The 72,089-nt window shown below is 35.8% G+C and overlaps 1 non-coding gene across 1 annotated transcript; it reads left to right on the plus strand.

Annotated features, from left to right (window-relative positions):
• Positions 1-6,444: 6,444 nt before the first annotated feature.
• On the plus strand, positions 6,445-6,549 carry LOC112406101 (U6 spliceosomal RNA). The gene has a single exon (XR_003004489.1). It is a non-coding gene; the product is annotated as a U6 spliceosomal RNA (small nuclear RNA).
• Positions 6,550-72,089: the final 65,540 nt, after the last annotated feature.

Consider the following 72,089-nt stretch of genomic DNA (forward strand, 5'->3'; position numbering starts at 1 on the left):
AATTCAAGAAGTGTCATGTATCACAGTGTTCATTGTAGCTCTATTTACAATAGCCAGGACATGGAAGCAACTTGCCTAAGTGTCCACTGACAGAAGAATGGATAATGAAGATGTGGAACATATATACAATGGAGTATTACTCAGCCATTAAAAAAAAATGAAATTGAGTTATTTGTAGTGAGGTGGATGGACCTAGAGTCTGTCATACAGAGTGAAGTAATTCATCATGAGAAAAACAAATACAGTATGCTAACACATATATATGGAATCTAAAAAAAAAAAAAAAAAATGGTTCTGAAAAACCTAGGGGCAGGACAGGAAAAAGACACAGACATAGAGAATGGACTTGAGGACATGTGTACGGGAAGGGTAAGCTGGGATGAAGTGAGAGAGTGGCAGGGACATATATACACTACCAAATGTAAAACAGATAGCTAGTAGGAAGCAGCCACATAGCACAGGGAGATTAGCTCAGTGCTTTGTGACCACGTAGAGGGGTGGGATAGGGAGGGTGTGAGGGAGACGCAAGAGGCAGGAAATATGGGGATATATGTATATGTATAGCTGATTCACTTTGTTATAAAGGTGAAACTAACACACCATTGTATAGCAATTATACTCCAATAAAGATGTAAAAAAAAAAAAGATACTCAAATATGCACAACAGGTTTTCCAGCACAGGTAGTGTAGTGTTTAAAACTCGAAAATAGCCAGAGTGGATAGTTAGTGCTAAACACATGAGATAAAACACAAAAATCAGTTTTTGTGTTTACATTCATTGATTGCTCACTCTGTACCAAGCACTTCACTATTATAATCTCATTTAATATTCAAAGTAACTTCCATTAGTCCCATTAAACAGATGAGAAAACTGAAGCTTAAAATTAATTAGATAACTTGCTAAAAATCACAGCTAACATGTAGTAGAGACAATTGAAAACATAGTTCTAACCATTGTACTACTACTTATTAGATCTTCAGGCTTCCTATTTCTTCATCCAGGGAGAATGTCGAGATGGAATTGAGTGGAACACCCCTTTAGAAAAACTATGGTGCCTCAACAACTCCAATTTGGAGACAGAAGCTATGTGATGGCCTCAAGCCTTCCTCCACCATTCTCATGGGTGGCAGTGGTAATCAGAATGAGGAAGAGAGAAAGGAACATCACAGATAATCAGTGGGGTGAAAAGCCTCAATAACAGGTCTGCAATCACAGCACAGGTTGATGTCTGAGAGAAAGGATGCAGCGGAAAGTGCTAGAAGACAGCCACTGGGAATCAGGTAGCTGTGAATGAGATGAGGTTCCTGGAGACAATATATGCAAATTCCTAAAAACAGATGACAGTATCTTGTTACTGTGAGATCTTTCCCAACCCTATGACCATTAATTGCACCTGACAAGACATTCTTTTTATCCAAAAGAAAGAGTCAGAAAACTGGCAGTCTCCTAAATTTTCATGCCTATAACAACTTGCAGAAAATTTTCATGCCTATAACAACTTGCACAAAAATGAGGCCAAGTTTTTTTATATGAAATTTTATTATTTACACTTAGAAGCACAAAGAAAAAGAAGATACACACTATATAAAGTCTTTAGGATTTTCTATATAAAGACTTTAGGATTTTCTATATAATACCAAAACAATTATAAATATATAGTAATATCATTTAACATTTTCTTCAAAGACTTTTTTGGTATTTCTATGCTTACAGAGAATTGAATACCCAGCTTCTGTTGATGGCTTATTAATTGCTCTCTGTTATATTTTTGAGAAATTTATAAAATGAGCAGAATACAACTGGAAGTATAAAATAATTTTAAACAAAACATTTTAGGCATTGACAAAAATAAATAGGTTGTTACATATGTAAGCAAAGAACGGAGGTGAGTTTAAGGCTATGCAAAATCAGTTCTATGTATAGTTTTTTTTTTTTAAAGTAGCGTTTATTTACAATATGGTATTAGTTTTTGGCATACAGCATAGTGATTCAGTATTTTTACAGATTATACTCCATTAAAAGTTTTTATAAGGTAATGGCTATATTCCCTGTGCTATACAACATATCCTGTTGCTTCTGTATTTTATACATACTAGTTTTATCTCTTAATCCCATACCCATATATTGCCCCCTCCTCCTTTCCCTCTCCCCACTGGTAACCACTAGTTTGTTTTCAAATTCTGTGAGTATATTTCTGTTTTGCTATATACTTTTGGTTCTTATACTTTTTTAGATTCCACATGTAAGTGATATCATATAGTATTCATCTGTATCTGACATTTCACTACGCATAATAGGTCCATCCATACTGCTGCAAATGGCAATGTTCCATTCTTTTTCATGGCTGAGTAGTAACCCATTGCATATATAAATACCAATTCTTTATTGATTCATCTGTTGATGGATACTTGGGTTGCTTTCATATCTTGGCTATTGTAAATAATGCTGCTATGAATATTGGAGTGCATGAATCTTTTCAAATTAGTGTTTTCAATTTTTTTCGGATATATACTCAGGAGTGGAAATGCTGGATCATATGGTAGTTCTATTTTTAGTACTTTGAAGAACCTCCATACTCTTTCTCATAGTGGCTCCACCAATATACATTCCCACCAAGAGTATACAAGGATTTCCTTTTCTCCACATCCTCACCACAATATATTTGTAGACTTTTCAATGACAAACTTTCTGAGAGGTGTGAGGTGATATCTCATTGTTGTTTTGATTTGCATTTCTCTAATAATTAGGGATGTTGAGCATCTTTTCATGTACCTGTTAGACAGCTGTATGTCTTATTTAGAAAAATGTCTACTCAGATCTCCTGCCCATTTATTGATTGGTTTGTTTGGTCTGCCCCTAGGTTCTTCATAACCATTTTTTTTTTAATTTTTTAATTTTTTGCGTTACACGGGCCTCTCACTGTTGTGGCCTCTCCTGTTGCAGAGCACAGGCTCCGGACGCACAGGCTCAGCGGCCATAGATCACGGGCCTAGCCGCTCTGAGGCACGTGGGATCTTCCCGGACCAGGGCACGAACCCGTGTCCCCTGCATCAGCAGGCGGACTCTCAACCACTGCGCCACCAGGGAAGCCCCTTTTTTTTTTTTAGACTCCATATATACGTGTTAGCATACGGTATTTGTTCTTCTCTTTCTGACTTACTTCACTCTGTATGACAGATTGTAGGTCCATCCACCTCACTACAAATAACTCCATTTCATTTCTTTTTATGGTTGAGTAATATTCCACTGTATAAGTAATTACTGATAGCCATGTACTTACTGCCATTTTCTTACTTGTTTTCTGACTGCTTATGTAGTTCTGTAGTTCTTCTGTTCATTTCTCCTTCCTTTTGTTTCTTCCCCTGTGGTTTGATTTGTTTTTCTTCAGTAGTATGCTTGTACTCCTTTCTTTTCTTTGTTTTTAATGTATGTATTATAGATTTCTGTGGTGACCATGGGATTAATGTATGTTGATCTATATCTATATCTACTTGTTTTAAACTGGTATTCATTTCAGTTCAAACACATTCTAAAATATCTACTTATTTTACTCCCCTCCCTCATATTTTGTGTTTTTGATGTTATATTTTACATATTCATGTTCAACAATTAACTGTTTAGTGTACCTATAGTTGCTTTTACAATTTTTTGTTATTAATCTTCATAGTGGCTTAAATGGTTGATCCTTAGTCCTTACTATATATTTGCCTTTTCTAATGGGATTTTCCTGTTTCTATAGATTTTTACTTCTTTTCCACTTAGCAAAGACCCTTCAACATTCCTTTGAGGGTGGGTTTAGTATTGATGAACTCTTTTAGTTTTTGCTTATCTGAGAAGTTCTTTACCTCTCCTTCTATTCCAAATGATAATCTTTCTGGGTAGAGTATCCTAGGTTGCAGGTTTTTTCCTTTTAGCACTTTAAATATATCATGCCACTCCCTTCTGGCCTGCAGTGTTTCTATAGAAAACTCAGCTGATAGCCTTATGGGAGTTCCCTTGTAACTGACTGTTTTTCTCTTGCTGTCTTTAGAATCCTGGCTTTACCTGTAACTTTTGCCATTTTAATTACATGTCGTGGTGTGGGTCTGTTTGGGTTCATCTTGTTTGGGATGCTCTGTGCTTCCTGTACCTGGATATCTGTTTCCTTCTTCAGATTTGGGAAGTTTTCAGCCATAATTTCCTCAAATACATCTTCAATCCCCTCTTTTCTCTCTTCTCCTTCTGGAGCCCCCATAACAGGAATGTTGGTATGCTGAATGTTATCTTAGAGATCTCTTAAACTGTTTTCAGTTTTTAATTTGTTTTTCTTTTTGCTGTTCTGATTGGGTGATTTCCATTATTTATCTTCCAGAGTATTTATGCATTCTTCTGTGTCACTTAGTCTGATATTCATTTCTTCCAGTGTGTTTTTTACTTCAGCTATTGAATTCTTCATTTCTGATTGAGTCTTTTTTATATTTCCTAGTTCGTTAATAAACTTTTCACTGTGTACCACTATTCTTTGCCCTAATTCAGACAACATTCTTATTATTACTGCTTTGAGTACTTTATCTCATAAATTGTTTATTTCTGTTTAATTGCTTTTTCAGGGGTTTTATCTTGCTCTTTCAATTGAGAGTAGTTCCTGTGTAATCATCTTACTTAACTTTCTCTGCCTCTATGAATTTATGTGAAACAGTTACCTACTGTGTTCTTGAAGGGGTGTTATTATGTGGAAGTGTCTCTATACAGACTGCATGTGCCCAGTGCCTTTGGTGGCAGAGCTGAAACTGACATGGACACAAGTCATGTCTTTCCTCAAGGTGAGCTGGCAGCTATCACTTTGATGGAGGTGGGGCTGAAGATGGAAGGTCTAAGGCTAGAATGAGTGTGAGGCGGGGCTTCCCCTCCGCCCAGTGGCCATCACAACCCTATGGGGGGAAGGTCTGATCTCAAGTTGCTGGAGTGGAAGCCCTGAGGGTCTGGCCTGAGCTGCTTCTGTTACCTTTAAGTATGTGTTTTCCCCTCTCTCTGCACCAAGACTTTTGCCCCAGAGTGGGGGAGTACTGAAGCAAGTGGGGCTTGTGAGGGCTCTGGGCTCATGTCAGCTGCAGACAGAAGTCTTAGCTGTCTCTGATGTGCTGCCTATGTAGGTACCCCCAGTTGATTCCCTTGTTCCATTCATACACAGTCTCGGGTTCAAGTCTCCTTTGTCCCCCACAGACGATCACTGCCCCCAGTCTCTGGCGCCACTACCCTGCTGGGCAGGCGGGACCCAAGTGGACTCTCAGTGTGTAACGGGGTGTGATCTGTGGTGGAGCAGCCACCATAAGAAATCTGATGCTCTGCTTGAGTAAGTGCCAATGATGGCTGCGGCCAATCCACCCAGGCTCCTCCACAGGACCATGTTGCCTCTTAGTTCCTCCCATAGTCGAGTCTTCTCCACGGTCATGGCCACCCTGGTTCCAGGGCTGTGCTGTGATGTGGAGCGAGCAGGGCTGGAGTGTTTGTTCAGGTCATGCTGAGGCACACAGAGAGGTGGTCTTGTGAAACTGGCAGCTGCTAGAACAGATCTCTCTCCACCCTGACTTGGAGGCAAATCAGCATGTGCGTTTTTCATGATCAGATTCCAGACTTCACATAGCCCTCCTGTTAGTCCTCCAACCAGTCAGGTCCTTCCCCCATATAAGACCCCAGGACAGGGGCACCCAATCTGTGGCTGTCACTGCTCACTCCTAAAAGGGGGATGTCTGCCTGTGAATCTTCCTTTTTCCTCCCCTTCTCCTCCCAGATGCACAGGTGCCAAACTGATCACTTTTCTTCCCTTCCTACCAGATTACGTGTGCATATTTCTTAAAGCCCTGGTTGTACAGGAGTCCTTCTACCAATTTCAAGCTAGTTAAAATTGTTCCACGTGTAGATTATTTCTGATGTGTTTGTTGGGGGAGACATGCTCCATATCCTCTTACTCTGCCATCTTCAATCTCTCCCTATTTACAGTTTTTCTAACAATTCTTTTTAAATGATATATTTTGGAGAAATTGATAACACTAGAAATATTAAAGGGATACATATCCTGAGTACTAGAATAATAGCCTTCTATTTACTACTTCAAACTATACACCTAAAATATCAGTTGATTTATGCTCTTAATGATTCTGACTTAGATATGATTAAAGAGGTTGGAAGCTATGGTTTTGATGAAAATTATTGCTTTCCTAAAATGGTAAGTCAAAAGTTGATTCCTAATTGCCTCTTAGGAAAGACCTTTCATTATTCTTCTGAGTATTATTAATGGCTTCTAAAATCCTACACTCTTAAAGTGATTATAATCATGAACCCTGGAGCCATACTGCATCAGTTTAAAGCTCTGTGCCTCCACTCAAGACCTGAGCTGATGTCACTCTACAATCAAGAAAACTTGGGAAAGTTACTTCAGTTCCTTATACATAAAATGTAGATAAGTGCTCGCTTCAGCAGTACATATAGTAAAAATTGGAATGATATAGAGATAAACACGGCCCCTGCACAAGGATGACACACAAATTTGTGAAGCATTCCATATTTTTCTAGAAGGAATCAACAGCAGAATAACTAAGGCAGAAGAACAGGTAAGTGACCTGGAAGATAAAATAGTGGAAATAACTGCCACAGAGCAGAATAAAGAAAAAAGAATGAAAAGAATTAAGGACACACTCAGAGACTTCTGGGAAAACATTAAACACACCAACATTTGAATTATAGGGGTCCCAGAAGAAGAGAAAAATAAAGGGATTGAGAAAATATTTGAAGAGATTATAGTTGAAAACTTCCCTAACGTGGGAAAGAAAACAGTCAGTCAAGTCCAGGAAGCACAGAGAGTCCCATACAGGATAAATCCAAGGAGAAACATGCCAAGATACATATTAGTCAAACTATCAAAAATTAAATACAAAGAAAAAATATTAAAAGCAGCAAGGAAAAAACAACAAATAACATACAAGGGAATACCCATAAGGTTAATTGCTAATCTTTCAGCAGAAACTCTAAAAGCCGGAAGGGAGTGGCAGGACATATTTAAAGTGATGAAAGGAAAAAAACTACAACCAAGATTACTCTACCCAGCAAGGATGTTATACAGATTCGATGGAGAAAATAAAACCTTTACAAACAAGCAAAAGCTAAGAGAATTCAGCACCACCAAACCAGCTTTACAATAATCGCTAAAGGAACTTCTCAAGGCAGGAAACACAAGAGAAGGGAAAGACCTACAATAACAAACCCAAAACAATTAAGAAAACGGTAATAGGAACACAGATATCGATAACTGCCTTAAATGTAAATGGATTAAATGCTCCAACCAAAAGACACAGACTGGCTGAATGGATACAAAAGCAATATCTGTATATATGCTGTCTACAAGAGACCCACTTCAGACCTAGGGACACATACAGACTGAAAGTAAGGGGATGGAAAAAGGTATTCCATGTAAATGGAAATTGAAAGAAGGCTGGAGTATCAATTCTCATATCAGACAAAATAGACCTTAAAATAAAGACGATTACAAGAGACAAAGAAGGACACTACATATGATCAAGGGATCAAACCAAGAAGAAGTATAACAATTGTAAATATTTATGCACCCAACATAGGAGAACCTCCATACATAAGGCAAATACTAACAGCCATAAAAGGGGAAATCGACAGTAACACAATCATAGTAGGGGACTTTAACAACCCAATTTAACCAATGGATAGATCATCCGAAATGAAAATAAATAAGGAAACACAAGCTTTAAATGACACATTAAACAAGATGGACTTAATTGATATTTATAGGACATTCTATCCAAAAACAACAGAACACACTTTCTCCTCAAATGCTCATGGAACATTCTCCAGAGTGTTCTCCATTTGTGACCCCATATCTTGGGTCACAAATGAAACCTTGGTAAATTTAAGAAAATTGAAATCGTATCAAGTATATTTTCTGACCACAAAACTCTGAGACTAGATAACAATGACAGGAAAAAGAAAACTAAAATATACAAACACATGGAAGCTAAACAATACACTACTAAATAACCAAGAGATCACTGAAGAAATCAAAGAGGAAATCAAAAAAAAATGACAAAGAAAACACGATGACCCAAGACCTATGGATGCAGCGAAAACAGTTCCAAGAGGGAAGGTTATAGCAATACAAACCTACATTAAGAAACAAGAAAAAGCTCAAATAAACAACCTAAGCTTCCAGCCAAAGCAATTGAAGAAAGAAGAACAAAAAACCCCGAAGTTAGCAGAAGGAAAGTAATCATAAATATCAGATCAGAAATAAATGAAAAAGAAATGAAGGAAACAATAGCAAAGATCAATAAAATTAAAATCCGGTTCTTTGAGAAGATAAACAAAACTGATAAACCATTAGACCATAAACTCATCAAGAAAAAAAGGGAAAAGACTCAAACCAACACAATTAAAAATGAAAAAGGAGAAATAACAACTGACACTGCAGAAATACAAAAGATCATAAGAGATTAATACGAGCAAATATATGACAATAAAATGGACAACCTGGAAGAAATGGACAAATTCTTAGAAAAGTAAAACCTTCTGACTGAACCAGGAAGAAAGAAAAAATATAAACAGACCAATCATAAGCACTGAAATTGAGACTGTGATTAAAAATCTTCCAACAAACAAAGGCCCAGGACCACATGGCTTCACAGAAGAATTCTAACATTTAGAGAAGAGCTAACATCTATCCTTCTCAAACACTTCAAAATATACTAGAGGGAGGAACACTCCCAAACTCATTCTATGAAGCCACCATCACCCTGATACCAAAACTAGACAAAGATGTCACAAAAAAGAAAACTACAGGCCAATATCACTGATGAACATAGATGCCAAAATCCTCCACAAAATACTAGCAAACAGGGGCTTCCCTGGTGGTGCAGTGGTGGAGAGTCCGCCTGCCGATGCAGGGGACGCGGATTCGTGCCCCGGTCCGGGAGGATCCCATGTGCCGCGGGGCGGCTGGGCCCGTGGGCCATGGCCGCTGGGCCTGCGCATCCGGAGCCTGTTGTTCCACAACGGTAGAGGCCACAACAGTGAGAGGCCCGCGTACCGCAAAAAAAAGAAAAAATACTAGCAAACAGAATTCAACAGCACATAAAAAGGATCATACACCATGATCATGTGGGGTTTATCACAGGAATATAACGATTCCCCAATATACGCAAATCAATCAATGTGAAACACCATATTGGCAAACTGAAGGATAAAAACCATATAATCTCAACAGATGCAGAAAAAGCTTTCAACAAAATTCAACACCCATTGATGATAAATACCCTCCAGAAAGTAGGCACAGAGGGAACCTACCTCAACATAATAAGGCCACATATGACAAACCCACAGCCAATATCGTTCTCAATGGTGTAAAACTGAAAGCATTTCCACTAAGATCAGGAACAAGACAAGGTTTCCCACTCTCACCACTATTACTCAACATTGTTTTGGAAGTTTTAGCCCCAGCAATCAGAGAAGAAAAAGAAATAAAAGGAATACAAATTGGAAAAGAAGAAGTAAAACTGTCACTGTTTGCAGATGACATGATACTATACATAGAGAATCCTAAAGAGACTACCAGAAAACTACTAGAGCTAATCAATGAATTTGGTAAAGTAGCAGGATACAAAATTAATGCACAGAAATGTCTTGAATTCTTATACACTAATGATGAAAAATCTGAAAGAGAAATTAAGGAAACACTCACATTTACCATTGCAACAAAAAGTATAAAATCCCTGGAAATAAACCTACCTAGGGGAGAAAAGACCTGTATGCAGAAAACGGTAAGACACTGATGAAAGAAATTAAAGATCATACAAACAGATGGAGAGATACAGCATGTTCTTGATTGGAAGAATCAACATTGTGAAAATGACTATACTACCCAAAGCAATCTATAAAATTAAGTGAATTCCCTATTAAGCTACCAATGCATTTTTCACAGAACTAGAACAAAAATTTCACAATTTGTATGGTAACACAAAACACCTCGAACAGCCAAAGCAATCTTGAGAAAGAAAAATGGAGCTGGAGGAATCAGCCTCCCTGACTTCAGACTATACTACAAAGCTATAGCAATCAAGACAATATGGTACTGGCACAAAAACAGAAATATACATCAATGGAACAGGATACAAAGCCCAGAGATAAACCCATGTACAAAGTATCACCTTATCTTTGATAAAGTAGGCAAGAGAATATAATGGAGAAAAGACAGCATCTTCAATAAGTGGTACTTGGAAAACTGGACAACTACATGTAAAAGAATGAAATTAGAAGACTCCCTAACACAATATACAAAAATAAACTCAAAATGGATTAAAGACCTAAATGTAAGGGCAGACACTATAAAACTCTTAGAGGAAAACATAGGCAGAACACTCTGTGACATAAATCAAAGCAAGATCCTTTTCGACTCACCTCTTGGAGAAATGGAAATAAAAACAAAAATAAACAAATGGGACCTAATGAAACTTAAAAGCTTTTGCACAGCGAAGAAAACCGTAAACAAGAGGAAAGGACAGCCCTCAGAATGGGAGAAAATATTTGCAAATGAAGCAACTGACAAAGGATTAAACTCTAAAATTTACAAGCAATTCATGCAGCTCAGTATCAAAAAAACAAGCAACTCAATCCAAAAATGGGCAGAAGACCTAAATAGACATTTCTCCAAATATGATATACAGATTGCCAACAAACACATGAAAAGATGCTCCACATCACTAATCATTAGAGAAATGCAAATCAAAACTCCAGTGAGGTATCACCTCACACCACTCAGAATGGCCATCATCAAAAAAATCTACAAACAATAAATGCTGGAGAGGGTGTGGAGAAAAGGGAACCCTCTTGCACTGTTAGTGGGAATGTAAATTGATACAGCCACTATGGAGAACAGTATGGAGGTTCCTTTAAAAACTAAAAATAGAACTACCATACAACCCAGCAATCCCAGTACTGGGCATATATCCTGAGAAAACCATAATTCAAAAGGAGTCATGTACCACAATGTTCATTGCAGCTCTATTTACAATAGCCAGGACATGGAAGCAACCTAAATGTCCATCATCAGATGAATGGATAAATAAGATGTGGCAATATATACAATGGAATATTACTCAGCCATAAAAAGAAACGAAATTGAGTTGTTTTTGGTGAGGTGGATGGACCTTGAGTTTGTCATACAGAGTGAAGTAAGTCAGAAAGAGAAAAACAAATACCATATACTAACACATGTACATGGAATCTAAAAAAAAAAAAGGCTCTGAAGAACCTAGAGGCAGGATAGGAATAAAGACACAGACGTAGAGAATGAACTTGAGGACATGGGGAGGGGGAAGGGTAAGCTGGGATGAAGTGAGAGAGTGGTGTATATATATATATACACTACCAAATGTAAAATAGCTAGTGGGAAGCAGCCGCATAGCACAGGGAGATCAGCTCCATGCTTTGTGTCCACCTCGAGGGTGGGATAGGGAGGGTGGGAGAGAGATGCAAGGGGGAAGAGATATGGGGATATATGTTTATGTATAGCTGATTCACTTTGTTATGCAACAGAAACTAACACACCATTGTAAAGCAATTATACTCCAATAAAGATGTTAAAAAAAATGTAGATAATAATATAAACGACCACATTAGGTTGGATGAGGACTACATGAGTTAATAATTTAAAAGTGTCAAGAGCATAAGCTTTGACATATCTTCATAAAGGCTAAATTTGTCTTCTGATTTGTTGATGTATATAATAGAAGAGAATATTACGTTAACCCATTTTTGTAATATATATAAACCGATATTGACAGCAAATGGCCACATGGGATATTTTTGGGATGATGGTGATGATATGTTCAAAAACTAGATTATTGTGATGGCTGTCCAACTCAGTAAATTTACTAAAAGCATTGGATTATACACTTAAGATAGGTCAGTTCTTTCTATCATATAAAATTATACTTCAATAAACTATTTAAATATAAATATACAGGAAATTAAGTAAAGGATATATAAATATATATACCTATATGCATATAACATATGTACATATATACAGATAACATATATACATAAATATATATACATATATAAACACAGAAAAAATTTTCATTTTTTAAGCTAAAATCAACATTAGAAACAAATCAATATTAAAGGTATCATTCAGAGTAGTTATTTCCCATACATTTTCTGAGTATCTGTTACGTGCTCAGTGTTGGGGGATATCAAGGTAAACAAGATACCTTTCACTGCCTTTGAGGAGCTCTTAGTGTAAGGCAGGGGACGGTAAACTAAGATCACAGGACTAATTCAACCTGTTTCTGTATTAAGAGCTAAAAATAATTTTACAATTTTAAATAGTAGAAAAAAATTAAAGAATAATATTTGTGACACATGGAAGTTAGATGAAATTTAAATTTAAGTGTCAATAGATAAAGCTGTATTGGAACACGGCCACACTCTTCATTTATGCTTTTTATATGGCTGCTTTTAAGCTACAGTGGTAGAGTTTGGTAGTTACAACAGTGATTAAACATCCAATATACCCTAAAATATTTACTTGTCTTGTCCTGTAAAGAAAATGTCTGTCAACCCTTCGTCTAAAATGAGAATATAGAGAAAAATAACTTTTGGTCAATCTTAAAGCCCCCAATCTTTGCTATAGAGAAGCTTTCTGAAATCTATTAGTCTGAGTTTTTTCCTGGTACACCAAATGCAACTGTTTTACAAGTTTAATACTCAACCACCGTGAGTATCTGAGGTTCCATTATCTTAAATTTGAATAGTATATTCTTGGTACTGAAAAGGCCTGTAACTATGAAAACTATTCAGAAAAATACCCAAATACTATGATGATTATAATTTATATCTTGGACTGTTGCCAACAATTTATCTTTAAAATTAAATCCTTGTTCTTAAGGATTTAAGAACAAGGTTCTTAAAACCTTGTTCTAGGTTTTTTGTTCTTAAAAAAACCTAGAAGAGAGACGTTCAAGTTACTCTTAATCAACTGATGCACATACCCTTACTTTGTAGAACCTAAGATGCATGCAATAAATATGGGGAAAAAATTGGCAGTCTTAAAAAAGAATCCTATTTCATAAATCTACACAAATTAATCAATATGTAAACTGAATGCAGTCAATCAGCAAAGGGGCAACAGATTAAGTACTATCAAATCATTTATTGATATTCTTATCTGTTGATAGAAGGTGGGAGCTCATACTTAAAATATATGCACCTTTAAATAAAAATATATTTTATTTAAAATGCACCAAATTCATAATGACTAACTCTTCGAAAGTACCTTAGTGACATTAATTTCGATGCATCCTTCCTCTGGCTCCTTTTTTCAATTCATTTATTCATTTAATATCAAAATTTTATTTTGTTGTATTGAATAATATAGAATGCATCTCATCATCAATATTCCAGAAAACCTCATGGAAAGCCTGGGAAGGCATAACAAGGAAGGCATTTCCATAGATATACAATTAGAAGTGTAAGTGAGGGTCACATGTATCAGATTTTATCATTTTGTGTATTTGTTTTCCATTAAACACATATGCACTTAAACGTGCTCTCGATTTTTTTTATCACTTTCAACCTGCATTGTGATACTCATAAAAATTCATGATTTGAAATGCTTCTTCTGATTAGCACAAGATACCTGAAACTGTATCTTCATTTTTGGAAAATGTGTTCTTAATTTAAAACAGTATTCATAAATCGTGACTTAAGATTGCTTAATTCTGAAAAGGCAATTTCAGAATTCAGGCTATTCATTCCTTATATTCAACTTTAATGGTATTAGTAAAAAACAAAATAAAATCAAAAGAATGCAGGCAAATTCTGAATTGGATTGCTCAAAAGGATTTGTCAAACAACTGTAATTGTCCTCTTAGATAGAATAATAAATGATACCTCAGATTCACCTGCCAGAATATTTAATTTTATAAACGCTCCTTTTCCATTCTTACATGAAGAAAGTTCTAATTTGCCAAAATATATCCAAGACAGACACTGAGGGATATACTGGGGTGAGAGGAGTACCCCCTTAGAATAATGTCATAACTACATTAGAAACTTTTAAGATCCCTGCTCAAATTTCCCCCTATACCCCTCCTTTTATTTGGAATTCTGTCTCTTTAAAGGCTTAAATCCACAAAAAGATTCATCCTATTCACACCCTTGTTTCTATTCCTTTATTTCCAATGCAATTAAATATCAGCCACATTGGCAAAATGACCTCTTAATTAAGAAGAATTAGCAAAGAAGTAAATTTAAAGTCCTGATGTTTCAAGTGGGACAAGGGGCACTTGAGTTGTAGCCTTGGAAGAGACAGGGCCATAAACAGCAATGAGGAGGATTCCCAGAAAACAAAAGGGAACAAGTAAGGCACTAACTACAATGTCAGTCAAGAAGACAACCTCTCATATGAGAGTCTGATTGATTGAGGCAGTGGTAGTAATAACTGTCCTCCATGTCACATCAACTTTAAACAGTATTTCTTAAAAGAGACTGTGTGCCTTGGAGGCCCTAGATAAGGTACATTCTGATCTCAAAACGACATTATAATGAGGTTGTTATTATTTTTGTCCCCATTATACAAATGATAAAACTGAGGCCCAGAAATATTCAGAAATTTGCCCTGGTGGTCACACCATGTAATGAGCAGAGCTGGGATTCTACTGCCTAGCAGAGTAGTTAAGAGTATTGACTCTGCATTGATTTCAATCTTGACTCAGCCAGTACTGTGTAATCTTTGACAGGTTACTTAATCTTTCTGTGCCTTGGTTTCCTTAGGAGCAGAATGAAAATAATAGTAGGTAATATTTGTAAAGTGTTCAAAATATTGCCTGGTACTTAGTGTTTGATTAATTTTTTTAATTTCAATTTTTAATATATCAAATATTGTTTACATTCAACAATTGCTTATATCATGCTATATCTGACAAGTTACTGGTAATAACTGGAGGAATGTAAGATTGTTGAAAGCTGGGATCTTCTCTGTCTTATTTATTGCTGAAACTCTAAGGCCTAAAAACAATTCTTACATATAAGTGTCAAGTAAATAGTTGTTGAAGGAAGGGAAGAAGTAAGCAATGGCAGTAGCAATTCAGTAACTTTTTTTTAAAAAAGAGAGGAAAGGAAGCAAATATGAAACTATATAGCCTAAGTTCTTAACTACTACTGTAGACCGCACTGCCACTCTCATCATACTGATTCACGCTGTCAATGTCTGGTGGTAGCACATATTCAGTATATTTACTGCCATGCTCTACTTTGAAACATGCAAATATGGCAAAAGACCAAGAAAAGGGTTTCAAATAGCTTTACCTAATTGTTTTGTTAATAAGTATCAAAAGTGCAGTATATATACGCTGATACTATTTGGGTTAAATAACTATCATAAAAAGGAAAAAAGGAGATGGTTTTAGAGTTGCACTGATTCTGAATGATTAAGCTATATTTAAAGAAAAATATAGAAATCTTAAAACTGCAAACTAATGGAAAGAAACAAATACACCCTTCTTTAAATCTATGCTCAAGAGATTTTTTTTAAAAAATACTTTATGACTTGCAAGGTACTACTTGATCAGAATATACCCTGAATTTATAGTTATTTATGTCAGTACAACACAGAAAAATGAGATCTGATACAACCTAAAATATACTGTAGTAGATCAAGGAAGGTATTTGTGGAAACAATATTATCTACACAACTAATTCATTAAACATTTAACAAATATTTAATGCTTGTCCAATTAAATTAAAAAACCAATAAATATCTTTTGAACTTAACTATAAAACAAATCAAAATTGAAAGATATTACAATTTTAGTTGTACCTTAGCAAAAATGAAAAACTGAAGTAAAAAAATGAAAATGAATATAAATTAAAATGAAAGATTATGGAAATTTTTTTCATGGTCCTTCCTGAGCAGTGCTTATAAAAGGAAATAAAAACTCATGTGCTAATATGCCATCAAAAACAAAAAACTGGGGAAACATTAACCCGTCATAGACACACTGGTTTTCTAAAAACCAGTGTTAACACAGAAATAAATATGAAGCCTGAAGGGAAAAGTAGGCAACTGAAGACAAGCAGCAACTATCAGTTCTCAAAGAATGGGAACTAAGAGTTAAGGCAAATACCATGCTGGAAACCCATCTAAAACTTGAAAATCTGAATCATCACTTTTCGTAGGAGAGGACTGAGTTTGCATGGGACAGAGGAATCACACGTGCGGAATCCTTTAGTCTTCCCTAACAACATTTAAGAAACTGAAGAAAAAATAAAGATCGGAAAAAGAGTTGCAGTTAGAAGGAAAATTAAGAGAAACACCATGAGGGAGGAGGGATAGAGTAAGTACTCTCTAAGCAGAGTGGTTTCTATTTAGTTAGAGGGAAGGGACTGAAATTAAAGCCACCAAATGAAAATCTGAAGGACTGGTTCTTCACTTTAATAATCTGTTTAGGAAATGAAGATTAGCATTTGGAGTAGCATGACTAACCGCATTGGTAATAAAAATCTTACATTTCATGTTTGTAAATTAGAAAATGAAATCTCTTAATCAGGCCAGGGAAAGTCTAGAAGTACCAATTCATTCGTAAGAAATTTCTCTATCCATCAACTTGGACTACATAACTGTCAAGGACATTGTTATGAATCAGCCTCAAAATTGTTCACTGAATAAAAACACATCATTTGTCACAACATTCTAAGCATCAGTTCTCATTCTCAGAATTTGATTCATTCCTGTTCATTTGGATATATGTACACATATGTTCCAATTAGGTTGCTTGTCAAGTCAAAATTGCAATTAACCTTTCATTAAATTTATAGCAATCTTTTACTTTGAAAGTTGTCAAGTCAGATAGATCAAAACAGAAATATGGTTTTTGTGATCCAGATTGACAAAGAGCAATTTGTCACATTATCTTGAAGACTGCTCCATTGACCATCTAAGTCAGAATTCCCTGTGATAGCTATAAAGATGTGCAAATTCCTAGGTCCCAGGCTGAACCTTTTGAATTATTATTAGAGGGCTTAGGAAGCTGTACTAAGTGCTTTATAGTTACTATTCCATTGAATCATTATATCACACTTAAGAACTAAGAAGTGCTACACTAAAAGCCCCATTTTACAGGTGACCTTGTTAAACAGCTACACAGTTATAGAGCCAGGGTTCAATTCAAATATGACTCCAGAGTCCAACCACTAAACTACTGAATTATTCTACCTCCTTCCTAATTTGGGTATAGACAGAGGATCATTTGTTTTAACAAGATAAACATGCTACGATAGATGTGTTCTGTGCATGAATTTGAAAGCAATCATCACAAAAATTCTTCTTTGCCTTTTATCCCTCCTTCCTGTTCTTGGTATGCTGAAAATGGAGCCAAGGACAAACGGCGAAAGGTAAAAAGTGTATCTTTAGCTTGTTCTGCCATGAATCGATCATGTGCATCGATTTATATGCATAAACAAAAGAGAAGCAATGAGAACTCATAGTTCAAAGAGGAAAATACCTACTAAAAGGAATATAGCTTCCCTATAAAATAGTTATCATAGTGATTCCTATTAAATATAGATAATTAGAGGTTGCAATATTTATATCTGAAATATCCACAATTTCAGATATCATGGTATCATGAAACTGATAGACTTTCTATCCTTACATACTAGTTTACCTAAAATTGGCAAAAAGGTATGTGTTCTATTCTAAGATAGAGAAGCCTATGGAAAATGTTACCAAAATACTGATCACACATAAACTTGTTTAGATAGAAATTCTCAGCTGAAGAGCTCCACTGCCTACAGGTCATGTTCAGAACATACAAGCATTGGCAGAGAAGCAAATTATGCCTCTCCAAATATAAGGACATGTGGGCCCATTATCAAAGAATCCCTGTACTGTAGAAAATATGAAAAAGATAATTCAGAATAATAGAAGATGAAGAAAAAAGAACAAGCATGTGCTGAGCAAATATTTCAACTACGTTATGTTATGAGTAATAACTATATTGTTAATAATGAGAAATAAAAACAGCCAGTTCTTTCTATGTATCAGGCATCGTAGTAAACATCTTACAGACAGCAGAACATTTTCTTCTCACAACAATTGTGTGAGATATGTATGAGGACTCACCATTTACAGTAGAATAACTAAGAAATTCTGATAGGTTAAATAATCTTCCCAAAGCCATGCAGCTTTAAACTGCCAGAGCTGAGACGGAAACCCAGCTTTATGGACTCAAAAGTTTACACTGCAAAGTAGAAATGCCTTATTTGAACCAGGGGTTGTGTTTTGAATCACGGGATTCCACCAGATTCTATATAAGCATCCAGGTATAAATGATACACTGGTGAAATCCACCTGTAAATGCCACTTCCATCACCCTCCAGGACTACAATCATAGGATTAGCAAGATCCTGCCTTCCTCATCTCACACTGTCATCTGTCTTCAGACACCTATAGGCTACTGGCTCCAGGAGATTTCTTAGTTACATTAACTCATCTTAAGCCCCGTAGCACGTATTATGATAAGCCTTCTACCTGGTACCTTGGTGTTTCATTTTAGTCTCTAACGGCACCAGCTACCTGGGGCACGATCTTTTCTCTGGGAATGTCTTCCTTACTCTTTGGTAGAATTCAAGTATGAAAAAGAATTTAGAAATTTGATTTAAACCCTCTACTGTAATGTAACTGTATAATTAAGTAATTAATTATAATTAAATATGAACTCTTGCTTTTTGAAATGTTTTTCTGGGAGAAAAAAATAGATGCTTCAACTCATGCTAAAGTTATGTTTCAAAAATAAAGTCTGGATTATTCAACTATAGAGTGGTTGGGATTTTAAAAGAAAATGCAAAGTGATTAGCATTCTAATCCTTATCTATTTTCATTAGAAAAAATTAGACAAGGAAGTGCTGTGACCATCTGTTAATCAAAGAACAGCAAGAACACTTTAGCTTTGTGTTCCCAGAAAGACATTTGACTATCCTAAGTGACTGTTTTGAGCAGAGCGAGGGGAAAACCTATTTCAATGATTTGATTGCATTTTACACTATTTTAACCTCCTACCTGTGCTATTTTCCATTTTAGAGGTTAGAAGTAGTATAAAATACAATCAGATCATTAGGATAGGTTTTCTCTTCACTGTCTGCTCAAACCAATCACTTAGGATAATGAGATTGTGCTAAATAAAGATCTGTGGCATCTAATGAATTGATACAGAATCTGATCCTGAGCCCCATATAAAGTCTTTTAGATCTCAGATCAAGCAAGCCTTCTTAGAGAGTCCTTCTCTGACCTTCTTGACTATGTCAAATTCTACTTGTAAGAGCACATCTCTTTCGTAACATCTGCCAAAATTAAAAGTTAGCATTTATTTATGGGATTATTTCATTAATGTCTGATTCTTCCACTAAACTGTAGGCTCGTGGAGAACTACCAGATGCCCAGAACTCCAGAGTACCTGCCACACAAGAGGCACTCAAGGTATGCAGTTAAATGATTTAATGAGTGAATGAGAGAATGCAATAATTCAAGAGAAAGAACTTGACGGAAAGTTCAACATAGGTGTTGTTGTAATTCGTTTTAATTTTTCTGTTCAATTAGCAACTCACTCACCAAATTATTTTTAAACCTAGGTCACAGACACATTCTTTTCCACACAAAACGTATTGTGATAACATTTCAATTGAATGTGGGAATTGGTTCTTAATTAATCTATTTCATCATTATCATACTTGAAGGATTCAAAATTTGGCAGCTTGGTTCACTGATTTTCAAAAAATTCATCGTATACTGTAGTCTCTCAGTTGTAGAAAGTCGCCATCTTATTAAATAGCTCAACAGGAAGCAACTAAGTGTCCTATGACAGGTAGGAAAGCATAAATTAAACCACTGGAGATATTCAGATGTCTGCTCTCTTGAGAAACATAGAACTAATGATGAAAAATAATAGCAGCTACCATCAACTGATTGCTTACTATATATCAGGGCCGAAGCTAAGACACAAACTCCTTTATCCCTCACAATAATTGTTTAAAATGGACATCACCCTCCTTTAACATTTTTTAAAGAAGAAATCAAAGACCATAGAGGTACAATATCTAAATTTTGGGGTCCACATGAAAGAATGAATGGATGAATAGAAGCAGAACTTCTAACAGTTTTTGCCTGAATAAAGGGCAACATCAAGGAACAGCTAAAAGATACGATTTCATTCTTGGAAGCTTTGTGAAGCTAAGTATTACTGTGACATTAATAATTATAGCTAACATCAATCTAGCACTTATTATGTTCCAAGCACTTTATCTACATGATCTCCCACTTAAGCTTCTGAGATAAATATGGTATAAGTACTATTACATAAATGTTTATCCTCAATTTATCGACAAAGAAATTGAGACTCAGGGGTTGAGTAACCTGCCCGATTAACACAGAGCTGTTAAATGACTGAGCCAAGATTCATATCCAGTTCTAAGGTCATGACTTGAGCTCTTAGCCTCCACACTACGTATTCCTGGAAGTAGCTCCAATTTCTGCAGTTACCACTTTGGTCTTACCACAGCCAAGTGCATATGTGATCCTGAATCAGTAGTGGCACATGTTTGTTTTTCTGGAGGGCATGAGAGCACAGTGAAAGAGGTGAGAGGATGGTAGGCCCATTTCATCTCACCTCCTTGCTAATTGGACCAATGGAATAACAGCAAAAGAATGTGTAAGGCAAAACATTAAAGTAGTCAAAAACAGGACAATGTAGGACCCATCAGGCTCTGAACTTTTACAGGTCAGAGAACATATCTGTTAATATGCCTCTTATAGTACAGATGTGAGGAACTCCAGTAAGAAACACAGGAGTTAACTGCTTGAGAATGATGACTTAATTGAGTAGAATATATATTTCTCTTCAATTGCTCATCTTAGAAAATTCTATGAGATACAGTCCTAAAAATTTTAATAGGATTGAACTATCTATTTTAGGAAATATATTATTCTTTATGAAGGACCGTCCCCCACTCCTCGGGCAACAGCCCACCCAGGGTTTTAACTAACGCAGATTGTGTGGTACTGACAAAAAAGCACTGGAAACCTGAGTATTCATCCTAGTTCTGGCATTATGAGTTGGACCTGGGTAAGACTTCACCTCTCTGGCCCTCAATTCCCTTCTCAATAATATGAAGGGATTGGGCAAGTTAAAATTATAAGAATGTTTCTGGAGAAAATATATAATTATTCAATGCCCTTCTGGAAAAGTAATAGCAGAAGGTTAAATAAATAATTCAAAGTATAAAAAGGGTAAAGAGTTTCAATTTTTATACACTATTTTTTCTTCCCTGTAGCATTAATTAATGCATTTCCAAACAAAAGTATCTAATCAAAGACACAGATAAGGTATATGGGTCCACTGTAGGAGCTACAAGTTAGATCTAGTCTCAGAAATTTTACATACCACTGCTACATTTACCAGTTACATTCAATATTTACTTTGTTGAAGTTGTTAGTTTAACGATCAAGAGCAATGATCTCTATTATATCACATAGACTTAAAGCCTAGTTTCATGGCTTCCCCACTGATGTGGTTAACTTCTTAACCACAGAAGTTCAGAAGAGACTAAATAACTTTCCCATGAGTGCATAATTAGGAGGTAATGAAACTGGAATGGAAACTTAGCTCTATTATATTTTAAAGTTCAAGTGTACTTTCCCTGAGACCAGACCACACTGTTTCCCCAGGCTGAAGCTCTCTCACTGGTATCCTTTTGAAGATACTGCATCTCTTCATCTTGAATATTTTGGTCCCGCCTCTAATTAGACAATAAGTTGCTCAAGTATCTTCTGTTTTAAATCCATATTTCTATAATGCAGAGTATAGGGTTTAAGCAGATAAGGTGCTTTGGAGATAGGAAAATTAGTCCTTATTTCACTAAAGAAAAAAGGCATTTTTGTCTGGGTTTATATCCCAGCTCCGGCATTCATTAGCTATGGGATCCTGGGCATGTTCTCTGACTTCTCAATACAAAAATTTTCTTCATTTGTAAATGGGTATAACAATAATACCTACCTCCTAAAGATTAAATATATAGGCTAAATGAGATAGGTTATGTGCTTACACATATTAAGTGCTCAATGAACGAAAGCCCTTTTAAATATATCATTAATACATCCACTTAGTTTTACTTTTTGCACCTTCTTTTCCTCATCCATCAAGTGAGTGGCCTATCTCAAAGGACTGATGTGAGAATTCAATGAGAAAATGTGTGTACAGTCCTTAGAAGTTATCTCACAGTAAGGTCAAATAATGTATTACCTTTATTAGTGTGATATTGCTTTCAAGATCACAAAGCATTTACCACATCTAACAGCTTTTAGTCCTTCATTTTCCTATGTCCTATATCATCTAGGCCTGGTTCCCTAAGGTTCCAGTCTACAAGCCAATATACAATCCTCTTCTGGCAAAACCAGTACTGCTCACTTCCTCCTACAGGGAATATATGCAAACTGTGACCACAGCCTTACTCTAAAGAGGTAACTCTGAATGTACTGTAAAGTCATGACTGTCAAAGGCATTCATGAGCCAGAGTACCTTTTTTTTACACCACAGATCCCACCTCATTGTCACCTCTTGCTCAAATGATACACAGATTTTGATTTCTTACTACAGCAGGTGTCCAAGGATCATTTCGATCCCACTGCTGCTTTATAATACCTTCTAACTGAAAAAGTGATGGGAAACATAATCTGGCATCTTGCTAGGTAAAATAAGATCAATGACAATACTTATGAGGACTATTGTTTTTCTTTGGCAAATATACTACAGATGTAAATGCAAGTCTGATTCAAAGATATTCTTTATGGATTCACAGTCTTTCAATTTAAAATGGATGTAAATGTGTTTATTTGAGGAGTTATATCAGAATCTGCAATGCTGACAATATAGAAAAAAACTCATGGGATGCTGAAAGAATTTTTCATATAGCTAAAATGCAACTAAAGTACTTCTATCAACTCTATTAACATGTCTTTCAGCTAAACTCAGCTGACTTAAATTATGAAATACGTGCTGCTGATTTGATGGCAAATAATTCTGCTAAAATGCCTTCTGCTCTGTGTATACTGATTATCACATTCTAAGGAAACAGATCCAGGGCTTAGACATCTTTATTGGAGGTAAACTGACATGTCACGCAAATTTTCACCCCTTCATTTTTTGGAGTAGACTAAAAATACAAAGTTTTCATAAAGCAATTAAAATCAGTAGGATTTTGGCTATAGGCATAAAACAGCATTAAGATTACACTACAGTCTGTTCTATTTATATTTATTATACTAATATCTCTCTTAGAACAGAGCACAGTAGTTTTGGTTGAATAATTATATACTCCTGTCAAGTAAATGAGCATAGCCTTTCAAACGTATCACAGTAATTCCAACAGCTGTAAAGCAGTAATGCTATTATTATTTTTAACATTCTCCCAAACTGCTTACATATCTGCACATAAATAATGATGAAAACTAAGAGGCAGAGAAAGGAAACAATACTTACAAAGATCAATTTTAATATGACAGAATATTTTTAAAAATTACTTCAACCAAATAAACTCCAAAGTCTCTATACTCTCATTCTCCTTATCCTTTATTTCTTGTTCTACTTTTCTAGAATTTAGCCATCATGTTTGGTACAAAATTAGAATTCAGTAAATATTTTTTTGATGTGTTTGTGAGTGAATGACAGTTTTATTTTAAATCTGCTTGGTCTTATATGGTGTTTTCATATGCAGCCTAGTTTTATGAATGCCAATCACTATGCCATGATTCCTACAGTACATGGAACGGTATGGAAGGTCTGTGAGAAAACAGGATCTTCTGTTCTGTTGATTGCTGTATCCCCATGCCTAAATCAGTTTCTGGCATATACTAGGTGCTCAATAAACACATGTCGAATAAATGTTGAATGATTCAGATAATTTTAATGTTCTTCATACTAAAACAAAGTAACAATATCCATTATTGTTAATTCTTATTCTCCAAGAATAAATTGTTATAACTTAATTACATATTAAGATAGATGTAAAGAATGTGTAACTATGGGGCAGTCTTCTGTGTTTATTATATACATATATATATATACTTTTAATGTGTCAGGCACTGTGATTGATGCACAGAGGGATTCTGCTCCCATATCTGTCTAATGTACCCCCAAGCTAGCATCTGTCACAATGTATTGTAATGAGTTTTGTCATTCCCCATACATATCATGCTCTTTCATCCTCTATGCCTTGTCACATGACATGCCATCTGTCCTTCAGGTCCATCATTCCACTGCCCAACTCCATACTGGACAAAGTCCTCCCCAAATATTCCTCCTCTCTGAAATATTCCTTCCTCAATAATTGTTCATCACCAGTCACATGGGGCTTCCTTTCCAAATATCCTGAGTCACCATCATGTGGTGCTACCATGTCCACATCTGTCTCTGCCATCTCTGTTTCTTAAGAGACTTTTTCTTAATCATTTTTTAATCTCAAGTGCCTAACACAGTTCTTAGCACAGATCAAGTCCTAAATTGCTGCAAACTAAAAGAATGACAATTTAGCAACCTATTTTCTCATAATCTGAGAGAGTTTAGAAAGTACAATATCGTACACATACCTTATTAATTGTTTTCACAATGAAGGAAATAAATTCTGACTATGGTTTATTAATCAACCCAAAATGACAGTCCAGAAATTTCAAGGGCAGAAAGCCATAAGCAATGATCGGACGTGCAATCTAAATGATGCCAACTAAAGTCAGGATTTTAATAAACTTGTTAGGTATCTGTCCCTGATGTGATTAATTGATGTGTTTAGATAATAAATTCACTAAGTAGGAACAATGGCAACATTTTCAATTATAGTATTTATATATATAGTATAATATGTAATAATAATATATACATAACACATATATATTCAGGAGTCATTTACTGCCCATCTGATGCTATTTTTCTGTAATTATCTTCCACAAGAAACATTAGTTGATTGTAATTTCTACATACACAGTTATTTTTTTATTCCTCTCAGATAAAAAGATACTTGAAACACAAATTCTTTTGGTCCCACTTAAGGTGATGGGGAAAATGAAATACAATTTTCATCTTTCCTATTTGTCCAGGCTTTCCGTCGACAGCCACGACATTGAATGAAATTTAGATTTTCTTGAGCACTGAAGATTGCAACTCCAAACATGACATCTCTTGGGAAATTATCAAAGGATTATTAGAAAGGAAAAGCAGAAGCTACAAATGAATGCCCTATTTGGACAGCTGACAGAGTTATTCATGTTCTTTATTTTATGTTTCTCAGTTATGCCAGTGGACCCCCATGGTAACACAGACTCTTCCAGTGTTTAGATTTACAGACATTATTTTCAAAATTAAATGTTGTAAGTAGTCGGAAGAGGAAAAATTCCATGCAAATAGTAATATTTCCAAAATGGCTGTTTTTGCTAAACATATAATGAAGAAAAACCGAATCCACTTTATTTAAACTCAAGGGCTGGTTGAGAGTGAAATAGCTCTCAGCCAGCACCAGTTACCAAAATGCTCCAGAGAGCTTTGTAAGGTATTACTTTAGATCTGCAAATCTGGGCCACCGGAGAAATGAAGCCTCCTCTGCAGAGCAGGAAGTGAAGAGTCCCTGCTCTCAATCACCTGGTAATTTACAGATGTCTACTTTGGCCACAGGACAATTCCAGCAAATGCTGCCTTCTCCAAATCACAGGAAAGTATCTGTGATAACTAAACAATTTTGACTCTAAATTCCACATTCGATCCATTCACCTTGCCCTGGGTATAAGTAACTACTTAGGTTCATACCTGAATTTCTATAGGTTCCAAAATTTTGAAGAGGCCCCACAGAGAAAGCAAGTGGATAAAATGCACATATTATTGTTCTGGGTTCTATTTTCCATTCTTAAAAGGTGATCAAAACATGATCAATGTTTTCTTGACTAATAAGTAGTTTGGCCCTCAGTCTCCCATACTTCATATAGAAAACTGCAAAAGTACTTGAGCATAAATAATTACATATGGTCCCCCAAAATATCCTAGTTATTTATGTAGTGACACAATCCTTGATGGCTAAAAAAATAGTAATAATAAATAATAACCATAAAAAAGAAGAATGATGATCATAAACATGTACTGTTACTATGTGCCAGGTACTCTGCCAGAATCTGTGCTGAAATTATATTAGATAATATGATATTCCTATAAATTAGGTACTGATAATATTAGGTAGTGATAATATTTCCATTATAAAGATGAGGCAACCAAGACTTAGAGAGAGAAAGCAACATATTCAAATCCTCATGCCTGTACGTTGTGGAGCCAGGTTACAACCCAAAATCTGTTGAGCTCCAAAGCCTGTGTTCCTTATCGCTGCTGTGTCCCAGGCATAACACAATCAGGTAATAAGATCTAAAAACCTAGGCCATCTTATCCACTAGTATTCTAGACGAGTACATAGGACCAAAAAGATGGCCAGGAACTTATGAAAATTATTGGCTCTAAAATAGGAAAAGACAAGTACAAAATCAAGAGTAGTTAATAGTTAACTGTAAAACCCAGTATTATTTGTACTCAGCAGAATCACCTAACTTAACTTCATACAGTGATATAAATACCATAACACTATGAATGTGATGAATTTTACTATGTTTCATACGACAGGGAGAGAGAATTAAAAAGTAATGGGGGGGCTTCCCTGGTGACACAGTGGTTGAGAGTCTGCTTGCCGATGAAAGGGACACGGGTTCGTGCCCCGGTCCGGGAGGATCCCAGGTGGCGCGTAGCGGCTGGGCCCGTGGGCCATGGCCGCTGAGCCTGTGTGTCCAGAGCCTCTGCTCCGCAGCGGGAGAGGCCACAACAGTGTACCCGTGTACCGCAAGAAAAAAAAAAAAAAAAAGTAATGGGGAACATAATTCATGTATTTAAAGATAAACTTGAAAAAATATGTCGATTTATATATTATGGTTAATATATATAATAATCTGTTCTATAGGAAGGACTGTTTAGAGAAAATCATATAATTTGTTATATTTTATAAACAAAATCAAGATCCTATAGTAATGACTTATATTTTAACATCTATATCTGCTCCTTATAGAAATAACTCATGCAGTTTACAGTAACAGTAAAATAATATATGTCATCATGACAATAGTTTTATCCAGAACTAAGATAATTCAGAAGCCTTGTTTTCCACCTGAATCAGAAACCAATATCAAGATAAACATATCTGACACCCTATACTAATTTGTTTTATCATTATTATTCCTGTCATTAATAATAAATACATAATATTTGTATAGCATTCTACCATTTATAAAACACTTTCACATATGAACCTCTTTCAACTACCCTATATTATAATTTATTCTATCAATTTTCATACAAAATTTTACTTAAAAAAGCTAGTTAAAACCGATTAATCTGTTATTTTTTCACATATTATATAAACAACTTAAAATGTAATATCTAAACAATATTGCTTATATTAAAAACTAGAAAATACTATTTCTACCCTACCTTTAAGAGTCTTTAGAATAGAAAGTGGAGTCTGAGAACCCAGCAGCAGGCACAGATTTAAAAGGGCACCTGTGCAATTTGCATCATTAGGTAGTTATAAAGGTCTCTTGAGTTTTAAAAAGAACATTAATATATAAATGAGAAATACAAGAAGATAGTGGAAATTACACTTCATTTCTAAGAACAGTCAACAACCACAGGGTTTTTCCCTGCCCTAAGGAAAGATATGTGTATGTTGAACTATTTATTTAATAAACAACATTTTTGCAAGTTTCATCCAATTTTGACCAACTTGATTGACTTTTCAAATTACTTTGTTCAACAGAATTCATTAAAAACAAATTCTATATTTTAATTTAAAACAGTTTTGTAGTCAGAAAAAATTTCTGCCTTGCCAGGTCATCCATGGGCTCTCTAATTTCTGAAGACTGTGTGTTACTTGATCCCTGAGTATTTAATTATTTGAGCAAACTGATATAGCATCAGATAAAGCACTTGGTCATTAAAGAGTGACCTTAAAAAACAAAAACCCTAGAGAAGTAAATATTTGTAATAATAAAATTCTTTAATCCCTTAGAGCCAAAATTATACTTCATTCTGACTTAAAGGTATACATGTAATTTAATCCTCCTCATACATTAAAGGCATTTTATAATGACGCACAGAATACTGTGATATTTTATTCTAACTTAATACAATGTACCTTACTGAAGAGGGCACATCCTATTACATTACTTTTCCTTATACAAACCTTTTCAACAATATATTATATGGTCTTTTCTTAAGTTGTATAATATAACTTTCCAGAGTAACAGAATTTAATATTGGAAATAATAGTAAAAACAATTCATCTAACCTATTTATCTCACAAATGAAGAAACTGAGGTAATGAGCAATTAAGTGGGCTGCCTAAATCTCACAGCTAGCATATTCAGTGATCTTCCTATACCTGGCCTGCCCAATGCAACAGCCCCTAGAGACACAGACTGTTACCCACTTGAAATACACTGACTGGAACTGAGATGTGCTATAAATGTAAAATTGTGGTATAACAAAAAATGTATTTGGTTTTCGTTCCCAGTTCCTGGCACAGAGCTCCTAAAACACTTGGAATCTCCTGAGTGATAGGAATACTTTTGTTATTCATAAGGAGCCCCCCTCTTGAGCACAGCTGAATTTATACTAATGAGGTGACTGGTGGGGGTGAGGAGGGAGCCTCTAGATAGCCCCAGGATGGAGGCAGGTCACCAGAAATACACAGTGATCAGAGGAGTAGAACTTTCAGCACCATTTACTGATCTCTGGGAAGGGGAAGGGGAAGGGGAGAGGCTGGAGATTAAGCTCTATAAAACTCATAAAACAATGAGATTTGATGAGCTTTGAGGTTTGGCACATGTGAAGGTGCTGGGAGGGTGGTGGGCCCAGAGAGAGCATGGAAGTGTCACGCCTCTTCCCATATATACTGCCCTACGCATCTCTTCCATCTGGCCCCTCCTGAGTTCTACCTTTTTATAATAAATCAGAAAATGTAAGTAAAAGTTTCCCAAGTTCTGTGAGCCTTTATAGCAGATTATCAAGCCTGAGGAGGGGATCAGGGGAAGCCCCAGTTTTTAGCTCGCTGGTCAGAAGTAGAGGTGACAATTTGGGCTTGCAACTGGCATCTGAAGTGAGGGCAGTCTTGCGGGACTGAGCCCTTACACCCTGTGAGATCTGCACTATTTCCAGGTAGATAGTGTCAGAATTCAGTTAAATTTGTAGGACATCCAGCTGATGTCTGACAAAAATTGGAGAATTACTTGATGTGGAAAAAACCCGCACACACTTGCTGTCAAAAGTACTGAGAGTCAAGGAGAAGCAGAGTTTCTCCTTTCAAACATACAAACCAGATTTTGGCAACTTACTACGAAAAAGTGACAAAAAATACCTCAATAATATTTTTACATAAATTCTATGTTCAAAGATAATATTTCAGGTAAACTATATCAAAAATATATTATTAAAATCATTTTCACCTGTTTCACTGTACCCTTTTATAATGTGTCTACTAGAAATTTTAAAATTACATATGTAGCTCATGTTATATTTCTATTTGACAGCGCTGTTCCAGACCATTACCTTTTACATTATTTTAGGGATACCTCTTTTTGAGATTACAAGTACATACAGTAACTTATTATATAAAATTCACATCTTTTTCATTAGTCAACCAAAGGAAAAATTCTTCTTTGTCATTCAAGAGTGTATATTTATATAATCTAAATACCAGACCAATCAACATAGGCTTATTTACTTTCAGAAATGTTTACAGATTCATTAACACTCTGTCCTTCATAAAGAATGCTTCACTTTGTTTAACAGACATAAATTTCACTATTCTAAGATGTTATTCCCTAAACTCCATAGTCATCTAAAATCTGTTCTACTCTTTGATAAATGCATACAAGGCAAGGGGCTAAAAGGAGAAACAGAGTATCGAATTTTCATTATCACAAGAGAATAATGGAAGATAATTCCAGTAAGAATAGATTTTTGATTAAACTATGGCAATAGCTAACAACATTTCTCAAAAGGAGAAAACAATCATGTTTATATTACAAGTCAAAGTTAAAGCATGTTCTGACTGAAAGCTGATTAATTTGAAAGCCTCATGAATACAAAAATGAAAAAAAATAACAAAACACCCAAAGCACAGTGGGTTAGCCTTAACTCAAAGCATTTAACCTGATGGACAACATGGTACCTAAACATGTCCTCACTGAGCCAATATTTTGAAAGCAAGAACTATGTCGTAGGGGCGGCAATAACCATTCCCCTTAAATTCTGGCCAAAATTACTAGGTAGAGTTGAGGCTTCTTCAATAAATGAACTTTTGAGGGCTGTGTACTCTCTAAGGATTGGCAGATAATACTTGTTATAAAGGACTGGGTTTGGAATGACTTTACACAAATCAGGAGGATTCCCTTTATTCCTCCCCATCCGGAAGTCATCTCCAGACACAAATAGTCCTAAGTAATACTGATGCATTAGAACAGGAGTGCCCAACCATTCCATGGAATAGTGTTTCCTTTTCAATTTTCTAGTACCTTAAGACCACTGAGAGCTGGTGAGGATGAGGATATCACTGAGGTGCTATCAAGGAGCAGACGTTAAGAAGTGGCTGGCAATGATTAGTCCTTAGAATGGAATGATTCTGGATTTCCTGTTTCATCAGTCACCAACTAGTCATTGTTAATTCCCATTCCAGCAGCTCTTTCCAAAAGCCAAATGATGTTACTGTTGACATCATGGTGAGGTTGGGTTTTTATTTGTGTGATGCATATCTGAAGACAAGGAAGACAGTATGACCGTGTTTTTTTTTAAAAAAAAAGAGAAAGGAGGGCTTTCCTGCTGGCGCAGTGGTTGAAAGTCCGCCCGCCAATGCAGGGTACACGGATTCGTGCCCTGGTCCGGGAAGATCCCACATGCCGCGGAGCGGCTGGGCCTGTGAGCCATGGCCGCTGAGCCTGCGGGTCCAGAGCCTGTGCTCCGCCAACGGGAGAGGCCACAACAGTGAGAGGCCCGCGTACCGCAAAAAAAAAAAAGGAGTCGGAAAACAGGAGTCTGTTCTGCCATAAAATGACTTTGGGCCAACCTCTTCTCTGAACCTGAATATAAACACTCCAAAGGTAGAACTAGATGGTGTCTACATTCTTTTTAACCCACATTTCCTAAAAGGAGATCTGTGAACCTTCAGGAGATTAATGAGGCTATTTCATAGGGTTCCTTCCATGAAAAGACTTAGTAAAGATTATTTCTATTACTATTTTTAATAATAAAATAATAACATTTTATTTTCCCCTTTAGAAAGAACACTAAGTGTATCTTGGGTGATTATGTGTAGGAAATAGTGGAGACTGGATGAATACGTTCATGGCTGCCTTTTTCCTTCAGCTGAACACAGTATTCCTAGATGCCATGAGGGTTTTGATGATTATACTGATTTTAATTATTTAAATTAGTCATATACTTTAAAATTTAATTTAGTTTGTAAAATTTGTCCCACAAATGACTCCTACTCAGAGGCAGGAAACATAAGAAAAACTGTTATGGAATTTTTATAAGTTAATGAGAAGCATAATACAGTAATTCTATAAATTCCCAAAAAAGCAGCATCCCATGGTTTCTCTTGCACATCAAATACCAACATTTAAAAATATACTTTTAATAAGAATTGTATCTGGTTCTTCTTTCCATATGTCATGACAAAGTCTATACACATTCTAAATGTATTATTCTTCAGAGAGGCTTTGTAAATAGCATTATGAAGGCTTCTCCCTTATCTCATCATTGATAAACAAAACAGGACACATAAAAAGTAAATAGTAGTTACTTCAGTGGAAAATGGAAGAATAGTTGAAAGCTCTTTTGTCCTACTTTTGATGTTACAAAACCTATTAAAATTTTATGATTTAATATATATTTAGCTCCTAAACCACACTCCATACACCATCTTTGATATTTTCCTTTTCATGGCCTCTCTTACACAAGTCATTTAAAGTAAATTAAACAATGCTGTGAGTAGAAAAGTTTAACATTTTCTGCATGCTATGAGTATTTCTATGTTGTACTAAAATAAATTTTATAGTATAATTTTTAAAAGTCTGACAATCCAAATATTTTAAATTATTTTCAAATGGTTGATAAGAATCACCAGTGGTACTAGTTTAAAAATTACATCTAGGGGATTCCCTGGTAGTCCAGTGGCTAGGACCTGGAGCTTTCACTGCCGGGGCCCAGGTTCAATCACTGTTCAGGGAACTAAGATCCCGCAAGCTACACAGCGCGGCCCCCAACCCAAAAAACAAACTACATCAATATTTGCCCCTTCCCTGGAGATTATGATTTGGTGGGATGGGTCTCAGGAATTTAAAACTTTAACAAGAATACTATAAGAGCTAATCTGACTTAGGATGAATACAACCTCTGAATGTAGCTCAAGGTGATGCTAATAATGCTCAGTGTTTTTACCTGGAGCACAAGAACTATAATTACTAATATACCAGAATGATTATGATGAATTCATGAAAACTTTCCCAAACCCCCCAAGAGGAAAGTAGCATCTGAATAAAATACAGGCATTTGTTTGGCTTATTTCTGAATTCTTGATCTAATACAATGCTGGAACATAATAGACAAATTATCATTGTTTGATGAATGAATGAAAAAAATCCCTAGGCTCAATCTAAATTATCCACAGTAGGGCTTCCCTGGTGGCGCAGTGGTTGAGAGTCCGCCCGCCGATGCAGGGCACACGGGTTCGTGCCCCGGTCTGGGAAGATCCCACATGCCGCGGAGCGGCTGGGCCCGTAAGCCATGGCCACTGAGCCTGCGCGTCTGGAGCCTGTGCTCCACAACAGGAGAGGCCATAACAGTGAGAGGCCCATGTACCGCAAAAAAATAAATAAATAAATATATAATCCACAGTAGATGCATGGCATGAAGTCCCATAGTAAACAAGGCTAGTTGGATATTGATGGTTATTCTTCAAACATTCATTCATTCATCCATCAAATAGTGACAAAGCACTAGGGGTACTAGTGGTATAGTAGTGATCAAGACAACCATTGCCTCTGCATTCTCATCAAGGAGACAGATATCAAATTACTACTTATTCTATTAACTACTTAAAATTATGAGAAATGGTAGGAAGTAGAATTATAAGATACTAAAAAGGCATATTACAGGGCAATGATCTAGTCTCAAGAAGGTGGAAGTGGAGATCCAAGCTGAGCTATGAAGGATGAAGAGGATATATAAATATCAGTGAGGCCGTGGAGGGAGGTTGAGGAATGGACAACATCTTTGCAGAAGCAACAGCATGTGAAATTCGTAATGTGCTGAAGAATAGACTAGATTTTAAAGGCCACTGTGGACAGAGTGTGCGGAGATAGGGAGAAAGTAGCACTAGTTGAGCCAGTGAGATAGCCAAAGCTAAATCATGCAGGGATTTAAAATCCATGATACTGCTGAAAATAAACTTTATCTCTGATGCCTTTGATAATTTTTAGCAGGATAATGCTATCACTGTGATCATGTATGCATTAAAAACAATGTATGAGTACCCTGTGCTGAAGTGATTATAGTGGGACAAGAGAAGTTAAAGAGAGACCAATTAAGAAGTAACTGCTTTAGTCCATGCAGAAGACAATGACGAGTTGTACTAAAATGGTGGTGATGAGGACGGAAAAGTGAAAATGACAAGGCTCAGGTTCATGAACAGGTTTATTTCCCCTGAGTTTTCACCATTCTTATTGGAAAATGGTGGTCAAATTATTTATTTCCTGTGATACTCTCTTTATGGCTAAAGGATGTCATAACTTTAGCAAGGTCATTTAATTTCTTAGGGATAAGAAAAACACACATTTTATGGTATGAGAGTGTTGACACTTGGAAAGGAGTAATAGAGTATATCACATTTCATGAAATTAATCAAACACACTAGTAGGTGTGGGTCTGACAGCAGCAAAGCTGCAAAGAAACTACAACCTATAATTCTAAAAATATATTAGGACTGGTTGAGACATAAGTGAAGATTCAGTGTAGGATAAATCTATGAAAAAGGACTCATAACTGAAACACAGACATGCAAATTTAATTTCCACATTCAGAGAACTAGCCAACAGAACTGTCAGATTAGCTGCAACATGCCTTGTGAAAATGTGATAAAGGTATACTTTGAGACAAATGGTATGGATGGAGATATATACATACATATATATATAGATAGATAGATAGATATATAAAATGAGCCAATTCCTTGCTTTAAAAAACGTTCTTTGGTTAAATCAGCTTCACGACTACTTTATAATAGTCTTTAAATTATACGTGATTTTTCAGAGATTAATCTATCAGAGAGTGAAGTGTGCTTGTATCTGTTAATAACATCTGCAGCTTTAAAAGAAACAAAATCTGTTTGCATAATTCTAGTTCTATCCAGTAACAGAACAATGGGGATTGGCACTTATAGGAGAAGATAGTACTAAATTTCTTGTTTTACTTGTCAAAGATTTTTAATTCCTCCACAAAAAACATATAAGTAATGAGGTCTGAGCTTCATTGGATTGGAAGTTCCTCAAATCTAAGGATTCAGTTTTCTTCCTTTTTATGTCAACCTAACCTAGCATACATGCTGGTTCAAGTTCAGTTCTTTATCTTAAACTGAAGGAAGGGATTATGTATATATGTATATATCATATACCATACGTACGTGTGTGTGTGTGTGTGTGTGTGTGTGTGCGCACTTACTCCGTAAGATTATGCTAGGGTCTGAGGGAAAGAGTGATTACAACACTACTTTATAGTATTTGTTATCATGTGCTATTTTTACATAGTGAAATAATACTATTTTTGTTAATATAATAATACTATTTTGGTACATTAAAATATATGAAATATGAAACATTATATCTAGAGACAAACTTGAACATTTACATCCTACATTACAATTTTGAATCTAACAAAGAATGCTTAGAAAGCATCCTTTCTACTTCTATAATTTCCAAACAGAGGAAGAAAATGCCAGTTCAAAGAAGCAACACTTGTATTTAAGGATAACGTTTCTTTTACTTAATAATCTGCCACACAAGCTGAATATGAACATGATAACAAGCTAAAATAAAGTATAACAGAATCTCCAAAAATACTCGATGAAACAAAGGAATACTAAGGTGATGAGAGATGTACTTTTTAGGTAGAAAACAACCTTGCTGTAACCTCAGTTTGTTATAACAGCTACTGTAGTTTATCCACAGCACCCCGCACCCCCAAAATCTTATTCTAAAGATGACCTCAAACAAGAGTCAAAGTTATTTTTTAAACGATCACAGAAGAGTAAAATATTCAGTGTTAGCTTATAACTATCTTTTCACCAGTCTCTGAGCTTATATAGAGTTATAAAGAGCTTTTACAGCAGCTGGACAACTGCACAAAAATGCACTTGTGATTCTATAATCACACCCTGATAAACTTCATACTTAAGACGGAATTTGTGAAGAAATGATGAAATAATATTTACTTTAGGTTTTCCACACTCAAAATTTCTTCATTTTAATAGTTTTCAACGTATTAATGAGTGATCACTTATTTTACCTACTACTATATAATAAAATAATATTGCATGTTCCACATTTATCTTTAATAATCTTACATTTTATTTGATGTTTGGTAATAGGTTTATAATCTTTGTTTGAAATGTATTGACTATTTAGTTTAATTATTTTAAACGTTTTATGTATTCTAAGCACATTTTGATGAAATTACAGCACTAATATGTGGAATAAATTCCAAATATCAGTACTGTCTTTTTCCTGGTGTTAAAATCACTAGTGGGGAAGTTTGTAATTGAGATGTAGGTTCTCAACTTCAAGGACCTTGAAGTCTGCCATTCCTATTCAATACCAATATCCAGAAGTAGTGGTAGAGTACCCCACAGTTAGACCCATATTTCATATCAATTTTTAAATCATCAAATAGTCATAATAGAGATAATGCACATCAATACTAAAAAAATAGTAAAAGCAGAGAAAAGGATGAAACAAAATTGGATTAAAAATCCCAGCTATGACTTTTAATAACTGCATTTCATAGCGATATCTATAACCTCTACAAGCTTCATTTCCCTACTTTAAATTTGGACAAGAGAATCTACCCTCCCATTTTATAGGATTAAACTTGCTTGTGCAGGTAAGGTGCTTAACAACAGTACGTGACACATAGTCGGTGCTCAATAAAACTGAGTACTGATTGGTTTTTAATTGTAACACCAAATAAGAGACAGAAAGGAAGGGCTGGAAGAGCTACTTAAAATATGGCATCTGAAACAACACACACTTGGGTGAATAAAAGCGAAGACCTGAAATGTAAACAGTGAATGATGGTTTCTTTCTTGTCAGAAGAAATACCAAAAAGCAAAAATTTTATCAGACTTTAAAATTTATTTATCTGCAGTTATGTTCTTTATTTGGAAATATACTCAGCCTATTTTTTCTGTTATACTATTGTGCATTAGTACCCTACATCTTTAAAATTTTTGTCATGTATATCCATAATCACAACCTCGTTTTCAAATGCTAATAATCTTATGAAGGTTAAATTTCTCTACAAAAATAATGACAGCACTTTTCCTTAAAAGAAAATCTCAAATTTATGTAAGTAATACCAATAAGGATATAAAATGTTGGTGTCAGAGGGGATGCCTCATTTTACATATGGTAAATTGGGGCTGCAGAAACGCAATGACTTCTCTTTAGGTACAGAGTAAGGCAGGCGTAGAGCCGGGAATAGGAATCACACCTTTTGAATCTTAAACCCAAAGACCCTATTAATTTGTATTCTTTTGGAAACCAAAAAATTCAGGCTGAATAGGATCTTAATTCATCAAATTATCATTGTATTTATTCCACAAATATTTGAGCAGCAGGACAGAGTAAGAGGCCTCTGAGCAGCTTATGCATTACAGAATCAAAATAAGACAAATGGTAAAATGTTAGAAAAATCTTTATCTATATTAGCAACCAATGAGACATCATTTAAATTAACATCATATCATTTTAGGCTAATCAAGAGTTAACTAAGCAGAGCAAGCTCAATGGCATTATAGAACTGCTTAGAGGTTTCCATGTGTACTCTCATGTCACCAAAAAAGGTGAGTTTTTCTATATAATCTCAATATGGGAGAATTAACAGTCAAAAATTATGGCTCTCCCAGCATACTCTTTAAAAATTCAGTCATGAAAAAAGAAAGTGTCAATTCACAGGGAATTTGATAAGGAGAATTTTAAATGGCCCCCAAGGTTCCTGTCCTCAGTGTAAGGCTCTGCCTAATCTCTACTTTTTGAGTGTGCCTGGGGCCAGTGAATATGATGGGAGATCACTCCCATGATTAAGTTACTAATTAATTGATTTTGAGTCAATCAAAAGGGAGATTATCCTTTTTGGTATAGGCCTCACCCAAGGACTTGATCCCTTTAACAGAAGGTACAGTGTTAGAGAAATTCTCCTGCTGTCCTGGAAGAAAGTAAATAGCGATACTGTGAACTGCCTATGCAGATACCATGTGTCTGGGACCCCAGGGCAGCCTCTAGGAACGGACAGCAATCTCTTCCCCCACAGTCCCTCCTCAGACAGCCAGCACAAAAATGGAGACCTTGGTCCTACAGCTGTAAGGAAATGAATTCTGCCACCAAGTTGAAAGAGCTTGGAAGTGGCTCTTTCCCTAATCAAAGGATTACATGAGGCCACATGTAAACTAACACCTTGATTTCAACTTTATAAGACCCTAAGCAGAGGACCCAGTTAAAACATGCCAAATCCATGGAAACTGTGAGATATTAAATGTGCATTCCTTTAAGCAGCTAATGGTGGTCACTTGTTATATAGCAAAAGAAAACTAATATAGGCAGAGACCAAGTCTTTATACTTTGTACAATCTCCAAGATACAAAATACCATGGTAGATATTTAGGTAATTAATATATTTTCGATTGGATTATTTTAAATGGAAATGGTATGCTTGTTTCAGCATAGTCTCAGTAATCTGGCAGAAAATAACCTTGCTGTCACTTATGCTTGGATAGAGTCTTGCAGTATTTAAACCTATAAGATATATATGGCAAGGACTACTTATTCCCACCTCATGGATAAGGAAATAGAATCCGTAAGAGGTAAAGTTCCAGGAGTCACATTACTAACTCATTTTCTTTCTACTATGCTGTCAACTTTCAACAATTTCCTTTAGGAATTCCCTAGACACTTAAAGCAGATGGGCACACACTAAATTCTCTGAGGAACCTAAGGTGCCATATAAGGCAAGAAAGAGGACTGTTACCCTGTTAATTTCATTGTACCTTTGATTTGCCCTGGGAACATAGTCAAGCACCTTTCACATGCTAAAGATATGCTGTTAGCTGCTTGAATGCGGGCAACTCTGGACACGACACAGAGCTTATTATACTTCTTACAGTTTAGCAAAATAATATTCATAATAATTGTAACTATTAATGGAGTTCCTGTGACATCATATGTTCTTTATACACTTTTTCAATAAAGTGGATTTTTTAAATAAAAAATAAGGATTTTATTTAACCCTTACAATAAACAGGGAAAGAAGTCATGATTATTTATTTTAAATGAGGAAACTGAGTTTTGACAAGATTGGTGATTTGATGAAAAATCAAACGATGAGTACAGACACAAAGTCAGATCTGTCTGCTCTAAAGCTCGAATTATTTCCATGATTTCATGTTGCTGTGATAAGGGGAATTTCAGTGCAGAAAAGTGGCAGAGAATACCAATAAATACCAGAGAGCTTCTAACCAGATAATCTTTTGTTCTTATGCATCACACTACAAAATATAAACTCGTGCATCTATCCATACCACACTCATTATTTGACAGTATAAAATGCTCTTATGTGTAATACTATCCTGATCATTAATTGCTCAATGTATTCATATAATGCCATTGAAATAAAAGTATGCCCTGTTCTGGCCAGGGAAACTAATGCTTATTGTTAAAATTCATGAATTTCTCAAACCCTATTTACAAATTCACATAGATTGTACTACACTTAATAGCAACTTTGTCATAAATTATTTATTCCACAGTACATAAAGAAATGAAAAATATTTTTGTACTCTGCATTCAACATGCATTCTCAATTCTGTATTATGAATTTTATAAATTTAAGAAATCTCTTATTAAGCAATTTGCTTCAGAGTTTTAGTCAAGGATTTAAATAAGTCATCCTGGAAGGCATCTCTTCAAAACGGTCTTCTCTACCTGTTTCCTCCAAAACATAAAAGGCTATCAAAGTCTCTCAGGCACTTCAAGGCCCAGAGGATTGTCTTTTTAATTTTTTTTTTAATAAAACAATTCAAGCTTTTAAAATCTTACACATGTTTGGCTATACAGCTATTATTTTATATTTAGAAAAACATTAATTCTCAAAAGTGAATAAAATCTTGAAGAGAAGGTCAGTCATCCAAGGATGTCTGCACCTTTCTTTTGTTTCTTTGGCAATCGTCGTTTGCCAACAGTCACTCTCAAGCATCCAGCTTTATAGTACTTTATAACATAAATTTAAATCATTTCAATGTGTCTCTTGATGTTGCATCAATCCACTGTGACACCTGGAATAAGGCAAATACCTTTTAGCTCTCTACTTCACCTTCTTCCTTATGTCTTGCTCCTCTGGCCACTTGAAAACTAAAAAGTATAAAATACTGAGGGAGTATTCTATGATTGAAAAGATAAATCCTTTTAAAAAGGAAAACACGGTTAGGCAGCTGCAAGCAAAATCACTGAAGTTTCTGTGGACCACACATAGCACCTGAGAGCTATAAAGTCTCAAGGAAGGCACTGCAAAACTAAACGTTTTTCTGTTTCCACATCATTAGACAAGGAATTCTTACTCCTATTCCAACAGTCACTGCTGCAACAGCCACACAGCAGTCAGCCATTCATTTATCCAGTGCATTATTCCATTGCTTAATTGGGAGAAAACACACCTGCAAAGATGATCTTGCTATAACATAAACAAGAGATGCTTCTCAGACTGGAAGAAAATGTTGAATCAAGCAATTAGTAAATGGAAGATTAGGCAACTAGAATGTAGAAACTTTCCACTCGCTTGGTTATACAAATAACCATGTTCCAAGAGATTAAAATAAATCCGGGTGGGCCTAAAAAAATTGAGCTATGGATTCAGAAAGCATCAATCACTAGGCCTGAAGGAAATACAGAAACCTGCCTCCAAAGGCTATAGAATTTACAAGGGTTCAATAAATTCTCAATAATGTAAGCTAACAGCAAGGAGCAAAGATGCTATAAATTAAAAGCATCTTTCTATTTGGTCACAAATGCATTGCATTACAGATTAGTAGCTATGCTAATTATACATTAATTAGGCAAATATTAAAATTAGACCACATTCCCTAGGCAGACATCAGCTGATAGGAGGAATAGCCTTTTAGAGGTATGCACAGAGGCAAAGGGAAATCATCTTAGAATTAATGAACACATGGATAATGAAGAGTTAATTGCATGAGTTTGCCTACAGGAAGATGCTTGAATTCCTGCTAATTTATTGAACTGGGCACCAACACTGTGTTTTGGGGGTTAGCCAGGAAATGAGGCAGGTGACGTGAATAAATGCAAACCAGCAAAATGTGTTATTGCAAAGTCTGTTTATGAACTAGAATTTTTGTGAGCCTAATTATTTGCAAAGCTGTACTCTACACTTGGTCTAACTCCTTCTTTTCTATCCTTGACTCAGATGGAATTTACTCGCATAATAGGTAGAACCATTTTACTAAAAAATAAAGCATTTTTCTATTTCAATTTCATTTTGGGTATGAAACTGAATGGAAATCTACATATTTCCATATCAACCATTAGTGCAGACTGGGTTTACAGATAAGCTTTTACCACTTCTTTTGCTTGTGAGTGATTTTTTAAAGTCTGGTGAATAAAAAGCTATTTCATAAAGTGCTTAACTAAATCAATTTATTTACACCTGCATAATTTTAGAAGCTCAATTACATATTTCACCTGTTGCGGTGCCCACAGTAGGCTTTGCCTCTTTAGAAGGTAGACTGTGTCAATGACTGGCCATGATAGTAAAAATTCTTTATGTTATACCTAAAGCTTTCTATGTATTCCAACTCTCTCCACTTCATATGAGAAAAGAAAATAATTTGCGAGATAAATGCAATATATATTTATAAAATCTCTCATACTTTTCTAAAATCTCACCCAAAATGAATGACATTTGAATCTTGCAAATTTGGGAGGTAGATAAATTATGTATATATGAGGAGGGTCATGTAGTATGAAGATTACAGGCATCTCAATTTAATATTTGCAATGCCTAAAAGCACCTGGCAACCTGAAAGTCTACAAACACAGTAATAATTAGTTTGAATTTCATGCCATACAAAGTATTAAAGGTGGGAGGGGAAAATATTAAATATGTGAGGGAAACAAGTCACTGCGCTTGGTGAGTGAGCCTACGTAGGCACACATCTTCATTTCACAACAAATTCACTTTTCTCTACCATTTGCAATACCTAGAGTTAATGCAGAAATTTATACATTAGAGCGGTATTAGTAAAGCTGCTCATTTGTAAAGGAGCTTGGACATCCAAGGCACCAGTGGCAATAATCTCCTGGTATTAGAAAAAAAAGCTGCTAACAGACCCCAGTCTCTGAGCACTACACTGCAGCCTCTTCTATAGATACGTCTATCAGGAACCCCCTTCCCCATTCTGGATGTGAAGATACTTCCTGGCAATGAATAAGGAGAATGTAAAGGAATTTAGGACCATTAGACACCATACCTAGGAAAACAAATGTAGCAGTGAGTAAGAACAAAACAAGCAAAAGAACAACAAAAAACAAAAACTTAGTTCTCATGGAAGAATTAGGCATGGTTTAAAGTGCTTAGGTCTGCAAAATATGTGCATTTGAGGAAAGTGGATACTTCTAGAAATACTTAAGTGTGTACTTAGCCTCTCACTGGCCCTTCTAGGAAATCCTTATACATAGGACTACAAATGTTCAAAATAATGTCTTGATAATTCTGGAAATGCCAGGTATCATTCCTGCCATAATTAATTCCCTCTTAGATGTCTATGCAACTACAGTTTTAATAGTAGAAACGTCATCACAGTTAGTAGCCTCTAAAAGTTAGTTTTGAAATAGGTTACTAGCAATCAATCATACAAATGTCAAGCAAGTGTTTGCACACTGCTTCTTTTCTATAATATCAAAGATCCTATTTAAATGAACCTTACAGATATTTGAAAGTTATTTTAAGAATAATCCTTTTAAAAATCACTGTTTATGAATTTTAAAATACAATTTCCTTCCAAAATACAATGCGCTTAATCCAACTTAACCTGTAACTTGTTTGGTGTTTTGTCCACTCAGAGTCATCAGCAGCATGGATTTCAATCACTGAAACACATTTTGATTTACTATCCCATTCAATCTATTCTAAGTTGAGCTCAATGAGCTGCTCCTTTGCTAAATGGCAGGTCGGTGTTCTAATATGGCAGCTAATGCTTATGGCCCCTCCTTCACTCTCAGTTCCTAGCATATCTGTTGTCTTGCAGCAACCGCCTTCCACATTGACCACTTCTAACTTCCTGTCCCTCAATACCCAGAAAGAAGCTAAATTTATAAGGGAAAAAAAAGAATTTGGAAAGAATAATTTTTGACTCATCGCTAAATTGAAAGGTTTAAAATTAGAACCGGTACATGTGTGTGTGTGTGTGTGTGTGTGTGTGTGTGTGTGTGTATACACATACACCTAGTTTTTTCTTCTGCAGAGTAACATGCATGACTTCTATAACAACTATTTACTTTACAGCTTAGCAGATTTACTATTTTATTTTGCATACTTTATATTCTTGTACAGTCTACCAGTGGCAGAATGACTAGATGTTCAAGCACCTAATTAATGGAGAAGAGAATTTTTGTGGCTTGGAGTGTGGTAGGAGCATAATTCTAACATGGAATGAGTATTCGTTAATATCAGATATATATACAGGCACACCTCATTTTATTGTTCTTTGCTTTATTGTGTTTCGCAGAAATTGCTTTTCTTACAAATTGAAGGTTTGTGCCATCCTGTGTTGAACAAGTCTATCAATGCCATTATAGAGAGAATATAATTAAATATTTTTTCTATCCTTCTCTGTGATAAATATGTTGTAAACAGGGCTTGTATTAAAGGGGTCCTTAACATTAGAAGCTGATGAATAAAATACACCCACATAGTACTTACTCTGTACCAGGAATTATTCTATGACCTTTCTATGTACTGACCCACTTAACAGTCACAGAAACCCTTTGAGGTAGATTCTAATATCCTCCCAATTCCCATATTCCCTTTAAGTGACTTGTCCAACATTTCACATCTAGTAAGTAGGGAAGGTAGAATTTGAAGTCAGGCAATCAGAGCGGTCAGTGATAGACTGTCAATGGCAAAGTACGATAATTACCAAAGGAGAAACACTTTTTCTTAGAAACACTTGTGCATTTTACACTTTCAGAATAAGGCCACTTTCCCCCCGTCAACTACAGGACAAATAAAACCTAGAAAAGCCCACCAATTACAAAATTCTATAAAAAAATGATTCTGGCCGATTGAGTTTTAACTATGTATCATCTGTTGTGGGATGCTTAAAATGGAAACTAGACGTGCTAAATTCATTCCCGGCTAAAACTGCCGCTATCTAACCACGTGGGTTTTGGTTGACCAGGGAGTACTAGAAAAAATTAGTAACATTTTTGTAAAACTTAGAGGATAAGTTGGGCTATGATTAGGGACTTAATACAATATCTGATTCAGTCATTACTAGAAAAGTGATTTTAATGGATATCTTTCCTAATGAGATATAAAATAAAGTACATATCTATAATTGTGTTTCTATAATAGAAATTGTTTTAAAGAAAGATATTTGGCACATTCATAGCCTCTAAGAAATCATGAAACATCCTAGGGTTGACTGGCAAAACAAAAAGAATATTGACAAAATGCCTAGATTTATCATCAGTACTGTTATATCATATCAATATTGTCATAAAGCAAGCATTTTTTTGTTCAACAAATTCGTCAGTGCATATATCTGTCATTTTTAAGTATAAATTCCTCCATAAAGATGGCATAAAATCTATATCAGCTTTGCCTCAATGATATTCTTTTTGTAATTTAAAGTTTAATAACTGCAAAGAATGCTTTATTTCTTTTTACTAACTTCAAAGGCTGAGAAAAGACTTATTTTTAACTCTAAAATGCTGATTAAATACTCTGGGTGGTGTTTCATTTTACTACAATCATTCTCCAGAAGATGTACAATCACTTTTTTCTTCTAAACTATGAGGTAAATCACAGTATTTGAACTTGATGGTAATATTCAAGAGAAAAAAAAAAAACAGAAACGTCAATGACAGGCTTGACAAAGGACTAGGATACTGCAGAAAACCAAAATCATCTTTTTCAGAACAAAGCATAATATTTCACACACAGCACATCTTTAAATAGCTGTCACCTTTGCTTAAATAGATTTACTTTCATCATTAAAAAGCTCCACCCATTTAAAGTAGGAAGGATAATTAATTCTCCTGAATATTTTACATAAAGCCATGCCAAAAGAAAGAGGAATGGACTAAGTGATCTTTCAATGTTCTTTTCATCTTCTGGATGGAGTATGATATTAGAAAGGATATGCACTTTGGAGACATTTAACAAGCTACATAAGGCTTACTTTTCTCATCTAGAAAATCAGAGTAAGGTATTTTTCAAAGGAGTATTCCAAGAATTATGTCACACAATCTATGTAAAATACATAGTACGGCATTTGGCACAGAGTAGGTACTTCTCTTAGGTCACTTTCCCTAGCAACAGTCTGAAATTGTAATTTTTATGTAAACGTGTATTGAGGGCTCTCAGGTCAAACGTATTGAAAGCAAAGGAAGCAGGACAGGGAGGAAAAATAATGTAGTCACAGATGTGGGTTCAGTTCAGTTATTTGCTAGTATTATAAATGGTTCTAGGAGAGAATAAGAAAAAAGACCAAAAAAACTGTGATTTTTAAAATGTGTCTATTTCTGTGGTATAAATACTCTCACCACAGTCAGTTTTAAGTTATACACATGATGTCACTGAATACAGAGTTTAAAGGAAATCTTAACAGTCAGCTTCAGTGCAAGCTGGCTCTTGCACAACTCTGTGTCAAACTGATCCTTCAGAGATTTCTAGAATGTAAAAAACACCACAGAGTTATGCCACCTAGAGGCAAAGGGGCTGGCCTTTAGTATACCAGAATCAGTCAGTCCTAAACTGTGGGATGCCCTGGGGAAAAGGACATAACCTCCACAGGCTCCCATCAGCCAAGAGCAATTCTCAGAGGGTTCAACTATAAACTGTTATCAGCCCAGAGTCTACAGCAGCTGGGAAATAAGCACTCACTTCTGCCTGATAAAGGTGAATCTGGTGGGGCAGCAAAGTCAGCTAATATGATGCTAAATTAGTATAATACTCATGCCTCCAAGTGATTCTTGCAGTCCAGTTATACTTTATCAAGAGTTTTTCTATCAACTTAGATAAACCAAATGACATTTGAGCTTGCTTCATAACAAAAGGCAGTACCAATATTTAGTAAGTGGATGCTGTGCTGGAATGAACTCTTTCTTCCCTTCTCTCCATTTTATTTCTAAAAATCAGGACCCCAGACTCCTAAATAAAACAAGCAGCAGCCTCTCTGTTTCACCCCAGAACCCTAACACGAAAAGAGCTGACCAAGATCTCTGTGGAGATGACCAGAAAGCAAACACTAGTAAAACTGCCTCTGAACAGTAATATAGATACAGAGGGAAGGTATAAGAATTTCTTGATTTCTGATGGTATCTGGGTTTAAGGAAGGTCAATTTACCCTGTAGGCTGTTCTGCACTCATTCATCACTGACTGATTACACCCTATACTTCTCTATACCACCCTATACCTTTCATTTAATGGTGCCAGATCCCAAGTAAATGATGCCAACAAACTATGAGAATTTAATGGGAAATTAGTGTTTCAAGATTTGATGGTTGGGCTTCCCTGGTGGTGCAGTGGTTAAGAATCCGCCTGAGGCTTCCCTGGTGGCGCAGTGGTTGAGAGTCCGCCTGCCGATGCAGGGAACACGGGTTTGAGCCCTGGTCCAGGAAGATCCCACATGCCGTAGAGCAACTAAGCCCATGCGCCACAACTACTGAGCCTGTGCTCTAGAGCCCACGAGCCACAGCTACTGAGCCTGAGTGCCACAACTACTGAAGCCCACACGCCTAGAGCTGGTGCTCCTTGACAAGAGAAGCCACGACAATGAGAAGCCCACACACTGCAACGAAGAGTAACCCCCACTTGCTGCAACTGGAGAAAGCCCGTGCGCAGCAACGAAGACCCAACACTACCAAAAAAATAAAATAAAATAAAATAATTAATTAATTTAAAAAAAGATTTGATGGTCATTAAAATGACATCTGTAAAAAAAGAAAAAGAAAAAACAGCAAACTAGGTAACAAATAGATATTTTCTGAATTCAGAATATGGCCACAAAGTTAAGGAACATATGACACAATATTAGAAATATTAAAAATAATATAAAAATATTAGGACTAAATTGAGATAGACCTGAAAGGATGGACACTTTTATATTTATCTGTCCATGTATCTATCAAGCAATCGATCTATCGATCATCTATCTATATCTAAAATCTTTAAAAGGCCAGGGATGATAAGAAGGGAAGGAACTTATATGGCTTTCAGAGACTACAGGAACTAAAGCTTAAACCAATAAAATGTATGTCATTTTAAAGACTGCTCTACCTTGTCCTTAACTGATAGTCTTCAAATGTTCATTGACACTCTTAGAAAAACTCTTAAATGGACAGCATCAGAAGTCTGATGAAGATCTGACAATTACAGTAAGATGTAAACATGAAATTACAATGTTATAAAGCAATGTTTTGGCAACCTCTCTTAATCACATATCAAATTGTCTGAATTTATCTGTTTTGACTGGTTAAAATTTTACCTGTTTTATTTGCATGCTACTATTTGTCTTCAAATATATTTTGCTGAGAAATTTTTAAAAAAATATCTGCATTGAGTGGAAACTAAAGTTAAGATAGTAGATACTGATAACAGAAATAGCATATATGCAAAAATAGGCCTGTTAGTGTAAGAAATATTATAATTATAGTTTTCTAACTGAAGGATATTGCAAACAGTGATCAGCTTTGAGTTAAGCACAAACTCAAAAATTTCTTAGCAACCACAAGATGACCTTACCTTAAATTCTATTTTACCTGCATAAAATCTTTATACTTTGCTTTCAATCATAAGAATTACATGTATATTTTTAAGAACTATTGTTTAAAAATAGGTAAACTGGGATCTTAGAAATGCATGAGGTGGAACACAGGGCAAGAGAGAGAATGAATACAAGTTGTGCAAGTGAGATTGAGTGAACCGAGTCGAAGTATTCTGCTTTGCTGTTTGCTGCCATGAATATATCATAGGTGGAAAAAGCTGTTATACTCTTATGCATTTTGAAGGAAACTTGAGGAATATCAATACCCAAGCGCCATCCAAGTTTATCAGTCTTTGTTTCCACAATCATTTTGGGACGAGGAAGACAGTAATCATCTCTCAAACACAAATCCAAAACATAAAAGTGGCATTAGATATCCAGATGATAGTTTAGAAAAACAACACACACTAACATACAAACCAAGCTCTTAGCAATCATATTACAGTAATTTGAACAACAAAAAAGAACATGTCATTGAAACTTTGAGGATGTAGAACCTAAAATCGATCAAAGAAATATGAATTTTATGCTACCAATTAATATACATTTAAATTATGTGATCAGTGTTCAGTTTATTTCTTGTATTGTATTATTGTTTTATTCTAGTAAATGGTTAAACAAAATTATGCAGGATAGAATTAACTACCATCTGTGGTTCAACTCTATTTTCTTTCCATAAGATATTAAGTTCCTCAAACAACCAATGCTCCAAGTAAAAGGATTTCAAGTAATAATCCTTTTCTGTACTATACTCCTTAATAAAACTCTGTACCCTGACACTGAAAATACATTGTAAGATATTAGTCCTGAGTTGTACCACTAGGAATATTGCAAAACATCGTGACCATTAGAGTCACACAAACTAGACTTGAACCAGGCTTTGAAACATATTATGTGTGCAACACTAGACAAGTTAACTTCTCTAAGCTTCAGTTTCCTCCTACATAGAATGAAGATAGTATTGAATGGTAACTGGATGATAGAATTATTGTAAGAACTATGCGATCTAATGTACCTAAAGTTGTTAACACAACACCTGGAACGATGTAAATGCTCAGTAAATGTTGTCTATTGCAATCACAACTAGATCTTGGCAACAAAAGCTATGCAGAGATGTCATAATCTTCACCTGAAATCTGAGACCTGGACAAATGCAACAAATGGTTAATATCTATCCTTACCACTGAGATTTGGTAAAAACTTTAAAGAATATAATTTATTTCCACATTACCTGCTGTCAGAAATCCGGAGGCTTGCAAACAAATTTCTAAAAGTACAGAGAAATTTGAAGGGGTTGGGAATAAGATTTCTTGACCTACAGGCAAGCAGAGGCTCAGATGTTGGAGATATACAGTCCAATAAGTTAAAAGTGTACTTTGCTCTATAGAAGGACATACAAAGGTTTACAATCAAAAGTTTTAGGTATGTTGACAAAATGATACAAGAAGTCTTATAAAAACAATTTCCAGGAGAACTATACAAACCCACCAAAGTGTTTATTTTTTCAGCCACAAAAATGAAAAAATGAGTTAAGAAAAAACTCTCAAAATCTTCTTACTCATCTCATTATCCAAACAGGAAAACTTGCCCCAATGCAAACTTTTCAATTGGGGGTAAATTTGAAAATGTTAAAATACAGGGTTGCTTTTTCCATTTTCAATTTTACCTCCAATTTAAGTAAATTAGAAGATAAAAACAGAAAACCCAAAACTCAACTAATAAGAGATAAAGAAAGGAAGATTAGAGAAAAAGGAAGTGGTAACAATAAAGAAATGATATAATAAAATTTTACAGAAATGAAGGGAATGCATCTCCAGATGGAAGGGGCGCACAGGACCATGAAAAAGATAAAGATGACGTACACGGAGGCACACTGTCACCACATTTCAGAAAAGCATCAGAGTTGCCATTTCACTTCATCTTCCCTTCTTGCTAAATATTAAGAAGTCAAATGACATTCGATCCCTGATTTTACTTTTTCCTTTCTAGAGACATTTGGGATCTTTTCTTAATCTCTGATGTTCTGAAATTTGATAGTAATAATATTGGTTTATAAATCAACTATATTTCAATTTAAAAAATAAAGAATGCCAAAAAATGAAAAATAAACAAAAAATAATATTGTTTTACTAAAAAAATATTATTTGATTTATATACACACTATTTGGAAATATGGAGTAAATACCTAAAGTAACAGAGTTTAAAGTGGGGACTTAAGGTTAGAGATTGATGGTATAGGGGACCAATATTTCTATATTCCTATCTTTTTTAAAAAGGTAAAATATTTCCCTTAGAAGGCAAAACTAACAAAATACAAATTCCATGAAAAGAAGAATTTAAGGAAAAGAGAAATCTTCATCAATTGCAATAAAATTATTTTATTCCTATGACTGGATAAGTTACATATGTATATTTAAAAATGTAAACAATTCAAGGAAAAACATCTCATTGGTTTAATACATTTTGAGGTACTTTATAAAATTAATACCCTAATGAAATGAGGAATACAATATTTTTTACCATGGAGAATAAAATGCAAATCACTTTGTGTTTGCTTGTGCAGTCCTTAGTCAAGAAAAATATGCACTGACTTGTGCTGAGGTTTAGACTCTGACAAAACTACATAATTAGACCCACTGGCCCTTCATGAAGGAATCTATTGTCTCATAAGGCAGAAGGTGAAATGTGTAATATGGTATCACACTCCAATAAAATGTGCCACATTTAATTTCATCAAATATGTTTTTTCTAAGCATTCACTAAGATGCAATTAGGTGAAAAAAAAGATGATAATCTTTTTATTTAGTGTGCTTGAAGATCAAACCACCTCAGATCATCTTAAAATATATTTTTTTCTTATTCACCTGGAGAAAATTTCAAAGGTGACTTGCTTGGAACAAAGTAATGGGATTGCAAGGACAGGAAAACACAAAGGAGACAGAAAATGCTGTCATTCTTCTCTGTCCCATACTCCACAACCAAATGTGGAGAATGGCCCAGGGTTATTAGTACGTGTGTCCTGACTGTGGTCAGTCAATTAAAAAAATATATAGTGCAAATTTGTGCCGTGTCCTGGGGGAGAGTAATGATCAGGTCAAGATTTGTTACTGACCAAGTCTTAGTTCAGCATGTCTCAAACTTCAAGGTGCATACAAATTGTAGATTTTCATTTAGCAGGTCTGGGATGGTGCCTAAGAATCGGTATTTATAGTATATTCGCAGCTGAGGCCCACACTTCGATTAGCAAGGGCTTACAATGCATAAGATAGCCATTCAGTTCCACATAGTCAAGGCTCATGTGACAGGAGAAGGCAAAGTGGGCTAAATTTGTCATTTCTCAGTAGAGTATATAGTTTTAAGCTTATAATTATAGTCAATGAAATAGGCAATTCAAACCCAAGAACTCACGGTGAACATTTTCCCAAGGACATCCCAGCAAAAGAGTATAACCTGGTACTCTCTTGCAATGTGAATTTCATGCACTTGGATAAGCACTGCATGAACATCCAACTGTACACATGGGAACATTTCTAGATAAAAGTACACTCCACACATGGACACTAGTTCAGGAGTAGTCAGCCTGATTTAGTGAAAAATCCAAATTAGAGAAGTTATGGATACCATTTCGAATATAATTTCCAGCACAAAATAGGCTAAGGTATTATGTCCTCTCCTAAGACTTTAACAAACTTTTAAATAAACTTTCCCTATCCCCAATACTACTTGCTTAGAAAGAAAATTTTTCCTAGATAGTGAAGAGGTAAACAAGACTCTTATGATAACAAATTGACTAGCAAGCATCTTAAATAATAGGCTTTTTAAAATGCACATCTCTGAGTTAAAATACCTGGAGAATATACAAAAATTTACATTTTAATACCTTATTATGATATATTTTATTTTGAGTTTTATTAAGATTATATAAAGCATTCAGGCAGTTCTCCAAAACAGTAACAGAAAATCTCAAATTAATACAATAAAACTTCACTATAATATTTTAATTCATAACAAACATTAATCATGTACAGAATTATAATAGGGTTCTATTATCTTGTATTCTGTTTCAAATAGGAAACATGATTTAGACATATGCTATATTGTTGTCCCCGCTGAAAGAAAAATATCCATGGCTTAAATACAATATTTTAAAGACCCAGTTTCTATTTAACAAGAAAAGATTTTTACCTAATTAAAATCATGGTCTAATAACCAATTAAAGATTATTACAGTTTAGAATAAGTTATTACATGACAAACTTTGATAGGTCCATGAGCTAATGTATTAATACAAATATTTAAACATGTTGTTACTGTTGAACCTTACTGGTTTTGATAATCATGGGTGAAACGATGTTTAGGTATAGTGGGAACAACCAATAAACACAGCACTTACTGACATTCTAACATTCTGTGAAACTGCTTACACTTACTAGAAAAAACTCACTAAAGTAATTAAAGTGTAGATGACTACAAATAAACAGATTAATCTAAAATTAATGAAGTATTTGTAGTGCATTTAATGCCTACACCTTCATGAATACATGGCTTGTTTTAGCACTAGTAAAGAGATTGCCAAAGTTTATTTTGAGATTCTCAACTTCATTGTGGTAATGGGGTGATTTCTATTCATATTTATTTATAACTAACCAAGTAGAAATAGAAAAATTAGAAAAATCAATTTCACCAGACTCTGGACAAAATAAGAACCAATGATTTATCTGACTCAACTATTTCTGATCTAAATGATAAAAAACCAAATGTAACATTACTATTATAAACCTATTTAAATGATATGGTTTGATGTGCACCATTATTTTTGTAGCTATTTTACATCTATTGAAAATAAGCTTTCTCCCCCTTAAGCTCTTTCAATCTATCAGTCAATCATCCCCCAATTAAGGTGCTCAGGATTATTGAAGAGGAATAGTTTAAAAAGAAGATGAGGAGTAAAAAGTAATTTCACATGTGTTTGTATAAAGGACACAAAATTGAGTGAGAGCAGCACAATACAGTTAAGAGTAGACCCTCAAATTTAAATTATGGCTCTGCCATTAAACAGGTATGTGACCCTGAAAATGTCATTTAACCTTACTACATCTCAGTTTTCTCATCAATAAAATAAACAGTACCTACCACAGTGGTTCACGTGACATACTGTAAACAAAGCCTATATTATAGCAATGCGTGACACACAGAAATGATGTGTAACCTACTATTATAGAAAGTAAGTTTTTCAGGCTACTTATGAAATTAATCTCAATAAAGAAATCTATAAAACCTTTTTCTTCATTTAAAAATGCAAAAATGTAAAAGGAGATGGGAGGAACCCCCGAACGACTGGGTAGGACATGGGAGGAGTGAGAAGGCAGGAGAAGTGGAGGCCAGACAGGACTGGCGCCTCTGAGGGGTGGCTGGGAGGGGGGAGGGTTCCCACATCTGGAGGTACCCTCAAGGGCTCAGAGGATCAGGGGTGAATGTGCCTAGCGTTTCCCCCGCCCACTTGGCCCCAGGAAGCCTGCTGGGCTTCCACGCCAGGTCCCCCACTCTCCAAGGCCCCCTCCAGGCTGTGTTGGTCCTAGGGGCATACAAGGGAGGTGAGGGGAGAAGAGGAGATGCAGACGGGCAGGGCCTATCCAGGATCGGATGATCAGGGGAGGAGTGGAGGGTGTTACCTCCACCCACTCAGCCCTCGGAAGCATTTTGGGTTTCCAGGACTGGTCCCCTGCCTTCCAGGGCCCCCACTGGCCATATCGCTCCTAAGGGCATGGGTGGGGGTACAAGAGAGGCCAACGGGAGGGGCCCTCTGGATTGGAGGATTTGGGGAAACATGCCTAGCCTTTCGCCCACCCACTAGGTGAGCCTGCTAGGGGTCCTGGACATGGTCCTCTGATCTTCAAGGTCAGAGGCACTCCTGGGCCCCTCCTGCTGCTATTGAGCCTAAGCTGCATCACCCAGCCTCCCCAGGGCCTTTTCCAGCTCTGTTGGTCCTAAGCATAGGCAATACTCACCAACTAAACCCCACCCCTGCCTAAGCCATGCCCCCTCCACAGCCAAGGCCCTTACCAGCTTTTATTTTTTTCCTCCTCTTTTTCACTATTGTGGTTTTGTTTTACATTCTGGTTGCTGTTTCGTTTATATTTTTATTTATTTATTCTTTCTAATATATGTGTTACTTTTCTAATGTTATTTTATTTTTTACTCTTTGTTATTGTTCTGCTCCTTTTTTTTTGCTGCCCACATGGCTTGCAGGATCTTGGTTCACGAGCTGGGGGTTCGTCCAAAGCTCTTGAGGTGGGAGCTCTGAATCTGAATCACTGGAATAACAGAGAACCTCAGACCCCAGGGAATATACATCAGAGCGAGGTCTCCTGGATGTCCTCATCTCAGCACCAGGACCCAGCTCTACCCAACAGCCTACAAACTCCAGTGCTGGAAGCCTCAGTCCAAACAACCAGTAAGACAACAACACAATTCCACCCATAAAAAAAAATGAGATGACAAAAAATATGTCACAGATGAAGAAACAAGTTAAAAACGTAGAAGACCAAATAAATGAAGAGAAAATAGGCAACCTACCTAAAAAAGAATTCAGAGTAATGATAGTAAAGATGAACCGGAATCTGGGATAGAATGGAGGCACAGACTAAGAAAATACAAGAAATGCTTAACATAGATCTAGAAGAACTAAAGAACAAACAAACAGAGAAGAACAACACAATAAATGACACAAGAATGAATCAGTAACAGAATAACTGAGGCAGAAGAACGAATAAGTGAGCCGGAAGACAGAATGGTGTAAATAACCTCCAAGGAGCAGAATAATGTAAAAAGAATGAAAAGAATTGAAGACAATCTCAGAAGCCTCTGGGACAACAATAAATGCACCAACACCCAAACTATAGGGGTCCCAAAAGAAGAAAAGAAAAAGAAAGGGTCTGAGAAAATATTTGAAGAGATTACAGAGGAAAACTTCCTTAACATGGGAAAGGATATAGTCACCCAAGTCCAGGAAGCACAGAGAGTCCTGTACAGGATAAACTCTAGGAAAAACACACCAGGACACATATTAATCAAACTAACAAAAATTAAATTCAAAGAAAAAATATTAAAAGCAGCAAGGGAAAAGCAGAAAATAACATACAAAGGAAACCCCTTAAGATTATCAGCTGATTTTTCAGCAGAAACTCTGCAGTCTGGAAGGGAGTGGCAGAATATATTTAAAGTGATGAAAACCTACAACCAAGACTACTTTACCCAGCAAGGATCACATTCAGATTCGACGGAGAAGTCAAAAGCTTTTCAGACAAGAAAAAGCTAAGAGAATTCAGTACCAACAAACCAGCTTTACAACAAATGCTAAAGGAACTTCTCTAGGCAGGAACCACAAGAGAAGAAAAAGACCCACAAAAACAAACCCAAAACAGCTAAGAAAATGGTAATAGGAACAATCATATTTATAATAAACTTGACAGTAAATGGATTAAATGTTCCAAACAAAAGACACGGTCTGGCTGAATGGATAGAAAAACAAGACCCATATATATGCTGTCTACAAGAGACCCACTTCAGACCTAGGGATACATACAGACTAAGAGTGAGGGGATGGAAAAAGATATTCCATGCAAATGGAAATCAAAAAAAGCTGGAGTAGCAATACTTATATCAGAAAAAATAAAATTTAAAATAAAGAATGTTACAAGAGACAAGGAAGGACACTACATAATGATCAAGGAATCAATCCAAGAAGAAGATATAACAATTGTAAATATTTATGCACCCAACATAGGAACACCTCAATACATAAGGCAAATGCTAACAACCATAAAAGAGGAAATCGACAGTAACACAATCATAGCAGGGGACTTTGACAACCACTAACACGGATGGACAGGTCATCCAAAAAGAAAATAAATAAGGAAACACAAACTTTAAATGATACATTAAACAAGATGGACTTAATTGATATTTATAGGACATTCCATCGAAAAACAACAGAATACAGTTTCTTCTCAAGTGCAAACGGAACATGCTCCAGGACTGATCACATCTTGGGTCACAAATCAAGCCTCAGAAAATTTAAGGAGACTGAAAACGTATCAAGCATCTTTTCTGACCACAACGCTATGAGATTGGAAATAAATTACAGGAAAAAAACTAAAAAACACAAATACATGGAGGCTAAACAGTGTGCTACTAAATAACCAAGAGATCACTGAAGAAATCAAAGAAATTAAAAAATACATAGAAAAAAATGACGATGAAAACACGATGACCCAAAACCTATGGGACACGGCAAAAGCAGTTCTAAGACGGAAGTTTATAGCAATTCAATCTCACCTCAAGAAACAAGAAAAATCTCAAATAAACAATCTAACCTTACACCTAAAGCAACAAGAGAAAGAAGAACAAAGAAAACCCTAAGTCAGTAGAAGGAAAGAAATCATAAAGATCAGAGCAGAAATAAATGAAACAGAAATGAAGAAAATAATAGCAAAGGTCAATAAAAGTTGGTTCTTGAGAAGATAAACAAAATTGATAAACCTTTCGCCAGACTCATCAAGAAAAAAAGGAAAGGACTCAAATCAGTAAAGTTACAAATGAAAAAGGACAAATTACAAATCACCCCACAGAAATACAAAGGATTATAAAAGACTACTACAAACAACCGTATCCCAATAAAATGGACAACCACGAAGAAATGGACAAATTCTTGGAAAGGTACAATTTTTCAAGACTGAACCAGGAAGAATTAGAAAATATAAACAGACATATCACAAGTAATGAAATTGAAACTGTAGTTAAAAATCTTCCAACAAACAAAAGTTCAGGACCAGATGGCTTCACAGGTGAATTCTATCAAACATTTAGAGAAGAGCTAACACCTATCCTTCTCAAACTCTTCCAAACAACTGCAGAGGGAGGAACACTCCCAAATTCGTTATGCAAGGCCACCATCACCCCGATACCAAAACCATACAAAGATTTCACAAAAAAAGAAAATTACAGACTAATGTCACTGAAGAACATAGATGCAAAAATCCTGAACAAAATACTAGCAAACAGAATCCAACAAGACCTTAAAAGGATCATACACCATGATCAAGTGGGATTTATCTCAGGAATGCAAGGATTCTTCAATATATGCAAATCAAACAATGTGATACACCATATTAACAAATTAAAGAATAAAACCATGTGAATATCTCAATAGATGCAGAAAAAGCTTTTGAAAAAATTCAACACCCATTTATGATAAAAACTCTCCAGAAAATGGGCAGAGAGGGAACCTACCTCAACATAATAAACGTCATATATGACAAACCCACAGCAAATATACTCAATGGTGAAAAACTAAAAGCATTTCCACTAAGATCAGGAGCAAGACAAGGATGTCCACTCTCACCACTCTTATTCAATATTGGTTTGGAAGTCCTAGCCATTGCAATCAGAGAAGTAAAAGAAATAAAAGGAATACAAATTGGAAAAGGAGTAAAACTGTTGCTGTTTGCTGATGACATCATACAATACATAGAAAATCCTAAAGATGCCACTAGAAAACTACAAGAATGAATCAATAAATTTGGTAAGGTTGCAAGATACAATATTAATGCACAGAAATCTCTGGCATTCCTATACAGTAACAAAGAAAAATCAGAAAGAGAAATTAAGGAAACAATACCACTTATCATCACAACAAAAAGAGTAAAATATGAAGGAATAAACCTACATAAGGAGGCGAAAGACTTGTACTCAGAAAACTATAAAACACTGATGAAAGAAAACAAAGATGATATAAACAGATGGAGAAATATACCATGTTTCTGGATTGGAAGAATCAATATTGTGAAAATGACTATACTACCCAAAGCAATCTACAGATTCAATGCAATCCCTATCAAATTACCAACAACATTATTCTTCACAGAATTAAAACAAAAATTTTTACGATTTGTATGGAAATGCAAAAGACACTGAATAGCCAAAGCAATACTGAGAAAGAGAAATGGAGCTGGAGAAATCAGACTCCCTGACTTCAAACTATACTACAAAGCTACAGCAATCAAGACAGTATGGTACTGGCACAAAAACAGAAATACAGATCAGTGGTACAGAATAGAAAGCTCAGCGATAAACCCACACATAAAATCCACACATATATGGATTTACCTAATTTATGACAAAGTATGAAAGAACATAAAATGGAGAAAAGACAGCCTCTTCAATAAGTGGTGCTGGGAAAACTGGACAGCTACATGGAAAAGAATGAAATTGGAATACTCCCTAACACCATACACAAAAATAAACTCAAAATGGATTAGAAACCTAAATGTAAGACTGGACAGTATAAAACTCTTAGAGGAAAACATAGGAAGAACACTCTGACATAAATCACAGCAAGATATTTTTTGATCCACATCCTAGAGTAATGGAAATAAAAACAAAAATAAACAAATGGGACTTAATGAAACTTAAAAGCTTTTGCAAAGCAAAGGAAACTACAGACAAGACTAAAGACAACCCTCAGAATGGGAGAAAATATTTGCAACCAAATCAACAGATAAAAGATTAATCTCCAAAATATATAAACAGCTCAAGCAGCTCAATATTAAAGAAACAAACAACCCAATCCAAAAATGGGCAGAAGACCTAAATAGACATTTCTCCAAAGAATACATACAGATGGCCAAGAAGCATATGAAAAGCTGCTCAACATCACTAATTATTACAGAAATGCAAATCAAAACTACAATGAGGTATCACCTCACACCAGTTAGAATAGGCATCATCAGAAAATCTACAAACTACAAATGCTGGAAAGGGTGTGGGGAAAAGGGAACCCTCTTGCACTGTTGGTGGGAATGTAAATTGATATAGCCACTATGGAGAACAGTATGGAGGTTCCTTAAAAAACTAAAAATAGAATTACCATATGACCCAGCAATCCCACTACTGGGCCTATACCCAAAGAAAACCACAATTCAGAAAGACACCTGCACCCCAATGTTCATTGCAGCTCTATTTACAATAGCCTGGACACAGAAGCAACCTAAATGCCCATGGACAGATGAATGGATAAAGATGATGTGGTACATGTATACAGTGGAATATTACTCAGCCATAAAAAGGAAAGAAATTGGGTCATTTTTAGAGACGTGGATGGATCTAGAGACTGTCATAGAGAGTGAAGCCAGAAAACAAAAAACAAATAACGTATATTAACGCATATATGTGGAACCCAGAAAAATGGTACAGATGAACTGGTTTGCAGGGCAGAAAACTTGTAAAGCAATTTTACTCCAATAAAAAAAAAATACTAATTCAAAAACATTTTAAAAAATAAAAATGCATAAATGTAAACAGGTTGATCTTAAACACCATATTAAATAAGTTCAAGTACAGTCCTGTATACTTCTTCTTTTGCAAGTGTTTCTATATCTTAAAAATCCCGTTATGTTTTCAAATAATTTATGCAAAACTTAAGGACTATCTCATTGCAACTTGAGCACCATCAGAAGGGAGAAAAACACACAGTGTGAATTGTATGCGTGAGGACAGAAGAGAAGTTAGCAGAAGCGGCCTCTATGCAGACGATGCCCATGGAGGAGCACAGAGGTCCAAGGTGTCTCAAAAGGCCAGTCACTGCAGGCAGGATGGGTTCTGCCCAGTGGGGGGCACCATTCTAGTCCTGAAAAAGAGCACTGCCATGAGCAAAACCAGCAGCCACTGAACTGGCACACGGCTGAGCTTCTGCCTCATTGGTAGCCTGTTATAGTGGGTTTTGTGTCCAATGAACTAAGGAGAAGGAGCAAGCAGTATCTGTTCTTATAAAAAAAATGAAAATACAAATGTAAAGAAAGGAACATGTCTATGAGAAGAGAGAATGGAATCCAAGCAGCAGCAAATACAATTAAGGAGAAATATAAATCCCCTATGTATATGATGGTTCTAGGTTCTTAGTGACTTAATTCTAAACCACAACCATATAGTAGAACTAGGCAATCTGATGAATTTTCATTTTATTTCAAAAATGGGCACTGAAAATTCTTATCTTTCCTTCTCCATTCCCACTCCTCAAAATCACGCCTCCATCATTTCTCACCTGGATTACTGCAACAGTCCCTTCACTGGTCCACCTGCTTCTATTCTTGCCTCTTTCAAAAATCCATATTTTAAGACACAAGTCAGACCATGTAATGCTCCACTTGAAGTCCTTAAATGCCTTGTCAGTTGACTGAGAACAAAATACCCTTTAATGATCTACAAGACACGCATGGTAAGATTCATGGCTACTTCTCCATCATCAGTGTGCCTTATGATTAATATGCTATAGGCACCATGATCTGCTTGCAGTTCCTTCAACACCAAACCCTTTTATATTATAGGATAATTGCACTTGCTGTCATATTTCCTTTGAATATTTTTTTTTTTCTTGCGGTACGCGGGCCTCTCCCTGTTGTGGCCTCTCCCGTTGCGGAGCAACAGGCTCCGGACGCGCAGGCTCAGCGGCCATGGCTCACGGGCGCAGCCGCCCCGCGGCATGTGGGATCTTCCCGGACCGGGGCACGAACCCGTGTCCTCTGCATCGGCAGGCGGACTCTCAACCACTGTGCCACCAGGGAAGCCCTTCCTTTGAATATTTAACCTTTGGGGATCTTCACAGAGCTGGCTCCTATGCATCCTCCAATTCTCAGCTTATTTGTATCCTTTACAGAGAGGTCTTCCCTGTCCTGACAATGTAAACTAGCTTTTTTCCTTAAATCACTGCTTGTTTTTTTCAGTTACTCTCTATCACTTTTCCTAGTTTTTTCATAGCATTATCAATACCTGGAATTCTCTTGGTCATTTATTCACTGATATGTCTTCCCCGTTAGAATGAAATCTTGAGGGCAGGGGCCTTGGCTATGTTTCCAAAGTTTAACACATAGTAGATATACATGTACCATATGAGTGTATATATACATATATCATAGTAGATGTATCATATATACATCCTTTGAAGAAATGAACAAAATGACTAAGAATCTTGAGGGAGAGAAACAGATCGCCGACAAGTGGGCAATCTGTATTTAGCTGTATTTCCAGCTTCTATAGACTGTATCGTGTACTCCTAAAATTCATATGTTGAAGCCCTAACCCCCAAAGTGACTATATTTGGAGTAAGGAAGTAATTAAGGTTAAATGAGGTCAAAAGGGTAAGGCCTTGACCTGATGGGATTAACATCCTAATAAGTGTGTGCTCGGCTCTCTCTCCCCACCCTCCCCACCCCCACCCCAGCTCTCTCTACTCTCCGTGCACAAGCTGAGGAAAGGCTACCTAAGAACTTAGTAAGAAGGCACCTCTCCAAGCCAGGAAGTGAGCTCTCGTCAGAAACCAAATCAGCCAGAACCTTGATCTTGGACTTCTAGCTTCCAGAACTATAAGAAAATAAATTTCTGGTTTTTTAAGCCACCCAGTTTATTGCATTTTGTTATGAGATCCCAAGCAGGTTAAGACAACAGATAAGAGGGTCTGTGGAAAAAAGGAGACAGCCAAAATGAAACAGGAATAGATGACAGGATTACAAAAGAATTTACCACTACAGAGGATTATTGCCACAAGTACATGTGTACTATGTTTATAATATGGCTATCATTACACCTAGTATTCTGCTAGCATGAGCAATCTGTACCTCCATCTGTCAGTGATAGCTCAGTGTTTTGGAACACACTTTATTCATTCATTAAAATAACCTTGTGGTGAGAATGCTATCCAAGATGTTCAGGAAGCCAATCTGATTACCTAATATCAGGTTCACCCAGGCAAAAAGTGGGGATGAGGCAGAAAAAGCTCATCAAGTTCATTACATAGAGAACTTGAAAAAAGGAGATCACTGACAAAGAATGTTGGTCAACCCAGATGGGTGGCTTCTTTAAATCATTAGAGCCCTGCGTGATACAACCAGCAGGAGAAAAATAATCAGCCCCTGACACCTCGCTCCATCACAACTTTAGTGCTGAACTCCTTCTTCCACCTGTTTACACATCACACTCTCAATTGCAGCTAAACGGTCCTGCCGTATGACTCAGTCCTGTTTACATCTTTGCCTGATGCACAGCACAGCTTCTTGCTAAAGCTCATTCCATTCAGTAACCAAGACTCTGACCCTCCTCCTGACTCTGCTGCCTTCAACCACTTCCAACCCACAAGGCACTCTTCCTAGGGACAGGCTTTCTCTACCAATCTTAGTAAGAGACATTCCCAAAGATTATACTTCAGACGCAAAAGTAGAGGCAGCCATATATTACAGCTATATCTAAATGCTTCTTCCAGCTGAAAGCTTCTGGGAATCCAATATTTTACTATTCTTTCCTACTTAAGACCTTCTCCAGAAGGGTAAAAACCAGCAACAGCCCAATGCCCTCCATGCACCTAGTAGAATTAAAACAAACATATATTGATTTAATTTCTCATGGTAAGTTATCTAAGGATATTCAGGACTTCATTATTTCAGATTGTCAGTAGCTTCCTACCTGAGCTTCCATGCCTCCAACTTTTTACAACTCTCACTCTATCAATCTTGAAACAGCCAGATTACCTTCTCAAAATAGTAACAGTAACAGTTACTCAGTAAACATTATATACTGATAAAGACATAATCCTGGCCAATTTTTCTAAAGCATGTGGGATCTTCCCGGACCGGGGCACAAACTCCTGTCCCCTGCATCGGCAGGCAGACTCTCAACCACTGTGCCACCAGGGAAGTCCCACATAATAGATTTTTAAAAATTGGGAGGGAGGAGGTTGAGATGCTTTACTACATTCTTGCACTATTTTAGTTTTTTCTGACTTGTCCATATACTTATCAATGGATTCATCTTCTAAACACGAGAGCTTATTATCACTAATAATAACCTTGCTCTTATATATTTTCCTCAATATATAAAAGCACCTTGAAAACAATTATTATTTTATAGTCCTTAAAATAATTAATAGAAATGTGCACATTCAGGGCAAGAGAACTTAAGTAACTTGTTCAGTATCACATGGGGACTTGGTGTTATGGTTAGGACCAGAGAATCTGTCCCTGACTCCTACTCCAGCATTTTTTAAAAGTGCAAAATTTCAAAGAAATAATATTCTCTTTACTAGCTCATGTAACTGACACATTTATTTCTTGGCAACAATAGTGAAACATTTGTCAGAAATAGCCCTACTTTAGCTTCTAGTTACTAAAGAACACTCCAAAAAACTTCTAATCCATCACTGTCGATCTTAATGCCATTGCAACATGAGTAGGTTGTTTTTCCCAAACAAAAGACAAAATTTCCCAGGGGTCATGTTTATTAACACCATACAACATCTTACTTGGTCCCCATGTACAATGAGGTCTATTCAGTGGCCCATCTGCTAAATGAGTACGGTCTGAACAGAGCCCCCTCCTTCCCTCACTAAACGCACAGACATGCAGAAGAGGAAGATTCATTGCTGTTAAAGTTAATAATGTAAGGCTCTCCACTTAATAGCTTTAATCTCTACAGTTTTCCATGCAGACCGTTGCTCTCCCTGATAACAATGTGGTTTGTCAGTTATTTAAAATGTAATTGCTACTGACTATGACTTACTTATTCATTTATGTTCCCAGTTTTATACCAAATAAAGTTATGTAAAATCCTTTGTGTTCCGACTAATATTCGTATTTGAAATCAACTTCTCAGCAACCATAAAGGGTACAATCAAAGATGTCTGGGGAGGGCTTCCCCGGTGGCGCAGTGGTTGACAGTCCGCTTGCTGATGCAAGAGACACGGGTTCGTGCCCCGGTCCGGGAAAATCCCACATGCCGCGGAGCGGCTAGGCCCGTGAGCCATGGCCGCTGAGCCTGCGCGTCCGGAGCCTGTGCTCCGCAACGGGAGAGGCCACAACAGTGAGAGGCCCGCATACCGCAAAAAAAAAAAAAAAAAAAGTCTGGGGAAAAATCTTAACTAAAGCTGTCTATCATCAATACTCCCTCACACAATATAGTTGTTTCTTATAACTTTCTAAAATAAAGATCTCTTTTTCTATTTATCATAGAAATGCATTCCCATTGTCTAAAATTTGGAAAATATGCATAGCCTCACAACCTGTGAAATAATATGATATTTTGGTGTCTTATAGTTGTATTTTCTGTGTATATATGGAACCACATAACAGTCACTGATTAATAAAATCAGCTGCATGGTTGGATGGGTGGCTGACAGGCAGGAGAATAATTCTTTCACCCAACATTGTGTCATGAGAATTTCAAATAATTAAACAGTTTTAGAGCATTATGGTTGATGTTTGTATGATAATCCATTATTATTTTAACACAATTTAGCCATTCTCTTGTATGTTTTATAAAGTTGTTATATCTTTACCATATCATTTATAACACTTTCAGAAACATCTCTATAAATATATATATTTTCCCTGTAAGATATATTTTTGAAAGTGAACTTACAATATCAAAGGTATAAATCCTTAAGAGATTTAGAGTCATAACCATCAGATCATCTTCCAGAGTAGTAAAAATTAGCTGCATCAACTTACTTTTCCAATCATAGTATATATGATATATATATATTAGAGTTTAACTAGAGCCTTATCAGATTGAGTTTTTTTGTTTGTTTTTCTAATCCTTCAATCCAGTAATCATTTATACGTTCCAATTTTGGTTACTGTTTTAATTTGAACCATTTTTAGCATAGATGAAGGTGAATAACATATTTATAAGCATGCTGTTTTACTGGAATTGCTTGTGTTGTCTGCTTATGGTAAGAACTCTTCGTAGCTGACACTTGTGTATGGGTATGGCAATATCCTCATATATTAGTCATGTCAATTACTAGTTCCTTTATACACACAAGGAGGTAAAACTCATAGTTTTTCCTGACATAATGAAAGTTTTCACTAAAAGAATAGATATTGCCTTCTAAACGGGCTCCAGTGGAAGCAGACAAGCATATAAACATGCATGCATGTCCTAATGGTGGTAAGACCCATATAACATAACATAAAATGTACCACTTTAACCATTTTTAAGCGTACAGTTCAGTAATGTTAAGTAAATGTACATTGTGCAATGAATCTCCCAAACTTTTTCATCTTGCAAAACTGAAATTTCATACTCATTAAACAACTCCCTATTTTCCCCTCTCCCTAGCCCCTAGCAACCACCATTCTACATTTTGTTTCTGTGAATTTGACTACTCTAGACACCTTGTATAAGTGGAATCATGCAGTGTTTTTCTTTTTGTGACTGACTTACTTCACTTAGCATAATGTCTTGCAGGCTCATTTATGCTGTAGCACGTGTCAGAATTTCCTCCCTTTAAAAAGCTTAGACTTCTAATTTTTAAGTCTCTTGGATCACCTGACATGACCAGCTCACTAATGAAACAAATTTTCTCTTAAGATTTCCACAGTTTGAGATTCCTTCCACTTCCTGACCTCTCCCGTCCTCATACACATTGATGCCCTCTTCTGCTAGGAGGTATCCCTTGTCCCAATCTCAAGGGATATACCTAAATCCATTATTAATCCAAGATGAAAACTTGGGTAGAAGGACAGGCATGGCTTAGATTTTTGCCATCACATGAATCTTCAACTTCTCAATGGGATTTTTCCCTTCAGCACACAAACTTGTTCAAATGCCCTTAACGTCACAAAATTAAAAAACAATTATTTTCAGGAGTGTCCCACACCAGTGACTATCCTCTCTCTCTTCATCCCTTATAAAGTATTATTTTCAAATTTTAGTTTACAAATATTGTCTCTACTTCTTGGTCTCCCCTGCATTCCTTCTGTTTCTACCACTCCTCAGAAATTACTCTCTCCAAGGTAACCAATATATATTTTTAATTAAATTGATATTTAGCCTTTATATTACTTGACTTCTTAGGAGCACTTCACATGGTTGCATATGCCCTTTATCTCAAAATATGTCTTCATCATCATGTAGCACTTCTCTCTGCTGGCTTTTCTCCCTTTCTGCTGGATGCTTCTTCTCAGTCATCTGCATAAGCACCTATCCGCCACTTACTTCTTAAATGTTACTCTTCTCCAGCTGTCAGTTCACAGTCCACAGCCTGCTTGCTTTCTCACTCTGCACACTCTCACACATTCAGAAGTTATATCATCCACAACCAGAGCTTCAAGTGTTGCTCAGTTCCAGTTCCAAATACACATATCTGTTCCACCTTAAGACCCATATATGCAGCAGGTTAGTTGATACCACATCATCTCAGCTGTCCTAAAAACATCTCAAACTCAAAGGTACCATACAGCATATCATTTGTAGAAACTCAACAAAAATTTCTTTTGTGCATAAATAAGAAAGTAAATGGATGATATATTTATGTATAGATATACCTGTCCTGAGAACATCAATTATTTCATCTCACTAAAATAAATAATTTCTTATTTGGCTGTCCAGCTTTTGCCCAGTCCAAGAAAATACATACCAATTTCAGAAAATCAACACTGTGGAAAAGCATTCCTCAGTTCCAACTGTCTGAATCCTGTCCAGGGCATTGTTGTATAACTTTACTCTTCCCTTGGTATCTTCAGAAAGGAATCGAAGAAACTGCAATTTCAGATATCCCCACAGGATACTACCATATAACCATGACTTTTAACTAGTGACTTTTCCCCTTTGGAACCTCAGTTTCCTCATCAATAATTGGAGGGGTGGGCTAAATGGCACTTCCAGTCCCCATAATTTAGGAAAGTAGTTTGACTATTTAACAGTTCACAAGGCACTGTCACACACATTTTGCTGGGTCACAGCGCATCAGTTATCACACATATCAGCCTTCAAGTTAAATTGATCAAAGGTTAAAAATTCTGTGAGTGTATGGGGGAGGGGAAGGATTCGTAAGAAAAATCACACAACTACTAATTTGGGGAGCTTCAGTTGTAAAGTGCAAAGAGAGAGTGTATGTCTTAGAGTAACTTCATGACAAGACTTAGAAATTCTTTACCCTCCACAATAAGCTGCTGTAAGTGACTTTGTCTCTTTTTCATTCATTCTACAACACAGTAAAACAGTTATGGGCATGGGCTCAATAACTATTCATACATGTGGACTGTAATTTGCCTGAGGATCTTTGCGCTGAACTAGGTAAATGCCAGAAATTCTGCATTTTCATCAATCTCCCATGTGATACTGGGATGAGATACTCCTGGTTCACAGATGGCACTTTTAGTAGTAAGGCTCTAGAGCAAAATGCTAGGTTCAAATCCTAATTTCTCAACTAATTAGTTCTATGATATGAGGTAAGTTTAAGGTATTGAATCTATCGGTACCACAAGTTTCTGATCTATAAAATGGAGAAGATAATAATAATACAGACCTTATAGGACGATTACAAAGATAAAATAGTAATACAAAGTTCTTCAAACAATACCTGGTGAATTAAATATTCTTGGTAGATGTAATATCTTTTAGCACTGGGTGAGGTTTCTCTTTTTTTTCTCAATCTAGCTGCAAACTCTATTTCCATAGTTTACCTATCAAACCTAACTACAGAGTATTTGACAATGCCTCTCAGACAGTCTTATTCTACTGTAGTCTCAATCAAAGAGTACCATATGAAAATAAAACTCTTCCAAAAATGAAAGCTATAAAGGCAACTGTACTCCAATAAAAGTTAATTTAAAAAACTTAAAAAAACAAATTTGTCACTTATTCATGATGAGTATAGCAGTTAACTGATATTATGATGGTATGCCTCTAATAAAGTGATCCGGCATTTATTTAAAAAAATGGAAGCTATAGACAACACTTGAAATATGTATTAATAGGTTTAATTTATGATTAATACAGTGAATGTGATAAATCTGCCCAAATTACACAGCTACTCCGTTGCTCAGAAATGTTTAAAGGTTCCCCCCATTTTTACTGAAAAAATCCAGGCCAGATATTCAGGGCCCACAGTATCTTTCTGACCTTGCCTCCCATCACTGCCCTTTACTCACCATACAATCTAGTTAAACAAAACTATTTGCACGTTCACACTTTTCTCATATTTTCCAATACAGCTCCTGACTAAATAGTATATTTTCCCCAATTTTAAAAATGTTCTAGTTAAATATTTTTTATTTCACTCTTCTACATTTGACACATATTTATTTCTCAAATTCTGTGAATGAGACAGTCATTCAAATATTCTATTCAACTGTGAAACATGGGTGAGCACATAGCACACTAATGATATCCATCAGTCATTTGCATAGTGCTTTACACATTAAAAGCTTACTTACTTACATTATACATCCTTATGAGGTAAGAATCATTATCTCCATTTTGCCTCAGGGTGTATAAGCAATTTACCCAGGTTCATACAAACTTTGTGACAGCACAAATTATATATCATACAATTCTCTTTTAGATTGATTAGATAATCCAAAACAACAAGTTCTATATTTGGCACCTTCAACATGGCCACCACGACCCACACCTCCTGTTACTCACACTCTTGTATGACTTCCTCTCAACTATGGACTGGGTTTGGTAACTTGCTTCTAACAAGTAGAATATGGTAAAAATGATGGCATGTCATTTCTGGGATTAGAGTGTTATATATTGTGTTTGCCTTGCCTGCACATCCCCTTGTTCTCTCTTTTGCTCACACTGATAAAGCCAGTTGCTATTATGTGAGCTGCCTCATGGAAGCTCACAAGAAAGGGAACTGAGGGAAGCCTGAAGCCAACAGCCAGAGAGGTACTTACATCCTGAGTCTAATAGCCCACGAAGAACTGAATCCAGCCAACAACCACATGAGTGTGTTTAAAAACAGATCCTACCCCAGATGAGCCTTGAGAATATTGTGACTCCAGCCAACACCTTGATTATAGCTTTGTGAGAAAATGAGAGATAAAGGATCCCATTAAGCCATGCCCATATTCCTAACCTGCAGAATCTGTGAGATAATAAACATTGTTTTAAGCCACTAGGTTTTGGGGTGATTTATTATGCAGCAATAAATAACTAATAACATTTCCAAATAGTAAAACTTTCATGTTTACAGCCAGTGCCACATGAGATTTTTTCCCCTACCATTGTTGCATTTGGAAATGAATGAGTTCTAGTTGATGAGACAGCAGAATAGGAAACGCCAGCTTTGGATTCATTACTGGAAGCATATAACTTACCAAGACTGGATCATGAATAAATAGAAAACCTGAACAGACATATAACTAGTAAAGAGATTGAATCAATAATCAAAAACTTTCCAACAAAAAAAAGCTCAGGACAAGATGGCTTCACTGGTGAATTTTACCATACATTTAAGGAAGAGTTAATGCTAATCCTTTTCAAACTCTTCCAAAAAAACTAAAGAAGACGGAATACTTCCAAACTCATTTTATGAGGCCAGCATTACTCTGACATCAAAGCCAGACAAAGACACTACAAGAGAATAAAACTACAGGCCAATATCCCTGATGAGTATACATGCAAAAATCCTCATCAAAATACTAGCAAATGGAATTCAATAGCACATCATCACCAAGTGGGATCACACATCATGACCAGGTAGGATTTATCTGTGGTATGCAAGGATGGTTTAACACAGGAATACCAATAAGGTGATATACCACTTTAACAGAACAAAGGATAAAAATCACATGATCATGTCAAAAGATGCAGAAAAAGTCATTTAACAGAATTCAACATCTCTTCATGATAAAAATACTCAACAACCTAGGAATAGAAAGACATTAATTCAATGTAATAAAGGCCATATATGAAAAGCTCACAGCTAACATCATACTCAACATTGAAAAACTGAAACCTTTTCCTCTAAGATCAAGGATAAGGATAAGGCATCCACTCTCACCAATTCTATTCAACATACTACTGGAATTCTTAGCCAGAGCAGTTAGGCAAGAAAAAGAAATGCAATAGACACAAATAAATGCAAAGACACCTGATGTTCACGGGTTTAACACCTAAATATTGTTAAAATGTCCACACTACCCAAAGACAGCTACAAATTCAATGAAACCCCTATAAAATCCCCATGGTGATTTTTGCAGAAATAGAAAACAACAATTTTAACATTCATATGGAACCAAAAAGGCCTCTGAATAACAAAAACTATCTTGAAAAAGAATAACAAAGCTGAAGGCCTCATATTTTCTGAATTCAAAATATATTACAAAGCTACAGTAATGAACTGGTGTGGTACTGGCATAAAGACAATTGAAAATAATAGAGAGAAATACACTCACACATATACGGTAAAATCATCTTAGACAATGTGGCTAAGACTACACAATGAGGAAAGGATAGTCTCTTTTACAAATGTTGTTGGGAAAACTGGATATCCACATGCTTTCATGAAGAATGAAACTGGAACCTTATTGACACCATACACAAAAATCAATTCAAAATGAGTTAAAGACTTAAACATAAAACCTGGAACTATAAAACTCCTAGAAAAAATATAGGAGAAAAGCTTTATAACATTGGTCTTGACAATAATTTCCTGGATATGACACCAAAAGTCAGGCAACAAAAGCAAAAACAGACAAGTACAAATACATCAAACTAAAAAGCTTCCATGTAGCAAAAAGAAGATCAACTAAGTGAAAAAGCGATTTATAGAATGGAAGAATATATTTGCAAACCATATATCTGATAAGGGGTTAATATTCAAAATATATAAGGAATTCAAACAACTCAATAGCAAAAATAAATAATTTAAAAATGGGCAAAAGGTCTTAAATAGACATTTCTCCAAAGACATACAGATGGTCAACAGGTATATGAAAAGATGCTCAACATCACTAATATACAGGGAAATGTAAACTGAAACCACCTCACAGTTGTTAGGATGGCTGTTATGTAAAAACAAAAAACAAAACAAAATTTAAAAAAAAAACAGAAAATAACAAATGTTAGGATGTGGAGAAATTAGAACCCTTGTGCACCATTGAAATGTAAATGGTGCAGCTGCTATGGAAAACAGTACGGAGGTTCCTCAAAAAATCAAAAATAGAATTACTTATGATCCAGCAACCCCACTTCTGGATATGTATCCAATAGAATTGAAAACTATCTCAAAGAGATATGTGCACTCCCATGTTCATTATAGCACTATTCACAATAGCCAAGAGGGAGAAAAAACCCAAAGGTCCATCGATAGATGAACTATAAAGAAAATGTGGCATATACATACAATGGAATACCATTCAGCCTTAGGAAAAGAAGGAAATTCTGTCATACGCTACAGCATAGATGAACCTTGAGGATTATGCTACATCAGATAAGTTAGTCACCAAATAACAAGCAGAGCATGATTCCCCACATAGAAGTAGCTACAGTACTCAAACTCATAGAAGCAGAACTTAGAAATTAGAACCGGGGGCTGGGGGTGGGTTAGGAGTGAGGAATGGGGATTTGCTGTGCAATGGGTACAGAGTTTCAGTCATGCAAAATGAAGACATTCTAGATATCTACTGTACAACAATGAATATATATTTAACAATAATGTAGTGTATGCTTAGAAATTTGTTAATAGGGTGAATTTAACATTATGTGTTTTTTACCACGATTAATAAAAAGAAAGTGAAGTCAAAAAGTGATATATACATGCAGAAGAGCAGACAGAAAATGAAATAATTTCTCAACTGTTTTAGAGATTCGTTAGATAATCAGGTGTTCACATATATTGTCCCATGGAAGTAACAGAAGAAAATTAAACTTCACGTCAATTAAGTAACATGTTTAAAACTTCATCAGTTAGTATAATTGGTTTCAAAAAGCAGCAATGGAATCTAGCAAATTTTAGAAAAAATAATTTGTTGAAAGTGTATTAGAGACACATAGCTCAGGACATGGAATTGGCTGGAAGCTCAAGAACCAGCTGAGTAACAGGTCAGTGCCAAGACAGGAAGGAGAAACCACAGCAGCAATCTCAGAGCAGGTGGTGTCCACTCAGAACTCACTGTGTCCACCACGACAGTGGATGATTCCCCTCACCCTCATATCACCAGATGAAGAGGCAAAGCCCTACAACAGTGCAGCTGACTAGCTCAATTGATCTCATGTGCCCCATTAGGTGTATAGTGCAGAGTGATGATATGGTTGACGGGTTTCCAGGAGGTAGTCACTAGGAATTACCCTCTTACCAAGATACAAATAAAGAGAGGAAGGTAAAAGTCGGGCAAGCAAAATAAAATTTTTAAAAAACTGATAAATATCTACTATACTGAAGATTATTGGGGGTTTTTACTGCATGCATACAAGTTTTTTTCCTTTTTTTAAACAGGAGTTACCATGATTTGGATACTGATATTTCATCATCTGCATTACTTTTGGTGTTTAAGACAAAAAAAAGAGATAATAGATGCCTGATATTTCCTTTGAGATCTTTTTGTCTTTGTCAGAATGGTTCATTTACTTTTATTCCTTTAAGTTCAAAGGCATTTCTAGATAATTGACATGAAGTTGAGTTAAAGTTCTAGCAGCTGTTGCTCAGAGTAAAATAAATCATCCCAAGAATCCCCTACATGTAATTATAACTTCATATTGTGCAAATGGCATCAGTCATGCATTTTGATTGTTCTAG

The sequence above is a fragment of the Neophocaena asiaeorientalis genome, unplaced genomic scaffold (assembly GCF_003031525.2).
Source record: "Neophocaena asiaeorientalis asiaeorientalis breed wild unplaced genomic scaffold, Neophocaena_asiaeorientalis_V1.1 scaffold379, whole genome shotgun sequence".
NCBI classification, from domain to species: Eukaryota; Metazoa; Chordata; class Mammalia; order Artiodactyla; family Phocoenidae; genus Neophocaena; species Neophocaena asiaeorientalis.